The sequence below is a fragment of the Lathyrus oleraceus genome, chromosome 2 (assembly GCF_024323335.1).
Source record: "Lathyrus oleraceus cultivar Zhongwan6 chromosome 2, CAAS_Psat_ZW6_1.0, whole genome shotgun sequence".
Classification (NCBI taxonomy): Eukaryota; Viridiplantae; Streptophyta; class Magnoliopsida; order Fabales; family Fabaceae; genus Lathyrus; species Lathyrus oleraceus.
In genome coordinates, this window is record NC_066580.1 from 56,981,699 (window position 1) to 57,053,787 (window position 72,089).

Sequence of the window (72,089 nt, forward strand, 5' to 3'; positions counted from 1 at the left end):
GATTCGTTACGATAGCAGCAAGCCGAAGGTTTCTCCGTCTTTGGTGATCAAGCCTGCAGGCCCTGTGCCTTACTCTTCAGATAGAGCTGTGCCGTTCAGGTACAATCCCGTTGCTGTGCAAGATGGGGTAAAAGTGACTTTGCCTTCAACGTCTGTAACCAATATCGTTGATGTGAGCGGGTTGACCCGGAGTGGTCGTGTGTTTTCTGCACCTCCCAAGGTTCCTCTTGCTTCTGATTCTGTTGAGCGTCCTGTGGGGACAGCTGTGAATATTCAGAATCCGGCACTTGATGTTGCCAAACCTTCCTCTGTACAAAAGACTCCTGCTTCTTCAGTTGGCCCTAGTGGCATTGTGAATGAAGAATCTGATGAGATGCTGAGGCTCATCAAGAAGAGTGAGTACAATGTTGTAGACCAGCTTCTACAAACGCCATCCAAGATTTCCGTTTTATCTCTGTTGTTGAATTCAGAACCCCATAGGGAGGCTCTGCAGAAAGTCTTGGATCTGGCGTATGTTGATCACGACGTCACGATTGAGCAATTTGACAGTATAGTTGCAAACATCACCGCTTGCAACACTTTGAGTTTTAGTGACGCTGATCTCCCTGAGGAGGGAAGAGACCACAACATGGCTTTACATATATTTGTGAATTGCAAATCTGATGCCATGTCCAACGTGCTGGTGGACACAGGATCATCCCTAAATGTATTGCCAAAATCCACACTCTCTCGATTGTCATATCAGGGGCCTCCCGTGAGGCAGAGTGGTGTTGTTGTGAAAGCATTTGATGGGTCGCGTAAGACTGTGATTGGGGAAGTTGATCTCCCAATCAAGATTGGACCAAGTGATTTCCATGTTACCTTCCAGGTAATGGATATCCACCCATCTTATAGTTGTCTCTTAGGCAGACCATGGATTCACGAGGCTGGCGCGGTGACTTCCACCCTACACCAGAAGCTGAAATTTGTCAAGAACAAGAAACTGGTTGTGGTAGGGGGAGAAAAGGCTCTCCTGGTTAGCCACTTGTCTTCTTTCTCATATATTGACGCTGAGGATGAAGTTGGAACTCCTTTCCAAGCTTTATCTATTGATGAACCAATTGAGAAGAAGTCTCCTTCGTTTGCTTCCTACCGTGATGCAAAACTGGCCATCGAGTGTGGTGCAGTTGCTAGTTTAGGGAAGGTGATCGAGCTTGAAGACAATAGATCCCGGGCTGGCATTGGCTACTGTTCTGGGGCATATAACGAGCAAGGTCTGTTCAAGAGTGGAGGATTCATCCACGATGATCAACCTGAGGAAGAGGCTGCTGCTATCTTGGAAGAGGATGCAGAGGACGTGAACAACTTCGTCATTCCTGGTGGTGTCTGCCACAATTGGGTCGCTGTAGATGTTCCTACAGTCATCCATAGATCAGAGTAATTGTTCACTTTGTTTAAAACCCTTCTCCCATGCCAAAAGGAGAAGTGATGACATTGTTGGCAGCATATATACAATGATGTTTTCATTCAATTAATGCATTGTTAAACATGTGTTTTTCCATTTGTTTTCACTTTTTGCTTTTTGCATGAAATCAGTGATCACAAAAAACCCATAAAAACAAGAATAAAAGCAATCTTTTCATCTGCATAATGATTTGCTTGTTTAAATTCTAAAGTTTTTCATTAACCAAAATCATTATGCAGGTTGATCCTAAAACCCATTGAACATAATGATCCAACGCCATCTCCCAATTTTGAATTCCCTGTATTCGAGGCAGAGGAAGATAATGTTGAAGGGATTCCTGATGAGATTACCCGTCTCCTTGAGCACGAGAAGAAGATCATTCAGCCGCATCTAGAAGATCTGGAAACAGTCAACTTGGGGTCTGAAGATTGTGTTCGTCTGGTGAAGATTGGGGCACTTCTTGAAGAGTTTGTCAAGAAGAGATTGATTGAGTTGCTACGAGAATATTCCGATATCTTTGCTTGGTCATATGAAGACATACCGGGTTTAGATACAGATATTGTGCAATATTTCCTGCCTTTGAAGCCTGAGTGCGTGCCTGTGAAGCAGAAGCTCAGAAGAACTCACCCAGATATGGCAGTGAAGATCAAAGAGGAAGTTCAGAAGCAAATTGATGCGGGATTTCTGGTGACTTCTGTATATCCTCAATGGGTGGCCAATATTGTGCCTGTTCCTCAGAAGGACGGAAAAGTCCGTATGTGCGTTGATTACAGAGATTTGAATAAGGCTAGTCCGAAAGATGATTTCCCTCTACCACACATTGATATGTTGGTAGACAATACAACTAAATTCAAAGTCTTTTCGTTTATGGACGGATTTTCCGGATATAATCAAATCAAGATGGCACCCGAAGATATGGAGAAGACAACATTCATCACACCTTGGGGAACATTCTGTTATCGAGTGATGCCCTTCGGTTTGAAGAACGCCGGAGCCACGTATCAAAGAGCTATGACTACCTTGTTTCATGATATGATGCACAAGGAGATAGAGGTCTATGTTGATGATATGATTGCTAAGTCCCGAACGGAAGTTGAGCATATTGAGCATTTGTTGAAGCTTTTTCAGCGTCTGAGGAAGTTTAGACTTCGCCTGAATCCGAACAAATGTACATTTGGAGTCCGTTCTGGCAAGTTGTTGGGTTTTGCGATAAGCGAAAGAGGTATTGAAGTTGATCCTGCAAAGGTCAAAGCAATACAAGAGATGCCTGCACCCAAAACTGAGAAGCAAGTCCGAGGTTTTCTTGGCCGCTTGAATTACATTTCCAGATTTATATCCCACATGACTGCCACATGTGCGCTGATATTCAAGCTCCTCCGGAAAGATCAGTCTCATGATTGGACCGAGGATTGCCAGAAAGCTTTCGACAGTATCAAAGAGTATCTGTCTGAACCTCCGATCTTGTCTCCGCCTGTGGAAGGAAGACCTCTGATTATGTATTTGACCGTTCTTGAAGACTCGATGGGTTGTGTACTCGGTCAACAAGATGAATCAGGGAAGAAAGAATCTGCTATATACTACCTCAGTAAGAAGTTTACTGATTGTGAGTCTCGGTACTCAATGCTTGAGAAGACGTGCTGTGCTTTGGCTTGGGCTGCTAAGCGTCTGCGCCAGTATATGATAAATCATACAACTTGGTTGATATCCAGAATGGATCCAATCAAGTATATCTTCGAGAAGCCTGCTTTAACCGGGAGGATTGCCCGTTGGCAGATGTTGTTGTCTGAGTATGATATTGAGTATCGAGCTCAGAAAGCTATCAAAGGTAGTATCTTGGCTGACCATTTAGCGCACCAGCCGATTGAAGATCATCAGTCAGTTCAGTATGACTTCCCTGATGAGGAAATTCTGTATTTGAAAATGAAAGACTGTGATGAGCCTACACTTGATGAAGGTCCGGAACCTGGTTCCAGATGGACGATGGTGTTTGTGAAGGAGAATTTGCGACCCAAAGCGCAGCGGAAATAAAAAATTTCTCCTTTAGAGATCCTTACGAATAGTCATGATCAGTGATAGAATATTTACCTCTTGTGACGGTTGAAACCTTTGGTGCAGATCTCTTGTGACGATCAAAACCTTTGATGCAAATCCACGAAGCGATCACGAACGTTGAACGATGACAACGTCTCTACTCAGTCCACACGAACGGATTCCTTCAATCTCAGTGCTAGCTGGTACGAATGAAGGCTTTGAGTGAGAGAGAGAGAGAGAGTGAAAACGAAAAGAATGCAACCGCAAATTTTTGCTTCTGCACAAGGGTTCTATTTATAGAACCACTTGTGTGGGCTTCAAGCTAAAAGCCCACTTAAGTGTATTTTGGCCCATATCTTATAATATGCCCAAAATCACTTAAGCCCATGGTACCTTACTATATTTCGTATTCTACTCAAGTACACCGTACCTTACGATGTTCTATAACTCACTTAAGGGCACCGTACCTTACGGCATTCCTTAGTTACTCTATCTCTCATCAATCCGTCCTTTGTGTGTGACCCTGTAGGTTTTCGCGACGTTGGCAATTATATTAAATCACGCATTTAATATAATAAACAGTGAGCGGTATCTAGCAACACATCACTGCTACCCAAGACACGAAAATGTCAAGTGATCTGACAAAACCATCTGTGATAATAATTATGTGTATAATTACCCTTTTTCCCTTTATGTCTATATTGAACACAAGGCATAGACCGTGTCATCCTTGTCCAGTTCAATATTGGGCCCATAGACATTTATCCTGTTATGCAGGATGGGCAAATTCCATCTAGGTCACTCATGTCCCTCAGCATGCTTTGTGGAGTACCCATCAACTGTCTTTATGGTTATCCAGTTACGGACAACGTTGGATCAGCAATAAAGCACTCGACTCTACATCTAGGGTCCATAGTGGTTTCAGGTCGAAGAGTGGAATACACTATTATCACCATGAGAATAACTTATGACACTTTGCATAACTTTCTATATAGTATTCTCACAGCGGGTCAATCCGGTATAAATATTACTCCTAATATTCATACCTATGTTTAAGACCTGATAACTCTTTATCCATGATCCATGTGATGTGATCATCAGTCTACAAACATAATAGTCTTAATGCTTTAATGTTATCCCACTTCACACTAAAGCTCGACTATGGATACTTTAAGAATAGTGTCCTTATGTTTAATGTGTTCTCATGATTAAGTCACACTTAATACATTAAACGGACTATCTATTCCAGGGACTTTATTAATCAACCATAATAAAGAGAATGCCTTTTATTATTCGATACAAGTACCAAAATGTATTGGCCTCTAGGGCTTACACCAACAATCTCCCACTAGCACTAGAGACAATCAGGTATACCCCTTATGCCCATTGATCTAGTATGGCCATCATGCTTCTGTTGCGCAAGAGGCTTTGTCAGTGGGTCAGCTATATTGTCAAGTGTAGGTACTCTACATATTCTCACACAACGTCTAAGTATGTGTTTGGATCGTCGGTGAGATCTAGGCTCCTTAGCTTGTGCGATAGCACCATTGTTATCATAATAGAGACCAATGGGATCCACAATGCTAGGGACTATTCCAAGTTCACTAATGAACTTTTTGATCCAAACAACTCCCTTTTTTGCATTTGAAGCAGCAATATACTCGGCCTCGGTTGTAGAATCAGCAACTGTATCTTGCTTTGAACTTTTCAAGCTCACAGCGCCACCATTTCAGCAAAACACATAACCATTGGAATCATTCATATTAAAGCGTCTCAGCACCTTGTCTATGTACTCTGACTTAGGCCAAGCATTTTATGATCTATCTCTATAGATTCTGATTCCTAATATATAGGCTGATTCACCTAGGTCCTTCATAGATAAGCATTTCCCCACCCAAGACTTTGCTTGTTGCAGGGTAGCGATATCGTTTCCAATAAGTAATATGTCATCTATATATAATACCAGGAATACGATCATGCTCCCACTAACCTTCTTGTAGACACAAGGCTCATCTTCGTTCTTGATGAATCCATATTGTTTTACCATTTCATCAAAACGAAGATTCCATGAGTAGGTCACAAGCTCATCTTGATCCATGAGTAATACATCACCTTGATCAGATATCCATATATCTCAGGTAGGTGACGTATCTTGCCTGACCTACGCTGGTCTTGTTCTACTTGAGCAAGTTGCTCTTACACAGCTACTTGTGTTTCCTGCTCTAATTCCTCCATAGGTGTATCGATAATTTGTGATTCTTGAATTTCTTCAAGTTCTACTTTCCTCCCACTGATTCCTTTGGAAATAAAATCCCTCTCTAGGAAAACTCAGGTTCGAGCGACAAACATTTTGCCCTCAGAAGGATTGTAGAAATAATATCCTCTTGTTTCTTTAGGATACCCCACAAATAAGCATTTGTCAGATTTGGGCTCAAGCTTAGTTGAAACTTGTCATTTCACATAAACCTCGCAACCCCAAATCTTTATGTAAGACATATGTGGTTTCTTACCACTCCATATCTCATATGGTGTCTTCTCAACCTTTTTGGATGGAACACGATTAAGTGTGTAAGCTGCTGTCAATAGTGCATGTCCCCAAATGGAGTTTGGAAGATCGGCGTGACTCATCATGGATCGGACCATGTCTAACAGGGTTCGATTTCTTCTCTCAGATACACCATTCCATTGTGGTGTTCCAGGAGGAGTAAGTTGGGATAGGATCCCACACTCTTTCAGATGGTCATCAAACTTTAGGCTTAAATACTCACCGCCTCGATCTGATCGAAGAGTTTTAATATTCTTACCTAGTTGGTTTTGTACTTCATTCTTGAATTCCTTGAACTTTTCAAAGGACTTTGATTTGTGTTTACACACAACCGTATCTACTGAAATCATCGATAATTGAAGTACTGAAAACCTCCTCTGGCTGGAATGTTCAGTGGTCCACATACATCAAGATGTATGAGGGCCAAAAGATCATTAGCTCTTTCACCTTTTCCTGTGAATGGAGATTTTGTCATCTTCCAAGTACTTTGGGCAGTTTCTCTTCCAGTGTCCGGTCTTACCGCAATGGAAGCAGGTGCCTGCCTTTGTTATGCCTCCACTAGGCCTCAAAACAGTAACAGTGGGTCTGGGTTTGGCAACTTCCTTGCCCTTCCCTTTATCACCCTGCTTGGTGGGCCTTTTGTTCTGTCTCTTTCCATTTCCGATCATCAGAATGGACTTCCCTTTTGTCTTCAGATTCTGCTCGGCAGTTCTTAACATGGCGAGCAGTTCAGGAAGAGATTTGTCCATATCAATCATATTGAAATTTAGGACAAATTGACTGAAACTATCTGGCAACGATTGCAAGACCAAATCAGTCGCAAGTTCCTTTCCGAGGGAAAACCCAACCTTTCAGGCTTTTCCATATACCCAATCATCTTGAGCACATGGGGACTTATAGGGGCTCCCTCAGCTAACTTGCCTTGAAAAAGGGTTTTTGAAACTTCAAACCTCTCATGCCTTGCTTGCTCTTGATAGAGCATCTTCATGTGTTCGATCATATCGAACGCTGTCATGTTCTCATGTTGCTTTTGCAACTCTGAGTTCATGACATCCAGCATGAGACAAGAAGTTTCATTGGCATCATCGACATGCTTCTTATAAGTATCTCTTTCTGCCTTAGGTGCAGAACTAGGAGGTTCCTCTTCAGGAACAGGTGTCTCCAAGACATACAGCTTTCTATTATGTTTGAGGACAATCCTCAGGTTTCGGTGTCAATCCAGAAAATTTGTCCCAGACAATTTTTCCTTATCAAGGATTGATCTCAAGATGTTGTTAGAGGTGTTTGCTGTCATGGTTATCTACGTAAGGATTAAGAAAATATAAGTATCATTGACATATTTAATTAGGCCTTTAATCAAATATGCTCCCACTATTTTACTCAAAACAAATGACCCTCATCATTTGATTCGGAAAATCCCGTTGGAAGATTTTCTAGTGGGTCGAGATCCATATTTCACTTCGTTCTAAGTCCGCGTAGGCGGATTACACAAAACTAGGTTATTTAGGTAGGAACTCCTTCCAATTGTATCTCATACAACTCTCGAAAATTTCAATTGGGTGAATAACTCCTTATTCCAATCCATCATATGGATTATTCCCAACTCTTGCTTCTAAACATATATAATAAAATTATAATTAAGTTTGACTCATCGTTTTAGCATTTGGATATTACAATTATCCCATCGCACCTTGACTAATACAAAACATGCACCTCGCGTAGGCGAAACCTACATATCCGATACCAGTCTTGATGAGTGCTAAAACTTGGAAAGCAAACACATATAATATTATTATAATTTGTTTAGTTAAGTTTGACCCATTGTTTTAACAGTTGGATATTACAATTATCCCATCGCACCTTACTAATATATAGATCATGCACCTCGCGTAGGCGAAACCTACGTTATCCATTACTAGTCTTGATGAGTGTTAAAACTTGGAAAGTATAAACTTAATATTTAATTTTGAGGGAATTGCAATTGTACTGATCTCACCGGCTTGTTTATCATATAAATCGTCTCTCACATGCATCAACATACATTCACATACATTCACATGCATCAACATACATACACAATGAAACAGTTATGGCCCCTAGCGCAATTGTTCTCCCAAGCCAATGAGAGAACCTAAGCTAACCTAATAACGATCTAAGCGTCTCCAAGCAAGATCTTCAAGGTTGTCCTCCTTTGATCTTCAAGGTTGTCCTCCTTTGATATTGAAATCTTCTCTTTCTTCATAACATTGTCTTCTTCTCTTTCTTCATAACACTACATTCCAGAAGAAACTCGTTTTACATACGAGGGTTTGAGATGAGAAAAGAAGTTACATTAAGAGATCAAGAGGAGAGGCACGACACGCAGGTCGTATTTAAAAACCCAAAACAAAATAAAGGACAACTAAGGCCATAACCGATCACAACAAGGCAATAATAACAAACACATTATTAATATTAATTTTAATTCCTTTAATTTAATTAAAACAAAATTAAATTTCGGCGACCGATCACACTACGTAGAGTTTGCATCCACACAACTCTTGCGCAGGCACAAAATAGAGACCCCAAAATTTTTGACTCTGTGAGTGTGACGACCGTCACAGGCGTGTGACGACCGTCACAGGCCATGTGAGTGTGACGAGCGTCACAGGACACGTTACGACCGTCACAGGTCAAAAACAAAAAACGCGTCCTTGTTACGACCGTCATGGGCGTGTTACGACCGTCACACATCCAGTTTGTTACGCTTGTTACGCTCGTCACACGAGCTTCACGCGGCCAAAATAACAGACTTTGAAACAGTCAACACGCTCGTCACACGAGCTTCACGCATCCAAAATAACAAACTTTTAAACAGTCAACAGACGTGTTCCAAAAGCCCTAAATTCACAACTCTTTGACGGCACAACCCTTGCGCCGTCACCAACCCTAATGCGCCAATTTCAGACCGTCAAACACACCTCGATTGTTGATTCAGTATGATTGATCAACATGTCATTGCTTCACCATACTAATGTCGGATTCCGAAGCAAATGACCATTGATCGCTCAAAGGAAAACAATCATTTAGTGTTCGAATGAATGAAACAGAAACAGTATATCACATATACCGTACTTTGCGTTAGGATTACTTATATCATATATAAGTTGATCGGTCTCAATTGCGTAACCTATGGACGATCGATGTATCGCTGCTTCACCATACTAATGTCGGATTCCGAAGCATAGTCAACATCAATCATCCAACTTGTACACTCATGATGCCAAATTTAATTGCCCGTTTAATTAATTGATTCATTCTGTCTTTTAATCATATTAATACAGAAAATAAACAACTATCCGAGTCATGGTTTCGTAAGTGGCTCTGCTACCACTGAAGGAGAATTTGCGACCCAAAGCGCAGCGGAAATAAAAAATTTCTCCTTTAGAGATCCTTACGAATGGTCATGATCAGTGATAGAATATTTACCTCTTGTGACGGTTGAAACCTTTGGTGCAGATCTCTTGTGACGATCAAAACCTTTGATGCAAATCCACGAAGCGATCACGAACGTTGAACGATGACAACGTCTCTACTCAGTCCACACGAACGGATTCCTTCAATCTCAGTGCTAGCTGGTACGAATGAAGGCTTTGAGTGAGAGAGAGAGAGAGAGAGTGAAAACGAAAAGAATGCAACCGCAAATTTTTGCTTCTGCACAAGGGTTCTATTTATAGAACCACTTGTGTGGGCTTCAAGCTAAAAGCCCACTTAAGTGTATTTTGGCCCATATCTTATAATATGCCCAAAATCACTTAAGCCCATGGTACCTTACTATATTTCGTATTCTACTCAAGTACACCGTACCTTACGATGTTCTATAACTCACTTAAGGGCACCGTACCTTACGGCATTCCTTAGTTACTCTATCTCTCATCAATCCGTCCTTTGTGTGTGACCCTGTAGGTTTTCGCGACGTTGGCAATTATATTAAATCACGCATTTAATATAATAAACAGTGAGCGGTATCTAGCAACACATCACTGCTACCCAAGACACGAAAATGTCAAGTGATCTGACAAAACCATCTGTGATAATAATTATGTGTATAATTACCCTTTTGCCCTTTATGTCTATATTGAACACAAGGCATAAACCGTGTCATCCTTGTCCAGTTCAATATTGGGCCCATAGACATTTATCCTGTTATGGAGGATGGGCAAATTCCATCTAGGTCACTCATGTCCCTCAGCATGCTTTGTGGAGTACCCATCAACTGTCTTTATGGTTATCCAGTTACGGACAACGTTGGATCAGCAATAAAGCACTCGACTCTACATCTAGGGTCCATAGTGGTTTCAGGTCGAAGAGTGGAATACACTATTATCACCATGAGAATAACTTATGACACTTTGCATAACTTTCTATATAGTATTCTCACAGCGGGTCAATCCGGTATAAATATTACTCCTAATATTCATACCTATGTTTAAGACCTGATAACTCTTTATCCATGATCCATGAGATGTGATCATCAGTCTACAAACATAATAGTCTTAATGCTTTAATGTTATCCCACTTCACACTAAAGCTCGACTATGGATACTTTAAGAATAGTGTCCTTATGTTTAATGTGTTCTCATGATTAAGTCACACTTAATACATTAAACGGACTATCTATTCCAGGGACTTTATTAATCAACCATAATAAAGAGAATGCCTTTTATTATTCGATACAAGTACCAAAATGTATTGGCCTCTAGGGCTTACACCAACAGTTTGATGGCGCTGTTAATCAATATGGAAATGGAATTGGGGTAGTGATTGTTACTCCTCATGGTACTCATATTCCGTTTACAGCAAGGCTAACTTTCAAATGCACGAATAATATGGCGGAGTACGAAGCCTGTATTATGGGACTAGAAGAATGTATTGATTTGAGAATCAAGCATCTTGATGTGTATGGTGATTCAGCCCTAGTTGTTAATCAGATCAAGGGTGAATGGGAGACGAATCAGCCTGGTCTCATTCCGTACAGAGATTCTGCAAGAAGGATTTCAACGTTCTTTACAGAGGTTGACTTTCATCATATTCCTCGAGAGGATAATCGGATGGCAGATGCTCTTGCTACGCTTGCTTCAATGATTGTTGTGAAGTATTGGAATGAAGTTCCCAACATTGTCGTGATGCGTTTGGATAGACCAGCTCACATATTTGCAGTTGAAGAAGTGAATGATGACAAGCCTTGGTATTTTGATATCAAGAATTTCCTCCAGAACCAGGTCTACCCGCCTGGGGCATCTGTGAAAGATAGGAAAAATTTGAGAAGGTTGTCAGGCAGTTTCTACCTCAGTGGTGAAGTGCTGTACAAGAGAAATTTTGACATGGTTTTGCTCAGATGCGTGGATAGACACGAAGCAAACCTGTTGATGACTGAGGTCCACGAGGGTTCATTTGGTACTCATTCCAATGGACATGCCATGGCTAGAAAGATGTTGAGAGCAGGCTACTATTGGCTGACAATGGAGTCTGACTGCTGCAAATATGTGAAGAAGTGCCACAAGTGTCAGATTTATGCGGATAAGATTCATATTCCTCCGACACTTCTAAATGTGATTTCATCACCATGGCCTTTTTCTATGTGGGGAATTGACATGATCGGCATGATTGAACCGAAAGCGTCCAACGGACACAGGTTTATTCTCGTAGCAATTGATTACTTCACCAAGTGGGTTGAGGCCGCTTCGTATGCGAATGTGACCAGGCAGGTGGTTGTGAAGTTTATCAAGAACCAGCTGATTTGCCGTTATGGTGTGCCAGATAAGATCATTACTGATAATGGATCTAATCTGAATAATAAGATGATGGAAGATTTGTGCGCTGAATTCAAGATTGCACACCATAATTCCTCTCCTTATAGACCTAAGATGAATGGGGCTATTGAAGCTGCTAATAAGAATATCAAGAAGATTATCCAGAAGATGACTATCACGTGCAAAGATTGGCATGAGATGCTGCCATTTGCTTTGCATGGGTATCGTACATCTGTCCGCACTTCAATAGGGGCAACCCCTTTCTTTCTTGTTTACGGTATGGAGGCTGTGCTCCCAGTAGAGGTGGAGATCCCATCAATGAGAGTCTTGATGGAAGCCAAGTTGACTGATGCTGAATGGATTCAGAGTCGTTACGACCAGTTGAATTTGATTGAAGAGAAGCGATTGACTGCCATGTGCCATGGTCAGTTATATCAGCAGAGAATGAAGAAAGCATTCGATAAGAAGGTCAAGCCTCGTGTGTTCCGAGAAGGTGACCTCGTGCTCAAGAAAGTCTTGTCTTTCGTGCCCGATTCCAGGGGCAAGTGGACTCCAAACTACGAGGGTCCATATGTTGTTAAGAGAGCCTTTTCAGGCGGAGCTTTGATGCTTACAACAATGGATGGGGAGGATTTCACTCGTCCTGTGAATTCAGATGCAGTCAAGAAATACTTTGCCTAAAAAAAAGTAAAGAGAAAAGAATAGCTCGCTAAGTTGAAAACCCGAAAGGGCGGCTTAGGCAAAAATGAGCGTCTCGGTGGAGAACCCGAAAGGGCAATCCAGGCAAAAGTTAGAGACATGAAAAAAAAAAGAATATTTGTATCCCGCTAGATTGAGTACCTCACCCTGGGGTAATCTAGGCAAAAATTAGGGATTTGGCAAGTAACTCAATCCTGATAAGACTTTCTGTTCCACAACTGTCTTTTTGTCAGAGATTTGTGATTCGTCATCGACTGAAGCTTCGAATACATCGAGATTCAAATTGGTAGAGAAAGGATTATTATGTTCAATGTAGCCCTCTTCCAATACATATCACTGATTTCAAATTTGTACAGATCTATGGAGTCTTGCCATTTGCAGGCTACCATTCCATCAAATAAATTTGAGCTTTTATCCAATTATTTGCACTCTTATTTGTTTCAATTAAACAAATGTTTTGCATGTTTTAATTGATAAAATGTCATTGTTTTTAACAAATAAAATTTTTCAAATTGTTGTTTTAAACAAAGTGAACATTCACAATGATGAAAGGAGACTCAAGAATTTCCCAGTGCTCTCTCAAGGGTGGCATGACTTCCAACAGGGTAAGAAATTTGTTCATATTCCTAGCATGGTTGTATCCTCTTTCTCCATTTTTGTTATTGGGGTTGTTCCCTAAGCAGAGCTTTGGTTGGGGTTGTTCCCCAAGCAGAGTGTTTGTTAGGACTTCACAGTCCTCTCTAACAGTATTCTCTCCTCAGCACAGTCGCTAACAGAGTTGTTGGTATGATGGACTGCATTTGTTCTATATCTCCCCATTAGAGCGCTTGTTGAGGTTTTCACCTCTTATCCCTTCAGCAGAGCAGTGATTTTTTTTCCTCTTCAGTGGTTGTTGATTTTTTCTCTTAGGAGGTTCAGCATTTGGTGGTTGATCCCCAGCTCTCCTCCTCATCCCCAATGGAGCCACCAGTAGATTTGTGGTATGATGGATTGTATCTGTGATGTTTCCCTACGGAATCCCCGCCAGAGTTGGTTTCCTCGACAGAGTTGCTGTTGTGGCAGTTTCTGCCTGTTGAAAATCTCTGTTTCCCTAGTGGGGTCGGTTGGTGATCTATCATCCAGAGATTTGGTTGGTTCCCTGATGCTTTTGATCCCTAGTAGAGTGGCTTGTTGCAGAATCTACTTACGTGATCTATTTTCCCTCAGTGGGTTTATCCCCGACGGAGTGGCTGACAGTATCCCCAGTAGAGTTGCTTGTTCAGCTAGATTCTACTTGTATTCTGTTTTCTTCAGCGGTTCTTGCTTGTGCAGTGAACTCTTGTTTCCCGGTTGATACTGAGGATACCCTGCAGAAACCTCGGGATTTCTTCATTTCCCCAACAGATTTGTCTTTGTGGCAGTTGCTGCCTGTTATTGTGAGAGAATTCTTTACTTTGAATTAATTTTTAATGATAGCAAATTGTGTGATCATCATCCAAATGTTGGTTGTGCATTATATTACATGATACATTTGTGTTTTTATTGTATTTTCATCCCACTCTATTGTTGCATAACTGTACATATAGACCTACGTTAACACTTCTCTTAAAATAACAATTAAAATGCACTTTGTGTCAGTATGCATCAATACATAAGCCTCTGCATCGATACATACAACATGTAATAAATCACAAAACCTTTCTTGTTCAGTATGCATCGATGCATACGAGTCATGCATCAATACATGAAAGGCAAAAGGCTTTATGCATCGATCCATACGATCCCTGCATCGATACATGACCAATTGAAACAGCCTGTGTATCAATGCATACGCATTAGGCATCGATACATACTAGTGAAAAAATCACATGCATCAATACATACGAATTATGCATCGATACATGATTAATCCATTTCACCAAAAATTCACTTATCTTACAGTATGCATCGATGCATACCCTCATGTATCAATGCATAAAGCTGTTTTGCTCACTAACAGTTCTGTTGTTGCTGCATATATAAGATGTTATGACAGAAGTGAAAAAGGTACGAATTCTTTGAAAAAAAACAATTGAACACAAGATCAAAAGCAGTGTTGGAGAAATTGTTTGAGAGCACATAGAAACCTGAAAGAGACTTCATCTTCTTCATCTTCTCAATCACTTTTCTTCAAGAACATCAACACAAAATAATTCTTGTTCTTTGGATTAAAGGATTATCGAGATAACTTTCAGTGGAACGATCAAGGATCCAGCTGTGGTTTTCAGCGGAACGATCGAGGATCTAGCTGAGTTGAAGATTGAAGGGGGTTTCTAGGAAAAACCTACTGGTTTATCCTTCAAGAACTGGAGTGTTCTTGAGGGTTTGGGAGTCACGTTTGTAGAACAGATTCAGCCGCAGCATTGCGTTTGGAGATCTGGGGATTTCGCAAGCAGGTCGTGGAACCGGTGAATTGTTTGCAATTTCGTGCAGGAAATTCTTGATCGTGCTCAGATCAAGTGAAGGTTCATACAAGAAGAAGTTCTTGGAATTTAGAATTCTGTCTTTGTATCATAACCTTGTATCAACGGATTTGGCAATTATTGATAATCAAAGTTCTCAATTTCATTTGAAATTGAGAGGGAGACGTACCCACACGCGAGGACGACGTGGGGAACTTCCTTACCAAATCTCTGCGTATCGTATTCTTACCTTACTTCTTTTTACGTTTAAAACAGTTTTCGCAATTTCAGTTAGTGTGTGTTGTGATTGTTCCTGTTGCAAGACAGCAGTGGCAAGAAAACAATTTCAATCAAACACTACTGCTGTTCATCATTGATCACATACACACCAACTGTTTGACAAAATTGTTAGCTAGGTTTTATTCATTGGAAATAGACTTTAATGATTAGTGCATTCAATTAGCTAAAATTCTGGTGTGGATGGTTTCAGTCATTCTTATTCAAATCCAGCATTAAGACTCGTGTGTCCGGTCTTCTAGTAGCGGTTCAGAATAGACGGAGGTCGATTCGGGACTGATTTTTTCCGCCAACTTTAAAAACTCTGATAAAACGTTAAATCCGTTAAATTTTAAAGAGGTGATCTATTCATCCCCCCCCCCCTCTCGATCACTAGCCACACTGTCTAACAGTTATGACTTTCTGTTCCCTAGTTGGGATGATTGTTGATCCATCACTCAGAGATTTTGCGATTTCCTTGATATCCCTGACATCTTTTGCCTCCCCGCAGATCTTTGCTTTCTTAGCTTGAAGATCTCCAGCAGATTGGCTTTCCAGTTGGATTTCTTTGGTTTTTTCATATGGAAGTGTAGTACCGGGCGTTTGATTCCTGGGCCTGTTTGTGGTAGATATATCTGTTTTGTCAGCATTCATCAAACATAACTTACACATATTCATGCATACTCATAAACATTCAGATATTCATGTTGCATTTTTTGCCATATATCTTTTGTTTGTTGTCTCCTGCTATGGGTGATATAGATCTCTCCAATAGATCTCCCCAAGCAGATGTCAGGTGTTTAATCTCTCAATATAGAGTCAACCCCATAATCAGAAATTGTCTGTCTTTCCTTCTGTAGTTCCCCACTGAGATATATCCTTGTGGATGACGGTTTTTTTCCGTTTCCTCCCAACACATGTATTGGGATGAAGCTTCCTAATTGAGTTATATCCTCATTAGGACGAGTCTTGATTCAGTCGGTCTTTTCGGATCAGTCCTGAATCGGCATTTGTCAACTGTTTCTTGTGCTTCCCTGTGGAATAAATGAATGAATTGCCCAGTAACCGGCAAAAAAATTCTTTTATCCCCAGCGGAATCTTTTGGGCCTCTACCCTTATACCGGTAGTTATAAGTCCTATGTTCCTTTTCCTCTTAGCGGGATTTGTGGTTATATACCTTTTATTCCTCGGCAAGAGTCGATGGTTTTCTACCCAGTAGTCGGTAGTCGTAAATCCTAGTTTTTGCTTGCTCCTCAGCAGTTGGTGGTTTGTTATAAACCCTATTTTGTTTCCCGTGCGGAATTGTGATTCTTTCATTCCCACACGGACGTTTTGGTTTTCTACCCCATATTCAGTAGATGTAAACCTTATCTTTTTATCCTCATCAGAGTTGTGGGCTACTACCCAATATTCAGTAGTTGTAAGTCCTGTCTCTTTTCCCCTAGCACAGGTAACCTTTGTGGTTCATTCTGGTTGATGGTGGATTTTGTGGTCTTCTACCCCGTTTTCGGTAGTTGTAAATCCTATGTTGTTGTGGTTTTATCCCCAACGGAGTCTGTGCTTTCTTGTGGATAATTGCCGGATGCTAGCAATTTTATCCTCAGCCAGAGCTTGTGGTCTTCTACCCCGTATTCGGTAGTTGTAAACCCTAATTTCTCCCCTTTGTAGAGTTAACTTTGTTGTTCATCCTAACCGGTGATGGTTACTCGTCGTGTTTATCTTCATCCGATATTCGATGTTGATATTCCCTCCTTGCTTCTGGGTAATTGCCGTTTGCTAGCAATTGTATCCCCAACAAGTCTTGTGGATAATTGCCGGATGCTAGCAATTTTATCCTCAGTGGGTTCTTTCACCGTTTGCCAGTGATTTGTTCCCCGGATCATTGATGTTTATCAATGCATCCCTTGTGAGTCTTCTTTCATTTACCCGTTTGCTTGGTAATGATTGTTGCTCCCTTTGATCGGTCATCTTTATATACCTAGTTTTGGTATCCCGATGCCTTTCTTTTCGGTTGATTTATCCTTTATTAACCCTATGACCGATTGTGGATAATCTTCCATGCGAGTATGTTATCCATATTCTGACGGTAATGGATATTATATCTCATGCACTCTTCAGTCGAAGCCTGTTGTGTTTCCCTAGTCGAGTAAGATTCGTGTTCCATTTTGCGGAGTCGAATATTCTTTGTTTCTTGGATAATTGCCGGATGCTTGCAATTTATCCCCTGTGAGTTATCTTTCGTTTACCCTGTTGTTGCTGGTAACGATTGTTTCTCTTTTCGGTAGGTCACCTATTATATACCCAGTAACCGGTATCCCTGGTGTTTCCATCCATCCGAGTATATTGTCTACGTTCTGACGGTAATAGATAATATATCTCATGCGAGTATACTATCCATGTTCTGACGATGCTTTATAAAAGACTTCTCTAAAATAACAAAACCCTTGACCGGCCTTCTGATGAAAGACATCGAATTTATTTTCGATGAGAAATGCATCAAAGCCTTGAACCAGTTAAAACAAGCATTAATCTCAGCACCCATTCTACAAACCCCGGATTGGACTAAACCCTTCGAAATAATGTGTGATGCTAGCGATTTCGCTATAGGAGTTGTTTTAGGGAAAAGAAAAGATAAGAAACTACACGTAATATATTATGCTAGTAGAACCCTAAATGCCGCTCAATTAAATTATACAACAACAGAGAAGGAACTCCTAGTTGCAGTTTTCGCAATCGATAAATTTAGGTCTTATCTGTAGAATCGAAGATTATAGTCTATATAGACCACGCATCTATCCGTTACCTTCTGAGCAAAAAGGATGCAAAACCTATATTACTCAGGTGGATCCTTTTTCTACAAGAATTCGATTTAGACATTAGAGACAAAAAAGGAAAAAAAACGTAGTTGCTGACCATCTTTCCAGATTAGAGCATTTAAAGTCAGATCATTTACCTATAAATGATGACTTCACTTATGACAGACTAGTAGCTAAGATAGATACTACTCCCCTTGTACCTGATAGGGACAACCTTGTTACGATTTTCAGAGATTAACAAAGTACCATGGTACGCTGATTTTGTGAACTATCTAGCCGCTGATATCTGTAAGACCCCAATTTTGTCCCTAAGATCCCTCATGGCATCATATCATATCATTGCATTGCCTCAAGGATCATTGTGCACCTTGCCTCCTTCCCTATGGGTGGGTTATCTTTTTGAGAGTGATTCTTGATCACCAAACATGTTTTGCATTTGTATATCATTTGCTTTTCTTTTCATCACTAACCAAAAAGTACAAAAATATGTCATCTAACCTTTGTCTTGCAGATGAAGCAATCACAGGTCAAGGCAGTCTAAGGCAGTCATTGAGCAATAGATGGTGGCCATTCTTGAGAATTTGGACCCCACAACCATTATCAAGAGTTCATATGAACCATGATGTTATTTTGAAGCAAAATCCCAAGTGGTAGAGGCTTGAATTTCATCAGAACATTCCCAAGACAACTTAAGACCTAGTAAGTCAACTGTCAAGTCAACTGTGGATTTGGAGGTGGGAAGTGATTAGAAATACTTCATTCATGTTCAAACAAGTATCATTTGACATTTCAAACATCAACATTGAAGAATTTAAAGTCGGGTCAAAACTTTCCAAAAATAGAAAGTGACCTATAATTTGAATTTGCCAAAAATGGAAAGGTTTTAGCCCAACTTCAACTTCAAATTACATCACCAAGAAAAGCTTCAATTTAAATTTTGTTGAACATGACACTTGTAGATTTTTCTCTCCCATTTCCAAAATGTCCAAGATCAAGAATTTCTCATGTATGGTTAAGGAGATATGATCAAATCATGGCAAACTATGCATGGAACTTCAAATGGACATAACTTCTCAACCAAAGCTCCAAAATGGATGGCTCTTTTTGCATTTTTCTCCTTTTGACCTCTAGTTTCCAAATCATGCATTGCATTGCACAAATTACATTCACATGATCATTTGGTAATTCATTGGTTTTTTGGAGGGAAATCTTGAAATTCAAATTTGGTGCATGGCTTGAAGTTTTTCCCACCACCATTGGCTCCAAAATCAGATTTTAAGTGGAAATGAAAAGGATTTCGTGCATTGTTCACACATGCACTCCATGAATAAGGGTGAAAAGCCAATTTGCACTTACACCTTATTTTTGGTTAATTTCATTAACAATTAGCTTAAGCATGATTAGAACATGATTAGCATTGCATATATAAACTAAAACCTAACTGTTTTCAGCATGGACATGAAAATTCAGATCTAGATCCAAAAATTCTTGAAACTTTTCTCTCAATTTTTTTTGCAATTTCTTCATACAAAACCATATTCCATTGCTTGATTCTAGATCCTGAGGTGTTGTTAAGCAAGATTGAACGTGGAATCAAGAGAATTGGAGCCACATTGAAGCATGCTCGAAGCTTTGGATATCCATGGTGATTTCAAATTCTGTTGAAAGCAAGCACAATTGAGCTTCAATCTTTCTTCCAATCATTTGTACAGGTATCATAGAGAAGTTTCTGATCATTTCAAGCCTCGAACCAAGCCAATTCCAGTTGCTGCTCTTCAAGAGGTTACAAATCGATCTCTCTAATTCTCAAAATTATTGTGATATTGTTGTAGATCTAGGTTTGCTGGTAACTCTGAGCTTTGAATCATGAAATTCCATGCACTTTAGAGTTAGTTAGGGTTGATTAAAGTTTCATGTATAAATGTTCTTGTGCTCGATTCTCTCTTAACATGTGGAATAATGTTTAGTTGTTTATTGATTCGTGATCTACATTGAATATGCTACATGATGATGGCTTTGATTTTGATTTCTGGAACATTTGTTCTTGATGCATGAACATGTTGCTACTGTTCATATGCATGCGCGTTGAAAAAGATGAACTTCAATCTTTGGCCACGCTTTTGATCTGTTTGAGAATGTTTTTCTGGTCTGCATGTGTTAGAATAGGGCATGCTCATGTATTGGTTCACGTTTTTGCACACACAGTATTTCCATTGGTCCTCATTACTCTTACCAAGCCATGCAGGCTTTGACCGTGCCAACTGTATTAATGAAACGCCGCGTTTCATATTGGCGCTTCTTCTCATTTGAATTGTAACCTAGTTCGATCCTCCGTGCCAACCATTATTCAAATGCTTCATTCTATTTTTTCATTTCCCTCCATACATTTCATATGCTATGCTTCATGCATTTTTTAATTTTCCTCATCTTTAAAAATTCATATCTAATTGAAAATTAATCCAAAAATTACCAGGTTTTTTGCATTGTGTTTCTCTTTCTCTCTAGTTTTTTTTTATCATAATTTTACAAGTTGTGCTTGGCTGGATAATTTTTTGTGTTAGAATGTTTGAACATGTATGCTTATTTGACCTTGCCATGCTTATACATTTGTGAAATGCTGGTCTTTGATCCAATGATTCTGAAATTTTTCATGATGAAACTAGACTCATTGCTTGACATTTTGGTATTGATTTGGTATTTTTATCATTTATCATTTCTGTTTTATGATCATATTAAGTTGGTGTGACAATTTGTGTCACACTTTTGCTTGTTCAACTTATATGATGTGTTTGCTATGCCAAATGATCTCCAATTGTCCTGATTTTTTGTGTAATGCATGTTATGGATGTTGTGATTGTTCATGAATTTTGTTGGAATCATTTGAATCATTTCTGATTTAATTGAGATTTTTCATTCTGGTTGATCACATTTGAGCTTTAAAATTGCCTTGAACTTCAATTGATCATGAAATGCTTTTGGTTAATGATATTGATGTGAGACCTTTTGGATTGTTTCAAGATGTGTTTGAAGTTGATTCCTGTTAATTTTCAGCTTCTGTTTTGAATTTTTTCTCCATCTTTGACCCTAGGCTTTGACCTAGTGGTTTGTTGCTTATCTTTGAGCTTTGATTTTAGGTTGAACATCCAAGTTCCATGGTTAATGATGCTTCATCACTTGAGCATTGATGTTTACCTTTGATTACTAATCTTTGTGTGTTTTGTAGGTTGATGTTGACTCATTTTAGTTTGACCTTTGGCTTACACATTTTGTACATTGGGATTGTTTGTTGCTTATTGACTGTTGTTTGAATTGTCTGAGTATTGTACTGATTTGTTTGAGGTTTCCACAGATACATAAGTTGCTTTAAGTTCATGTGGAACTTTGATTTGCTTGGTTGCTTAACCACTTAGGTATAACCTTTAATCTTCATGTAGTCTGGAAGACCTGTCCTGTTATGTGGGCAGGCACCTGTCTGAAGTCCTCCTTAAGAGGCAATGCTTGTGATTGTTTATCTTTTGTGCCAAGCAGGAAAAGTCCTCTTATGAGGCAATTGGCAGATAAAATAGATGTGTAATCCATCTCCTACTATTCAGTGTGTCATTCACTTTGCTCACACAATGTGTTGATGCATTGTGGATAAAAACCCAAGATCTTATAGAGTCAATCAATTGTGGAGAAGAGTTCCAACTTTCTGAACTCCCACACATTCTATTGTTTAAAGCTCTCCCAGGCCAGGGATAAGAGCTATGAGGCACACCCCTCATCTCCATTTCATCTGCTTCACCCTAACTCTCAATGTTAGGGTTAAGAGCACAAATTACCCCATTCCAGTTGGCTGTAAAGCCCAACCTTGCTTGAGCCTAATGGATTGTATATAGTGTGTGCTAATTGACTTTGTTGTTGCTTACCTGATTCATCTGTGCATATCTGCTTATGTGTACTTTTGTGCATTTATCATCATTAATTGTACATCATTTCATGATCATTGTTCATATCTTTGTGACATCTTTGTTTGTCCATTGAGGAGTCAATTGTAAGTCCATTTATTGGCATTTGTTTCCTATGATCTGGAAGGAGTTGGGACTAAGACCATTTATTGGCATCCTATTTCCTTGGAGTCGAGTGTAAGACCATTTATTGGCAACTTGTTTCCCCTTGCTTATTGCTTTTGTTTTGCTTGTTATATGTGAGGAGTCAATTGTAAGTCCATTTATTGGCAATTGTTTCCCATGATCATTCTTTGGAGATTGGTATAAGTCCAGTTGATTGGCATCTGATATCCATGTGTTGTTTTGTTTTGGGAGAATGGTATAAGTACATAGATTGGCATCTGGTATCCTTGTTGGTTTTGTTTTAGGAGATTGGTGTAAACCCATTGATTGGTATCCGGTATCCCCTTTTGTTTTGTGAGATTGGTGTAAGTCCATTGATTGGCATCCGGTATCCATTTGCTTTGTTGTTTATCTATTATTGCTTATTGCCTATTCCAAAGGAATCACTTGGATCATCTACATATGATCTCAAGAGGTGAACATCTAAGAAGTTTTATATCCCTCACCCTCCCATCCTTTTGTTTCTTTAAATCTCCATTTGCATGTTAATCCAAACCAAAAAATATTGTGCAAACATTTTCACTTCTTTTCAAATTAGAAACCTAGGCCTTAAGCCTTTGATTTTTCAAATTTCATTTTCATAATACTTCTTTTGAATTGAATTCTAATCATACTTTGACCATCTTTTTGTGAATAAATTCTAACTGGTTAATTCAACTCATTCAATTGTTTTGTGGCTTTGTCCATTCTTGATAAGTTTTCATACATTAGCCATATGTTTGATTTATCCTAGTTGGTTGATGTTAATCTCACCTTTTGTCCTTAGTGATTGAATTGTAAGACTTCCTTGCTTATTATAGGGTTAACCCCTCACTAGCAAGTTGAAGCTTTTCTCGCATGGTGGACTTGTTGTTTGCATAAGGTTGAGTGTTCTCCTGTGGATAACGAAAGACCTTAGGGCTTTTGTTTTAAAATGAATTCACTCATAATTTGGAAATCTTTTAGCCGAACTACGGCGTTTTGATCCTTACTTTCCATGGAAAGGTTTGTAGGCAACGGGTTCATCCGTTCAAACACAAAAATACTAACTTGTATATTCTTTTCTTATCCCTGCCATCATGTTTGCAGAATAAATATTTCATAAACAAATAACATTTCGTACAACAAGTGTGAAAAGGGCTCCCTAGGAGTACCTAGGACGTTTTGGGTGCCTAACACCTTCCCATTGCGTAATTTACCCCTTACCCAGATCTCTGATCTTTCATTAGTTTTCTATGTGTAAAACTTCTTAGGCTTTTGTTCGCTTTTTAGCCATTCCTTTGGATAAATAAAAGTGCGGTGGTGACTCGATTCTTTGTATGCTTTGCTTTTGATTTAGTCAATAAATCATAAAGTGACGAATACACCGCTACAATATCATACCACCTGACCTCAACTATTAACAAAAGAAGAAGTTCTTTAAAGATATAAGACACTTCTATTGGGACGAACCACTCCTTTTCAAAAGAGGAACTGATAACATATTTCGACGTTGCGTCCCGGAAGAAGAAGTCAGAAACATCATAGAGCATTGTCATTCTTCATCCTATGGTGGACATTCAAGCACATCCAAGACATACGCTAAGATCCTTCAAGCTGGTATTTATTGGCCGACATTATGGCGTGATGTCCATGCTTCTATTGTCCGATGTGACCAGTGCCAGTGCACTGGGAACATCTCAAGACGTGACGAAATGCCTTTGAAGAACATCCAAGAAGTAGAACTATTTGACATTTGGGGTATAGATTTCATGGGACCTTTTCCATCTTCATTGGGAAACAAGTACATTTTGGTAGCAGTTGACTATGTGTCCAAGTGGATAGAATCTATAGCCGCACCCACCAACGTTACAAGAGTAGGCATCAAGATGTTCAAGAACAATATCTTTCCCAGATTGGGAGTTCCACGACTGGTCATAAGCGATGGTGGATCGCATTTTATATCCAGAATATTTAATAAAATCTTAAGGAAATATAGAGTGAAACACAAAGTAGCAACACTATATCACCCCCAGACTAATGGTCAAGTGGAAGTATCCAACAGAGAGATTAAGCAGATCTTGGAGAAAACTGTATCAATATCTAGAAAAGATTGGTCTGAAAAGCTAAAAGAAGCACTGTGGGCTTACAAAACTGCTTACAAGACTCCCACTTGAACTACACCGTACAGTTGGTCTGCGGGAAGCAATGCCACTTACCTTTTGAACTCAAGCACAAGGCATATTGGGCTATCAAGACACTAAATTTGGATTACCTAGCATCTGGTAAGAAGCGAATCCTGGATATCCACAAATTGGAGGAACTTCGCCAGAACGCTTACGAGAATGTTGTTATATACAAGGAGAGAACCAAAGCTTGGCACGACATGAGGATTGTGAAAAAGGAATTTAATATAGGAGACTCTGTTCTTCTCTTCAATTCGAGATTACGTATTTTTCTAGGTAAGCTGCGTTCGAGATGGACAGGCCCCTTTGAGGTGTCCAAAATCCTCAAATCTGGAGCAGTTGAAATCAAGAACAACTCCTGTAATCCATTCGTGGTAAATGTACAAAGATTGAAGCAATACCAAGGAGGTGGCATACCCACAGAATGTCATGACCAAACTCTGACCGACCCTCCAGTTCCTACCTCTAACATATAACGTCTGAATCGTGAAGCTAACGACGTTAAACAAGCGCTGCATGGGATGCAACCCATGACTTCTTTTCCTTTACATTTACTATTTTCAATTTATATTTTTTTATATGTATGTATATCTATGTGGAGACTAACAGTTATAATACTTGTGATTTCAGGTGTCCTCTGTTTCTAACCTAACTTTTCAGGAATGGCAAATATCGGCACCATGCCAGTAATCTTCCGTGACCCAGTTCAAGAGCAGCGCTACACCATGCTTTCACAGCACCCGATGCTTCCTACTAGATATCCCGACTCAAGCTCCATGGAGGCATTGGGCATTGAGCCTAGTGTCAGGCACTTATGCAATCCGTTACAGTGGGATGAATATACAGATGCTATGCACGTGAGTTACAGGAACCTGACTTTGGAGTTCCTGAGCTCGCTTGTGTACGAGCCTTATGTTGATCACGCAAGTGATGGAGGATACATTAACTTCAGGTTATTTGGGGTAGAATACACCTTCAACGACAAGCGTTTCGGTTACTTGCTTGGTTTCCAGACTGCCTATGATGCTTCGTCCGAGCTCCCCATGAGCTACTTTCTGAGTTGAGACGTCGAGAAGTTTTGGAGCGATATCACGTGTGGAGGTAGTCCTGACCCTTCAACCCAGGTCTCCAACAAGATTCACAACCCTGGTTTCCGATACTTCCAGATAATCATTGCCCACACCTTCCTGGGGAAGAGTGACCCTGATGCGCATGTGAATGCTGAAGAGATTTTCTTCATGTACTGTACCACTCAGTCACGCCCGGTAGACTGTGGAGCTTTCTTGATTAATAGCCTATACCTTAATGCTCGCTTTGCCGCGAGCCCCATACATGTCGGAAGCACGGTGACTCACATAGCCTCAGCCATAGGACTCGATAGGAGACTATCTCACCTGACGCCTTATTGCAGCTATACCTTGATGGGTGTTGATTTCTGTGTGTACCGTGGTCTGATGAGGAGATCCTCTTTCCATCCGGATCAATACAGGCTGTTAATTGAGGGTGAGACCATTCACTACTTCACTTTACCAGACCTTCAGGTGACTTGTGTTATTGATCAGACCAACTGGGTCTACCCCCCAGAAGGGCAGGGAGAGATAGTAGATGCGCCGAAGATTACACCGATCATAATTAAAGTTCGTACCAATAATCCTAATCTCCAGACTCCGAGCATGAAGTCCAAATTGGTTAAGCTTCGCATGGAGATAGCTGAGCTTCGCCAGGAGCTTGCTGACGTTGCCCTGTAGGTTGAGGTAGCAGTTGCCTCACACGACACCGAGACTGATATGCTGCATGATGAGATTGTCGATCTCCGATGCCAGATCACGGAGCTTCGAGGCTATGAAGTCGAAGAGACTCCACTATATCCCGAGCGTTGATGCCATCGTTGACCGAGAAATACCGTTTGAATTTCCCTATTTTTCCGTACTTATTATTCATGTCTATTTTTATCATTTCCTATGACATTATGCTTGCTTTATTTTTCCTAAGATCTCTGGACTCGTGAATTATTATTGACTCTTCACATACATATATATATATATATATATATATATATATATATATATATATATATATATATATATATATATATGCATTATATTAATTATTAGGTTTTTTATGTCCATTATTTTATTTTGTTTTACTTTACTACTTTATCCTGTTTTATCTTATTTTGTTTTGTTTTAATTTTTTTTACTCTATTTTGTTTTACTTTATTTCATTTTATTTTATCAAGCTTAAAATCAAAAACAAAAAAAACAGCATCCGTGGATACCTATATACACCCCCCATTGCAAAAATGAAGACGAGAGAATTGAGGCCCAAGAAGCAAAGAACACAGCCGGCCCAAACCATATCCGAAGACATGGCGGGCACCATAAGCTCCATTGCGGGCGCCATGACGTAACGGTCAGATTTACCTTTTTCACTATTTATACCTTCTTCAACCTCTCCAATCCTATTCTCTTCTTCTCCAAACTCCACCAAAATTCAATAAAATTTTCAAGCTTCTCATTTTCACTACAAGCCATTACAATTCTCCATCTTCACTTCTCCAACTCTCCACCAAAGATCCATTAAATTCCATTTTCTCCTTTCATTTCTTTAAATTACTCATTTTTATCTACAACCTCCATTAATGGCCAGAATGGAGTTTAACAACATCACTCTTTGTGGAGGAAAGTCCGGTGAGCGACAAAATAAGATTTTGCATAGAGTGAAAACTCGGGAGATCCTCGCTACCAGGCATGTCGACGAAAACTGTTTCTACACTCTAGGCACATATCATAGTGTATTCCACATGCTAGACAATTTAGGATTAAACGACATTTTTCTAGTAAACGTGCCCACCTACGGTCGCACTGTCCATCCTGGCACTGCTAGCACGATAGGTACCATTTATTTTAGAATGTTTATTGTAGAATATGAGTACACTACTGATGCTTTAGCGGGTTTGCTCGGAATTCCTTATGGTGATGTTGCTATTTGTGAGACGCCCTTAGATACTGAATGGGCACTCGAGGCATTTACTTTTTGGAACAGATTATCTAATGTGAATGTCACTTCCTTTGAACAAATTTTGGCTTCTAATATCCATAACCCGTCCATACGTATTTTAGATACCTTTTGGCATGTACTATGTTTAGCAGGGAAAATTCTAACAAAGTAAATGCCCGAGAATTGCTATTTTTACAGGGGTGCCTCACTAATCGTAGGATCAATCATGTTCCTTTCATGTTGGCCCATATGTCTTCCATCCTCAAGAAAGGAGGAACCATCTCGTTCGGTGGTTTAATTACCTCCATTGCTAGAGCGTTGAATCTACACGCTGAGTTAGCCACCTTGGAATCACTCCCTCACCGCACCATTAACTTGAAGTTTTTGAAAGATATGAAATTATGCAAGGTGCGGCGAGAAGGTGGTTTCTACCTCATGATACATGGTGCAGTTGTACCCAGTGTTGTCTTACCTTGCTCTCAGCGTACGGATGTGTGACATGCGAGGAACTGGACATATGATCTCGATGCTCCACCCTTTAGCGGTCATTTGCCACCTAACGTTCCTATGGACGAAGGGCAACGAACCGATGATGAGTATGACCGGCGCGACCAGTCACCAGCTCATGATATACCTGCTGCATCACCTGCACACACTGCACCTTCTTCCTCTAACCATTTTGCAGGTACCACTCCCGGTTTCTACATCACGGAGGAGATGTGGCACGAGCACCTGGCTCGTAAGGAAAGGCGTGACACCCTCCTGAACACCATAAACCAACAACTATCAAATAATATGAGTTTTATGGTAGCTTCCCAGTAGCGTAGTGAGCAAGCATATCAGATTGTCACTGAGTCTTTGCTTGTGATCACTAATGAGCTGAAATGCATGAGACATTCTAATGAGCGCCACTTCGCTCTCATCGAGGCCACCCAAGGATCTCTCCTAGGTCGCTCTCAGCAGCTGCAGGAAGGACTTAGTACTCGATCCAGACGTCATCGACCCAGGCATCCTGACCAGGGCGGTGACGGTGACGGTACCGGTGCTCACCCTTAGCTCTCTCTCTCTCTCTCTCTCTCTCTCTCTCTCTCTCTCTCCTAGGTTACTCCTACCCTATTTCATATCGAAACATTGAGGACAATGTTCGGTTTAAGTGTGGGAGGAGATTTTATCGCTTTTCATCTTTCCTTTATTTTTGTTGCTTTTTATCGCTTTCCTTTAATTTTAGTATGTTTTGTTTATTTTAGTTGCTTGTTTTTCCCTTTCAATAAAATAACATGTGTCTGACGAGTCATCTGTGTAAGTGTATCCTTATTTCCCCCATTTCTTTAACCTTACCAAAAAAAATTTAGCCAAGAAAACAGTACATCTTGAACATTCAGGCTATAAGACAGGTTTATAATAGAATGTAAAAGACTTGGGAAATTTTTTTCAAAAATCGGTATTGTCTTAACACCTTAGGCTTCATGATTATAAGAGTCAATCCCGATACCTCATATGATGTAGCCCCTGTTTTTGTTCCAAATAAGTCCTTAAGTAGTTTATCCTAGCAGTCAGCTCCGACTTAAGCATGCTCTACGTAGGGGACCGATGAAAATAGGTGAATGATCACAAAAATCCCTGCTTTGTTACCAAACCGCATGAAAATCCAGGCTAGGTGACTCTCACACGGTCATTTAACCCAGCAAAATAAAAGCATATGGGGAACATGAAGGAGAAAAATAAAAATTAGCCTATTTGTTTGTTGGTTCAGAGGTATCCGGTGCTGAACTTGGTTGGGTGGATTACTATCCAATCCCCCACAACTGCAAATTGGGTTGAATAAAGGGGTTACACCAACCTATGTACTGGAGCCCCATGCTTAGAAAAATAAAATAATAAGCCTATTTGCTTGTTGGTTTAGAGGTATCTGGTGCTGAACTTGGTAGGGTGGATTATGATCCAATCCCCCATGACTGCAAATTGGGTTGAATAAAAGGGCTACACCAACTTATGTACCAGAGCCCCATGCTTAAGATCATAATCACTTACCGGTCACTTTATTATGAGTATGTACAGATAACGGGCTTAATGTGATTGCATTTGAATGAAAAGGACTTTAGGAAAACAAAAAGAAGGCTTAGGTATGGTGGGGTAATATGGATTGATTTGTATAGGAACGAAGCCTACGACCGCAATTGCGGGAAGATTCACTACAATACCCTTAGTTCGATTCGTTAGTACCTAGCGATACATTCCTTTAATGAACTGGCAAGTCTTTTTTCCTCGAATTAACTCTAGTTGATTCTATTTTTCTTGTATAAACTATAAAGAGTTTTGCTTGAAGACAAGCAAAGGTTTAAATGTGGGAGAATTTGATCACACCGAATTACACCATGTTTTTGACTCGGGTTTCACATGTTTATTAGGACTTTATTATCATTTTATTTGTATTATTCTCTCTTATCTCTTGTTTTCAAATATTTAGCACTTTCGGACTCTTTTGGAAGAAACGAAGCAAAAAGACCTAAAATTAGGGTTTTTCGGAGAAATTACACACATGGCGTTGCACATGACGGCTGCTATAGGGGAAGCCATGAGTCATCATCCCTCAACTAGGAGGTAACCGCTACGTTCCCATGATCCACCCCATTTACACACATGGCGGGCGCCATGAAGGGATGGCGGGCGCCACCTTTGGAAATCACGTTCCCATTAAGTCCCACTAAGGAGAAGTTGGAGGGCACCATGGTCTTTACAAACTGTTGAGAATCTCTATAAATAGCTCATTTCAATTTGTTTTCTATGATCCAACTTAGCTTTACAACACTAAGCATATAGTTATCATTTGTAATAATGATAATCCGTCACATCGAGGGGTTATCACACCTTTGTAAGATAGAGTTGGGTCACGTCGAGTTGCTGTCGTCTTTAGCTTCAGGAGTCGGAGGTTTATTTTTGTACCAGAATCGACGCTTCCGTTTGGAGCAGGTTCTTATTTATCGCTTTATGTATTTATTTCCCGCATCGCTTTTATTTTATTTATTTCCCGCATCGCTTTTATTTTATTTATTTCCCGCATGGGTTTTACTTTATTTATTTTCTGCATTGGTTTTCTTTTATTTATTTTCCGCACTCGCTTTACTTTATTTATTTTCCGCACTCGCTTTACTTTATTTATTTTCCTCACTCACTTTACTTTATTTATTTTCTGCACTCGCTTTACTTTATTTACTTTACGCATTTTACTCGCTCTCTACGCCTCACATTCTAAAACAAACTTTTCATCATGATTAACCTCGTTATGTTCATTTGTGTTAGCATATCTGGCTAAATGTTTTAAAGGTTAGAATGTAAGGATCGCGGTTAAAGTAATGTTTCACATATTGAAATCTGTAGAAATACTTAAAATGTTGTTTTGATTTTTAACTTGAGTTTTCTAAAATAGACTTGGTTAATTTTAACTATTCAAGGAGTGCGAAAGCACCCTGGCTTAGTAACTAGGAATCTTTATCACTTTAAGGAAAAACTATTTTTGAAACTGTTTTCGGACGCGTTGATAGGTTTAAAATCAGGAAACTCCTTGGGTAAACTTTCCAAATCAAAATCACTTTTCCACTAATTTTACGAGTCTCATTTCTTAAAAATAGGTTTACTACTTTAGCATTCTACGCACCTTTTATAAGTGACAATAAAAGGCCTTAATTTAAGGGTAAACTCGGTTCTGAATACGCGAAAGCAACAATTCCTATTAAATGGATTCTTTTCAAGAGTAGAAAATATTGCCTCATAAGTAGTTCTATTTAGACAATCGAAACATCACTTAACTAACGTGAATTACATTCAACCTGTGTTTACCTGCATTTATTATTTACCATTATTTTGCAAACCCAATATCTCTTTTATACCACCTTAGATAAACACTGTAACGATACTAATCGATAGATTGACGATTGGTCTCTATGGGATCGATATTCTTTCATATTACTTTGACGTTATTCGTGCACTTGCGAATCACAGCGATCACGTACCAACATATAAATGAGGGATCAAAACCTCGTAGTTCATGCTATAAATTTCCAAATGAGTTGGTTGATTTTAACAAAATTTAAGTTTGAAAGGCACAAAGGCCTAAAATGGTAAAGTTTATGTCATGTATAGTAAAGTTTATTTACAAGTTTAAGTCAAGTATAGTAAAGTTTAAAAAAATAAGTTTGAAAATGCAATGGGAAGAAGATGAAGAGACTGCCCTAGATACAAGAAATTTAAAAGTTTAAAGTTGAAAAGATCTAACCAAATGGGAGCAATCCAATAGACAAGTATGTCAATAGAAACCCAGAATTCCCTTGGACTTTTTTAGAATCAAGCAACATACAAATGCACAATTATATTAATCTTGAAGAGCAAAGGCATCAAATAAAGATGGCCTCATCTAAGCTTATCCATTTGTATGATCTTCTTCAAAATAGCCTATGTAGCAGTTGAATTCCACAAGTCACAAGTTCAACATAACAGCTTAACAAGGATCAATGTTGTAGATGAATCTTGAGAGATCTAGAATGATGTATCATATAAATTCAAACTTGCAAGTACTTGATCTTTCAACAAATTGGCATTGACCAAGTCCATTAGCAAAGGAATGTTGCCTAAGTTCTAAGTCCAATTGGGGAGATCAAAACAACAGTCCACTCGAATTGTCTTTTAGGGTTTTTATTATTATTATTATGTGCATTAGTTGTCAAAGACCAATCAAACAAACAAAGCAACAAAGTATACCACACAATATGGCCCAAGTGGACAAAGTGAAAATTGCATAAACAAAAACAATTAGAATGATATGTACAATGAAAAATGATAATAAAAATAAATTGCATTAAAAGTAAAAGCTTGAAAGTAAAGGTTAATGATTAGTAAGTTAATAGTTAGTTTTGTTTTGCTTTTGATTGTTAAGACATTCTTTGGAGAACACTCAACCCACTTGCCACAAGCATGGATCCTTGAACCAAAACATCTTCCAAAGGAAGGAAAGAAGGCCAAGTTTCCACACAATACCATGGAAGAGGGGAGACTTACAAACTCACTAACTAGAATGCTTATGCCTTTGTGTCACAAATTTAGGATTATGTTAAGCAATCGTAATTGGACTTATGTAGAAGTCGCAACTATTTGAGGTCGGGCAATAAACTTTTGGTGTTAATGCATGTTGGAGACAAAGTATTAAGAACTATGCTCATTCAACATACCACACACAAAAAATATGCAAAGGTGTGGCGTAATCTCATCCATACTCATGTTAATCTTTCAATCAACTAGCATTAGGATTTTTGAGATGTCATTGGCGAATTGAAAATGAATGGATGACGAAGGGGAATTAGATGAAGTGGGAAAGGGATGAATGAGATCACAAATTGGTCAAAGGAGGACTTTTACCAAATTAATATTATTCATTCATTTTGGGAGATGGAATGTACATTCCATCAATCCCCTAAATCCAATAATATTAACTTGACAAAGTCAAATCAACCTGGACCAAGGCACAACAACAAATGAGAAACTCAAATAAGTCAATCCAAATGGTCAACATAATTAAAATAGCATTTATTCAATTAAAAGTATTAAAATAATGCATTAAATTCAACTATGTTTTGTCCAAATCCTAAAATCACATCAAAACACCAAATAAAGGACCATGTGACTTATCCTAGGTCAAACAAGGTCAAAGGACCTTGGATAAAAAAATTCATAATTTTTGGACACTTAAAAATATTTTTAAACAATTAAAAACAAATGAAAAATCAATTAATTCATGAAAAATATTAACAATGATCCAAAAAATAATTTTAATTCAGAATATGAAAGAGAAAAATATTTGAATTTTTTTGGTGAAAGCCCCATATTTTTTTGATCAATATTGAATTTAATATGAATTATTGAAAATAAAGGAATTAAATGAAAAATCAGAAATTACAAAAATACGTGGACCATCAGATCTCCCCCATTAATTGAGGTGGCAGATCTGATGATCCACAGCGCACGTTCCACCAACACCTTAGTCAACTCCGTGGCAAATGTGTTAATCAAAAGGAACGACTGAGATATTAACGTGGAGCACGGATCACACGGTCCGAACCTTAGACACATCATCACCGGAGCCAAAGCTCCGGTTGTCTTCTCCGATGAGCCTCGTCGGACTGGTCATGATCAACCATCACCAAAATTTCAAACAGGGACATGATTTTAAAGAGAAAACATCACTGAGCACGAATATCACCTTCACTTCTTCCAATTCCAACTATATTGAGAGATATGTGGAATTGAAAAATTAGGTTGATGATCTGAGTTGCTTCGATTCAGCATCAAAACAACTCAAACACCTTGCCTACATTGGTAGGACTTCAGCCAACACAATAATCAAGAGAATTGAGCAAGAAACAAGGAGAATCGAAGATATCAAAATTTCTACAAAATACCTTAAATGGAGGTCTGAGCTTGCTAGATCTTGATCTGAATCTCGCTTTGCTTCACTCCAATTGCTTGCAGAAGTGGAATAGACTGGCTTAGAATCAATGGACTCCTGGAGAATTGAATTCCAAAACAGTGGATATTCAAGCTCAAATTCAACAAAAATTTTCAGGTTTATCCTCTCAATGTGAAGGGTTTTCTGTGGGGAACCAAAGCTGGCGTAGTGTGTGTGTTGATTATGAGCAATTGAGCTTCAATTTATAGAGATTTCAAGTGTTAATTGCACACTCCATTCAAGTTTCCAAAATTGGCAAAGTGAGGTAAGCAGCTGCATGGGCGCGCATAGGCCCATCAAATGAGTGCTATAAGTCCAAATTTGAAGTTTAGATAGGTTGAAGCAAGCTTGGAATGCAAGGCAATTTAGCATTGTTGATTGAAGTAGGATCCATGACACATGATACCATCCTGTTTAAGCCATGCGCAACCTATGCATTTCTTGTCCAAAATGAATGAATTTGAGCTCTTTGGAAAGGTGAGGTCAAGAGGAACAAGTTTGAAGTTGAACATTTTTTAATTTGGATCTTGGAACTTGGAGATATTTGAGGTGGAAGTTTGGAAAAATTTGACATATCAAAAATTTTCTATGTCAAGCCATATGTCTCGATATTCCACCTTGCTTAACTTTTTATGGGAGCTTCAAATGAGAAACGTGTCTTCATCTAAGTTGTAGCTCTCTCAAAGAACTTCAAAATGGTAACCAATTTCATGTCATTTGGATTTGAAATGATAGAGTTATGCATTTTTGAAGTTTGGAAAAATCAATTGATCAATGGTATAGGTCAAAAGTGACCTATAATGTAGCCTCATATCACATGTGCAAAGAAGTTGAACTAGCTCTCACTCGAAACATCAAAGTTGAAGTAGACACATTGAGTTTGAATTTTAAACTTGGAAATATTCCATATCATAAAAATTGAGCAAGTTATGACCTTGGGAAGTTGACTTTCAAATTAGGGTTTAGACAAAATGACCTATAATGTTTCAACATAGAAAATATTTTTGCAAGCAAAAATAGCTCTAGGTCTCAACATGAAAGTTGTTTATAATTTCATTTAGAGTAATGTTTCTCTTGGAATCATTTTCATTTGGTGAAAATTGTAGGATATAGGGTATAGGGAGACCCAGTTTTGACCAGATGAAATCATCTGGCCAACCACCATCAACCAACTTGCTAATTTCCAATTCTCTTGACTTTCTAGCTCATGGTAGATCACATATGCATAGGATGGTGAAATTTGATGTGTACCTTTAGAAATTTGATCAATTGGTGAGATAGCTTGTTGGAGAAGTTCCTCAAGATACCTAGTCAAACTACGGTTTGCAAGGAAAATCACCCTCAAACTCTTTAAGAAAACTTGATCAATATGACATGTAGAAACAAATGGGACTCATACATTCTACTTATAACCATTCTTGAATCAATTCTTGATGGTGTTCTTTATTCATGCGGGTCTCAAACCCTAGATGTGATCAATGAATCAAGGATATCATGTCCCTACCTACAAAAAGAGTTAGATAGATACAAAGACATATTTTTTGTTATTTTAGTTAGTAAAAATGATAAAATACAAGTATGATATAATCACAAAGTGCTTGGTGATCTCTCCCAAAATAAATCCAATGAACAAAGGGGTAAGGAGGATGCCAAGGTATGAGCCCAATGCTAATGCTTATGATGAAATGCATGAGGGATCTTAGGGTCGAAATTAGGGTCTTACAGCTGCCCCTATTTAAGGACATTCTATCTGAGGAGATGAAGGTTAAAATCTTCGGATTGACTCAGTAGAATGGGCTTAACTAACAACATATAGAAATTAGAGATATCAAAAGTCAACAGGAGCATAATGTATTCCATAAGGAAAACTCATTGGGGAGACAGAGACTCTGGAGGGGTAAAAAGGAGTTACGTGTAGGCCAGGCTACGACTTAGAACTACTGGGGGACTCGAGGGGATCCATATAAAATGGAAAGACTCAGCTGGGGAAACAAACATCTGCAGGGGATACGAATAAGTCAGGATAACACTAAAATACTCGACTTGTGCAAGGAAAAGCGATTTCACTAAGGAAATGCGCACTCGACTCAACTAGGGAGAAAAATAAAATTTCAACATAGGAGGAGCAGAAATCTATTATCTACTATCTATTACTGGGTAAGAAGATAATGGAGATCTAACAGAGAGAACATCTATCACCGGTTAAGATGAACATATTAAGGATGACTCGATGAGGAAAGGCCAGGAGGGAGTACTCATTACCGGTTACTGGGTAAGAATAGCCTTGCTGGGGAAAACTGCAGAAAAAAGGATTTACAACTACCAGTTACTGGGCAGAAGACCAAAGGTGAGAGTATCCGTCATCGGTTAGGATGAACATATCAAGGATAAACTCGACTAGGAATGTTAAGATGGATACCCGTCATCGGTTAGGATGAAAATATCAAGGATATACCAACTGAATGAAAAGGGAATTACATCTATCCAAATTTGGATAGAAAACCGTCGGAGAGAGAATCCGTCACCGGTTAGGATGAACATATCAAGGATTAAACTCTGCGAGGGGACAAAGTAGGATTTACCACTATCGGTTACTGGGTAGAAGACGAATCAAAGAGAAAACCCGTCATCGGTTAAAGTGAACATATCAAGGATAGACTCTGAAAAGGGAGAAAATAGGGATTACATCTATCAGTTATTGGATAGAATACCAAAGAAGATAAAATCTGTCACTGGTCAAAGTGAAGATATCAAGGATAGACTCCACTAAAGGGGAACAATAGGATTTACAACTACCGGTTACTGGGTAGAATACCAAAGGGAGAAGAAACCTGTAATTGATTAAGATGAACATATCAAGGATTAACTCTCTGGGGAAACAAAACAGGGATTACAACCACCTTTTTACTGGGTAGAATACCAAAGAAGAGAATATTCGTCACTAGTGAAAGTGAACATATCAAGGATAGACTCAGGCGGGGAATGAAAGATATCCGTCACTTGGTTCAGATGAACATATCAAGGATATACTTCCGAGGACTCCACTGGGGAGAAAAGAGGTACTTTTGCCGGGTATTGGGCAAAAAGTAACAAAATGCCGACTAAGAAGAATATTACCAGTTACTGGGTAATAGATCCTTAGGGGACCAAAATATCTCACTAGGTAAGAACTAGAAAGACCAATCAGTCAAGACTCAACCCAATGAGGACATAACTCAAGGGGATTAATTCCATCCAGAAAATTTGCCGGAGAGGAAACTGAAATAATAATCATCCACGAGAAAACCAACTCAGTGGGGAGACGAAGAAAGGTTAAAGTCTTTCTGCCTAAAGGGCTGATACTCTACAATTGAAAGAGGACAGACACCATATTTGGTATGGGGATAAAGTACCGCCATAACAGAGAATGAAAATCTCCAACCAAACAAATATGCAGAATATGCAAATCATGAATTTATATGAATGTATATGCATATGTGGTGATTATGCTGACAAAACGATCACGGAGGATACAGAGGTGTCCCGAAGAAATTGAACCACCGGTACAATCCTCGGTCAATCCACAAAAAATCATGGAGACAAACTGCTGGAGAACAGAGAGATCAACATCCAAAAGCTCAAACCCTATCCGGGGGAGGAGGAGATCTGCTGAGGAGAAAACACATCCAACTGTAGGGAATTTTTAGGTCAACACCATAAAAAATGGGAGACAATCCTACTGGGGAAGAAACAAACAGCAGCTCAGAAACCAGGAGTGAAACTTTGACTGGGAGCAAAGATACAACGATTGGTGGGGACACCAAAGCAATCTACCGGGGAGAGATCAAACATCTTCTAATGGCGATCTACCTGCTGAGGAAAAACGAACTCCGCTGGGAAGGCCGAAGCTCTGATGGGGACAAGGACACGCCGCTAGGGATTTGAAACAATCAACTCAGCTGGGGAACAGAAAGAAACTTCACTGAGGAACAAACATTCCACCGGGGAACTTAATCCGCTAGCTGAGGACAACAACATTTTACTGAGGACATGAATCAACACTAATACCTAGAGATACCCAAAGAGTTACTGCTTGGGGACCCTCAGATGCTTCGCACTTAAGGACTTGTGTTTCACTGAAATGTTTTTGATATTACGGTTACTTGCTTTGGAAAAGTTTTTGCTTTTAAGAAAATTTAATTTTGATTTAAAAAATTTATTTCAAAGTGATCATAATAAAAATTTAAAAATATTGGCTGAAGTAAATAAGAGTAGAAACAATTGGATAAAAGCTCAACTTTATTTATAGAATGGTAGTCTGTAAATGACACGACTCCATAGATTTTACAAAGTTGAAAATGGTAATTTACATGGAAAAGGGTTACATTGAATACAAATGATCCTTAATCCTTCTACCAAATCTTGATATCCACTGTGTTTTTGACCGCTGCTGAAGATGAACTGACGTCAACCCTTGTGCTCAAACAAGTTTTCAAAATCACTAAAGATCAGCGGAATGCAGTTACTCTCCATAATCCCTAATTTTTGCATAAGTTACCCCAAGGTAGGGTACTCAACTTATCGGGAAATCATATATATTTTTTTTATGTCTCTAAATTTTGCCTGGATTGCCTTTTCAAGTTTTCAATCCACCGAGATGCTCATTTTTGCCTAAGCTGCCCTTTCGGGTTTTCAACATAGCGAGTTGTTCTTTTCTTTTTTAGGCGAAGTATTTCTTGACTGCATCTGCGTTCACAAGACGAGTGAACTCTTCACCATCGATAGTTGTAAGAATCAAAGTACCGCCTGAAAAGGCTCTCTTGACAATATATGGGCCTTCATAATTAGGAGTCCATTTTCCTCTGGAATATGGCTTAAACGACAAAATCTTCTTGAGCACAAGGTCACCTTCTCTGAATACTCGAGGTTTGACCTTGTTATCAAAAGCTTTCTTCATTCTCTGCTGATATAACTGACCATGACACATGGCAGTTAATCTCTTCTCTTCAATCAAATTCAACTGGTCCAACCTAGTCTGACACTATTCGGCTTCAGTCAACTTGGCTTCCATGAGCACACGCAATGAAGGAATCTCAACCTCTACGGGGTGCACAGATTCCATTCCATAAACAAGAGAGAAAGGGGTTGCCCCTGTTGAAGTGCGGACGGATGTACGATACCCATGCAAAGCAAAAGGGAGCATCTCATGCCAATCCTTATACGTGACAACCATCTTCTGGATAATCTTCTTGATGTTCTTGTTCGCAGCTTCAACAACCCCATTCATCTTGGGTCTGTAGGGAGAAGAATTATGCTGTGCAATCTTGAAGTCTTTGCAAAGAGCTTCCACCATATTGTTATTCAAGTTCGATCCATTATTAGTAATGATCTTACTTGGCACACCATAACGGCATATGATCTGATTCTTGATAAACCTTACAACAACTTGCTTGGTTACATTTGCATATGATGCCGCTTCAACCCATTTTGTGAAGTAGTCAATTTCCACCAAAATGAAACGATGTCCATTCGAAGCTTTGGGCTCAATTATCCCAATCATTTCAATGACCCACATGGAGAAGGGCCACGGGGAAGAGATAACATTCAATAGTGTTGGAGGAACATGAATCTTATCAGCATGGATTTGACACTTGTGGCACTTCTTCACAAACTTGCAACAGTCAGATTCCATTGTCAGCCAATAGTAACCTGCTCGCAATATCTTCTTTGCCATTGCATGTCCATTGGAATGAGTACCAAAGGAACCTTCATGCACTTCGGTCATCAACAAGCCTGCTTCGTGTCTATCCACGCATCTGAGCAAAACCATGTCGAAGTTTCTCTTGTACAGTACATCACCATTCAAGTAGAAATTGCCGGCTAATCTTCTCAAAGTCTTCTTATCTTTCAAAGATGCCCCAAGCGGGTAAATCTGACGTTGGAGGAAACACTTGATGTCGTAATACCACGGCTTCTCGTCTTTGATCTCTTCAACAGCAAACACATGAGTTGGACTATCTAGACACATCACATATAAATTGGGAACTTCGTTCCAGTACTTCACTACAATCATTGATGTCAACATTGCAAGAGCATCTGCCATCCGGTTCTCATCTCGAGGGATATGATGAAACTCAACCTTTGTAAAGAAAGTTGAAATCCTCCTCGCATAATCTCTATATGGTACTAAACCGGGTTGATTTGTCTCCCATTCTCCTTTGATTTGATTCAATACCAAAGCTGAATCACCGAAGACATCTAAATATTTGATTCTGAGATTCATGGCCTCTTCAAGCCCCATAATGCAAGCTTCATATTCTTCCATGTTGTTCGTACACTTGAAAGTCAATCTCGTTGTAAATGGTAGATGCGTGCCTTGAGGAGTAATAATCAATGCCCCAATGCCATTTCCATATTGATTAACAGCTCCATCAAATACAATGCCCCAACGGGAACCGGGTTCTGGCCCTTCATCTAGCAATGGTTCATCACAATCTTTCATTTTCAATTACAAAATCTCTTCATCAGGAAAATCATATTGTACTAACTGGTAATCTTCAATTGGTTAGTGACCCAAATGGTCAGCCAAGATACTACCTTTGATTGCTTTCTAAGATCGATATTCGATATCATACTCTGATAACAACATCTGCCAACGGGAAATCCTCCTATTTAAAGCAGGTTTCTCAAATATATACTTGATTGGGTCCATTTTGGATATCAACCAAGTGGTATGATTCAACATCTACTTACGTAGACGCTTAGCAGCCCAAGCCAGTGCGCAACAAGTTTTCTCAAGCATCGAATATCGAGTCTCACAGTCAGTGACTTTCTTACAGAGGTAGTAGATTGCAAATTCTTTTTTCCCAGTCTCATCTTGCTGACCAAGAATACAACCCATACTATCTTCTAGAACAGTCAAATACATGATCAACGGTCTTCCTTCAACAGGTGGAGACAAAATAGGAGGTTCAAGTAAATACTCCTTGATACTATCAAATGCTTTATGAAAATCTTCGGTCCAATCACAAGACTGATCTTTCCGAAGAAGCTTTAATATAGGCATACATGTGGCAGTCATGTGGGAAATGAATCTTGAAATATAATTTAAGCGACCGAGAAAACCTCTTACTTGCTTCTCAGTTTTGGGCGCAGGCATCTCTTGTATTTCTTTGACCTTCGTAGGATTAGCTTCAATACCCTTCTCGATGACAATAAAGCCCAACAACTTACCTGAACGAACACCAAAAGTACACTTATTAGGATTCAAGCGGAGTTTTTACTTCCTTAAACGCTGGAATAGCTTCAAGAAATGCTTAACATGTTCCTCCTCATCAATTGATTTAGCAATCATGTCATCGACATATACTTCTATCTCTTTATGCATCATATTATGAAAAAGAGTAGTCATTGCTCTCTGGTGAGTTGCACCAGCATTCTTTAGACCGAAAGGCATCACTCTATAACGGAATGTTCCCCAGGGTGTAATGAATGTGGTTTTCTCCATATCCTCGGGTGCCATCTTGATTTGATTATATATGGAAAATCCATCCATAAACGAAAAGACTTTGAATTTAGCAGTGTTGTCTACCAACATATCAATGTGTGGCAGAGGGAAATCATCTTTCAGACCGGCTTTATTCAAATCTCTATAATCAACACACAAGCAAACTTTTCCATCTTTCTTCGGCACAGGCATAATATTGGCCACCCATTGCGGATACTCAACAGTTACAAGGAAACTGACATCAATCTTCTTTTGGACTTCCTCTTTGATCTTCACAGCCATATGGTGATGCGTTCTTCTCAACTTCTGCTTGACTGGCGGGCATTCTGGTTTCAACGACAATCTATGCTCGACAATATCAGAATCCAACCCAGGCATATCTTGATAGGACCAAGCAAACACATCTGAGTACTCTCGCAGAAGATCAACCAATCTCTTCTTAGCATTTGGACACAATCTAGACCCAATCTTGACTTCCTTCACATCATCCTCGGAACCCATGTTGACAAGCTCAATCTTCTCTTCAAATGGCTGAATAATCTTCTCATCTTGCTCAAGAAGACGAGACAATTCTTCACTCACTTTTCCATCACTTTCCTCCTCGACTTCAAACATAGGAAATTCAAATTTTGGAGAAGGAGAAGCATCATTGTATTCAATGGGGTTATGAACCAACATGCATAATGATTTGATATTTTGATTTTAGATAAGTGAATTTATGACCAAATATTATTTAGATGGACAATTATATTGTTTATTTATGTTTTTTGTGATTACCATTTTCAGAATAAAGCGAAAAGTAAAATAAACATCAAAGATGTGGATGAATATAATTAATTTTATTGATGATCAATTTAAAATTCCCAACAATGTTCACTTCACCCTTTGGAATAGGAGAAGGATTTTAAAATAAAAAATCAATTACTTAGATCGATGCAAAATAACAGGAATATCAACAGCAGTCCAATTGTTGCATGTTTGTCCATGCGTCACAAAGATGGTGTAGTCTTCCTCTTCATTATCATCTAGCATGGCAGCTAAGTGTTGTTCATTCCCATGAATGAACCCTCCACTACAGAAACTGAGTTGCATCTCTTCTGATCTAATGGTTGATGAGCCCTTCTAGAACCCCAAACCAGTTCTTCCTTTGTTCTCGGCAACCTCTACCACGCGCCCCCACTGATCAACAAGACCTTCTTCAACAATCTTCTGCACATCTTTCAGAGAGGACATAGGTGTCCCAATTCTCTTCTCAGCAACAATAGATAAGGCTTGGAACAGCTTTCCAACCTCATCCTCAGCTTCTACATATGAAAAAGATGATAGATGGCTGACCAACATCACTTTCTCACCCCCCACAATCACTAACTTGCCATTCTTGACAAAATTGAGCTTCTGGTGCAAAGTGGATGTAACAACCCCTGCTTTATGAATCCATGGCCTTCCCAACAAACAGCTGTAGGTCGGGTAAATATCCATTACCTGGAAAGTAATCTGAAAAACACTCTGACCTATTTTGACTAGAAGGTCCACTTCTCCAGTGACAGCCTTACGTGAGCCATCAAAGGCTTTGACAATTACTCCACTATACCTCATGGGAGCTCCTTGGTAAGATAACTTCAACAATGTTTATTTTGGTAGCACGTTGAGTTATGACCCAGTGTTAACTAGCATGTTTGACAAAGCATCTTCCTTGCAATTCATCGAGATTTGCAAAGCCAGATTGTGATTTCTTCCCTCCTTAGGGAGTTCTTCATCACAAAAACTCAAATTGTTGCATGAAGTGATGTTAGCTACAATCTGATCAAATTGAGCCACAGTAACATCTTGCTCCCGATAGGGACCAACTGAAGGCTACGTCCCAGAAGGAGAAGGAAACGATTAAGGAGTATGCCCAAAGGTGGCGTGAATTGGCCGCGCAGATTGTGCCTCCACTTGGAGAGAAGGAAGTGACCAAGATCTTTCTGAAGAGCTTGAGTTCATTTTACTACGAGAGGATGATAACTAGTGCTCCCTCTAACTTCACCGAGATGGTGAACATGGGGATGCGACTAGAGGAAGGAGTCCGTGAAGGACGCCAAGCCAATGATGAAGGCTCTTCTGCAAAACGTTATGGGGTGTTTGCAAAGAAGAAGAAAGGAGAGGCACATGTCGTGTCCTCCCATGTCAAGCGAAGACCCTCTGTGAAGAGGAAGAGTGTGCGCCCTGCCAGTAACCAGCACCAGGTGGCTCATATAGCACCTGCCTTCAGGGAAACTCAACATTATCAGCACCAACATCAACAACAGCAACATCAACAATATCAACAACAACAGCATCATTCGCAACAGCAGGCCTACCAGCCTCGAAACAACAACAGTATCGACACTAGCTATGAAAGGAAAAGGGTCACTTTTGATCCTATTCCGATGACCTACGCTGAATTGTATCCTTCATTGATTGAAAGGAAGCTGATCACTCCATGTCACCCACTTGCGGTACCGACTAACCCTCAGTGGTGGTACAAGCCCGAGCTTCATTGTGTTTATCATTCCGGTGCTCCCGAACATGATGTGGAGAATTGTTATCCCCTGAAGACCAAGGTTCAAGACCTTATTAGAAGTGGGATCTTGTTTTTCAAGGACGTAGGTCCGAATGTTAAGAAGAACCCATTGCCCGAGCATGGGAAATCTGCTGTTAACATGGTTCAGGGTTGCCCTGGCAGGTACAAGGTCCGATATGTCAGCCATATCAGACAATCGTTGGTCGAGATGCACAGACTGTTATGGGGATACAATCATTACAAGCATGACCATGACAGATGTCTTGTGTGCACTGTCAAAGAGAGACATCCAAGAGATGCTGGATCATGGTGTGATCGAGATACTTCTGAATCGTGATGAGGATGAAGTTAATGTTATATCACCTGTATTCAGAATACCTGAACCTGTTATTGTCAGATATGATGGAAGCATGAAAAAGGTTTCTCCCACACTTATTATCAAGCCAGCGGGCCCTGTCCCCTACTCTTCAGATAGAGTTGTTCCCTACCGATATAACACAGTTGCGTTGGAAGAATGGAAGGAGGTGTTGTTGCCATCCACTTCTGTTACAAGTATATCAGATGTTAGTGGTATGAGCCGCAGTGGTCGTGTTTTCTCGGCGCCACCGAAACCCCATGTAGACATCTCGAGAAGAACTGATGTTGTTGATAATTCTGCTAGTCCTGTGGGACTTCTTCTTCTTCTCCAAATATGGCACTTGTTGTTGATAAACCTGCCGTTGTTGCTAGAGATCCTGTCCTTGTTGGCCAGATTGGCATTCTGAAAGAGGAATGCAATGAGATGATGAGGCTCATCAAAAGGAGAAAGTATAATGTTGTTTATCAACTGCTTCAAACTCCATCAAAGATATTTGTATTGTCTTTGCTGATGAATTCCAGCCACACCATGAAGCTTTGCAGAGGTTGTTGGACGTGGCATACGTGGATCACGATGTCACAATAGAACAGTTTGATAGCATTGTTGCAAACATTACTGCTTGTAAAAATATGAGCTTCTATGATGTTGATCTTCCCGAGGAGGGAAAAGACCACAATTTGGCTCTACACATTTCTATGAACTGCAAGGATGATGCCTTGTCTAATGTGCTGGTAGACACAGGATCATCGCTAAATATGTAGCCAAAATCCACTCTGGCGAAACTTTCTTATCGCTAAATGGTAGTCAAGGCTTTTGATGGATCCAAGAAAACTGTGATTGGCGAGGTTGAGCTCCCAATCAAGATCGGACCTAGTGATTTCCAAATCACTTTCCAGGTCATGGATAATCACCCATCATATACTTGCTTGCTTGGCAGACCATGGACTCACGAGGCAGGCGCCGTGACATCCACCCTACACCAAAAGTTGAAATTCGTCAAGAATAAGAAGTTGGTGGTGATAGGTGAGAGAAGGCTCTCTTGGTAAGCCATTTGTCTTCCTTTTCTTATATAGATGTTGAGGATGAGGTTGGGACTCCGCTCCAAGCCTTATCTATTGCTGAGCCTTTAAGGAAAGGAACTTCTTCATTTGCGTCGTACAATGATGCGAAGTTGGCCATTGAGCATGGCGCAACTACTGGTTTAGGACAAATGATTAAGCTGGAAGAGAATAAATCCCGGGCTGGCATAGGGTACTCTTCAGGGACTTTCAATGAGCATGGGTTGTTTCAGAGTGGTGGTTTCATCCACATGGTCGAAGACCAAGAGGCTGCTGCTATAGTGGAAGATGATGCAGAGGAAGATTCTGGCAATTTTTTCATCCTTGGAGGAGTCTGCAATAGTTGGGTCATTGTTGATGTTTCAATAGTTGTCCATAAGTCCACGTAATATGTTCACTTTTGTTTGAAAACGCTTCTCCCATGCCAAAAGGAGAAGTGATGACATTGTTGGCACATTAATACAATGATATTCATTCAATAATTACATGTTAAATGTTTGTTTTTCCAAATCATTTTCACTTTTTTCTTTTTGCATGAAGTTGGTGATCACCATAAAACCTTAAAGATGATAAAATCAATCTTTTCATTTGCATTATGATTTGCCTAGTTTGAAATCTGAAGTCTCTTTTTATATCCAAAATGATTATGTAGGTTGATCAAACCCATTGAACATAATGATCCAACACCATCTCCCAACTTTGAGTTCCCTGTATTTGAGGCAGAGGAAGATGATGTTAAAGAGATTCCTGATGAGATCACCTGTCTGCTTAAGCACGAAGAGAAGATCATTCAGCCGCATCTTGAGAATCTGGAAACAATCAACTTGGGGTCTGAAGATTGTGTTCGTGAAGTGAAGATTGGGGCACTCCTGGAAGAGTCTGTAAAGAAGGGGTTGATTGAGTTGCTACGAGAATACGTCGACGTCTTTGTCTGGCCGTATGAAGACATGCCTGGTCTGGATACTGATATCGTGCAACATTTCCTGCCTTTGAAGCCTGAGTGTGTGCCTATGAAGTAGAAGCTTAGAAGAACTCATCCTGATATGGCAGTCAAGATCAAAGAAGAAGTTCAGAAGCAAATTGATGATGGGTTTCCGGTGACTTCTACATATCATCAATGGGTGGCCAATTTTGTGCCCGTGCCTAAGAAAGCTGGAAAAGTTCGAATGTGTGTGGACTATAGAGACTTGAATAAAGCTAGTTCGAAAAATGATTTTCCTCTACCACATATTGATATGTTGGTAGACAATACAACTAAATTCAATGTCTTCTCATTTATGGACGGATTTTCCGACTATAACCAGATCAAAATGGCACCCGAGGATATGGAGAAGACAACATTCATCACACCTTGGGGAACATTCTGTTATCGAGTGATGCCCTTCGGTTTGAAGAACGCCGGAGCCACGTATCAACGAGTTATGACTACCTTGTTTCACGATATGATGCACAAGGAGATCGAGGTATATGTTGACGATATGATTGGGAAGTCGGGAACGGAAGTTGAACATGTAGAACACTTGTTGAAGCTTTTTCAGCGTTTGAGGAAGTACAAACTCTGTCTGAATCCAAATAAGTGTACATTTGGAGTCCGTTCCGGTAAGTTATTGGGCTTTATTGTCAATGAAATAGGTATCGAAGTTGATCCTGCCAAGGTCAAAGCAATACAAGAGATGCCTGCGCCCAAAAATGAAAAGTAAGTCCGAGGTTTTCTTGGTCGCTTGAATTATATTTTCAGATTTATATCCCACATGAATGCGACATGTGCGCCAATATTCAAGCTCCTCCGGAAAGATCAACGTCATTATTGGACTGAGGATTGCCAGAAGGCCTTTGACAGTATTAAAGAATATCTGTCCGAGCCTCCGATTTTGTCTCCACCTGTCGAAGGGAGACCCTTGATTATGTACTTGACTGTTCTTGAAGACTCCATGGGTTGTGTATTGGGTCAGCAGAATGGAGTACTCCTCCATAGTAGGCGCTAACTGATAATCCTGAAAAGTGAAGCAACGAAGCTCTGGGTCGAAGAACTGTAGAAGAGTCTGCAACGGCACTGGATCTACCACCATCCTCAACAGTGTCAACAAGTCCCCATACTGATCAATAAACCCCTTCTGATTACCACTGGTCACCAGATTGCTCAACTCTATCAAAGATGTCAAAGGCTCACGATGAAAACTGTAGGAGCAAGTCTTCCGCTTCAACTCTGGGACGGATGCCATCTCTCACAGTGAATAGACTCTTGAATGAACCTGAGAAATGATATGCATGCAGGGATTAGCTTTTTTTTCTCTTTTCATTTCTTTTTTTTCCAAATTTTTTTTTTTTTTTTTGAAAATAAACATGCTATGATGCAAATGATGCAGACAAGACTGGCTGGCTGTGCATCTCGGAGTACAGGATCAAAGCTTCGGCTTGAACTCGGAACCACAAATTCATCTGAAACCCAAAGTCATCTGAGACCCAAAGTCATCTGAACCCATAGTCACCAACAGGACCACAAGTCACCAACAAGTCACCAACTATACCTGTAATAATGATCATTCCCTCCCCACTCACGGGTGTCATCTAGGCCAGGGTAAGGTCGAGAGAAACGCAACATAAATAACCCTTTCATAGAATATCATCATATACACACCCGAAGTATGTAACGATAATACCCCATCAGAGTCTGAACTGCTCGTGATGTCAATGTTCCGCTAAGTGGCGCAATACCACCCGCTTCCCATGAATCACTCTATTCCTAGGTGTCCTAGATTTCACTCATAGCCTGGGTATTGGGCTTTTTACCTCATGTAACTCCCACCCCAACAGAGAGATAACACAGCACAGCCAGATGAACAGATGAAAATGATGAATGCAAACATAAATGCAAACATAAATGCAAACAATAAATAAATGAATGCAATAAATGAAACAGCAAAAGCAACCAAACCCTATCCTAGAGAGCGCTAGGAGAGACTCGCTTAGGGAAGATGGACCAGCAAGAGGTCAACTTCTTTAAGTCCCCAGCAGAGTCGCCAGCTGTCGCATCACGCCAAAAACCGGCGGGAAAACGAAACAACAGAGCCGCCACCGTGCGTTATTTATCCCAAAAGAGGGAAAGGAAACGCTCGAAGTAAACCTAGAAAAGACATGGTCTCGCGACCAGAGAGATGGGATCGGGAGACGGTTATGCGAAGGGAAGGTATTAGCACCCCTACGCATCCGTTGTACTCGACGGGATCCACGCACAAAAGGAAGGATAAGGTTGCTAAAACTGCTCAAACATCACACAAGGCTGGAAAGAGACACAGAAACGACAAAAGAAACTAACTCGGCAAGATATCGCATCCTGGGCCTACGTAGTCTGTCAGACACAGACATCAGAGTCGACGTAGTTCGGGACGGGGGAAAACATGCTCGCTAGGATGTCGCATCCTATGCATACGTATCTTCTCTGACTGGAGAAGAATCAGAGCACTCGTAGCTCGGGTCACGCACGCCAAACAAAACCACACAAGAAACCGACTGCTATCGCTGGACTTACGTCAGACTCCGAACCAACAAACACCCACAGGAAACCAACTGCCAATCGCTGGACTTACGTTAGACTCCAACAAGCAAACAAGACATAGGAAACCAACTGCCAATCGCTGGACTTACGTCAGACTCCAACATAACACAAAGGGGTTGAAAAAGAAAAAGGGCGCCCGGAGAGATCAGCTCATCTCCTGCCTACGTACCTCATCTGGTATGAGGATCAGGGCGATGTAGTTCCCTTACGCAGGGAAAAAGGACTAGCCTAACCAGATACAAAGGGAGACACAAACTACTAGGGAGACTACGACTCGAGCCTAAAAGTTATCATGCCTACAATCCCTATGTTAAGGTTTCTATCTAACATGCACAGGAAGCAAGCTATCCTAAACAGCACAGGCAAACACAAGAGCAAGCATACACACAATTAGCACACACTATATGCAATCAGAAGGCTCACACAAGGCTAGGTTGTGAAACACAAGCCAACTAGAATCGGGTGTAGTTAGCTCTTAACCCTAACATTGAGAGTTAGGGTGAAGCGGATGAAATGGGAAGTGAGGGTAGGACCTCACAGCTCTTATCCCTGGCCTGGGAGAGCTATAGACAAATGAAAGTGTGGGAGTTCAGAATGTAGGAACTCTTCTCCACATATGACTGACACAACAAAGATCTTGGGTTAATATCCACAATGCATCAACACATGGTGTCAGCAAAGTGGATGACACACTGAATAGCAGGAGATGGATTGCACATCTCTTTTATCTGCCAATTGTCTCATAAGAGGACTTTTCCTGCTTGGCACAAAGATAAACAAGCACAAGCATTGCCTCTTAAGGAGGGCTTCAGATAGGTGCCTGCCCACATAACAGGACAGGTCTTCCAGACTACATGAAGTCAGAGTGTTATACCTCAATGGTTAAGCAACCAAGCAAAGCAAAAGCAAGTTCAAAAGAACTCAAAGCAACTTATGTACCTGAAAAAAAATCTAACCCAATCAGTATACAACTCAAACAATCAAACGGACAATAGTCATCCATACAATCAGACAGACAAGCAAGCAATGCAACAGTGAGCAAGGCACAAGCTATTAAGCCACTTGGTCTCAAAGCCTACAAAACAACTCAAGGTTAGCCAACATCTAGAGCAAACATCAATGCTCAAGTGAGGAAACATCATCAACTATGGCTTGGATGTGTAAACCTGAAATCAAAGCTCAAATGTGAGTCACAAACTACTAGGTCAAGGCCTAGGGTCAAAGATGGAGAAAAAATTCAAAACAGAACATGAAATTTAACATGAAGCAACTTCAATCAACCAAGAATACAATCCAACAGGTCTCATGTCAATATCATTAACCAAATTCATTTCATGAACCAAACATGGAAAGGTATGCAAATTGTAACCACATTATGACATCAGAAGAAACAAATGCACATTAAATCAAAAATGATTCACATAATCTTGGCAAAATTCATGAGTAAACAGGACATACAACATGATCATCACACAAAAAATTAGAGGCATTGGACATCATTAAGCATGGCAATCACATAGAATAAGTCAAGACAAGCACAACAAGCACATGTGTGACACCAAATTAGCATAGGCATAAAACAGAGATGGATTATGGTAAAAGCCTCAAACCAAATCCAAAATAACACTCAACATGTCTAGAAGTAGTGTGCAAAATTTCACATTCATTAGATAAAGAACAAGCATTTCACAATCAAATGAAGTTCAAGGCAATGTAAAAGCTCGAATGTGACCATCCAGAATGAAAAATCTCAATTAAATCAGAAATCAATCAAATAATTCCACCAAAAATCATGAGCAATCACAACATCCATAATATGCATCATACAAAAACTCAAGGCAATTGGAGATCATTTGGCATGGCAAACAAATCAATCAAGTTGAACATCACAAGGTGTGACACAAATTGTCACACCTATATTAGCATGATCATAAAACAGCAATGGTAAATGATAAAAATACCAAATTAACACCAAAATGTCAAGAAATGAATATAGTTATAGCATGAAAAATTTCATGAGCATTGGACAAGAATCAAGCATTTCACAAATGATATAGCAAGGCAATGTCAAGAATGCATACATGTTCAAGTATCCTAGCACCAAAAAATATTCAGCCACGCACAATTTATGGAAAAATGATCAAAAAATAATAGACAAGATAAGGATCATGATACAAAGAACCTCATAATTTTTGGATCAATCTTCAATTTGTTGTGAATTTTGTAAGGTGATGAAAAAATTGAAATCATAAACATGAAGCATGGCATGAAATAATGAAGAAATGGTGAAAAATACAAGGCAAATGGCAAAATGCGCTCAGCGGGATTCGAGCCATGTACACATTCGAACTACAAACGCGCCAAACCAAAAACTTCATCGTTTTGACCTACAAACCCTAAGTTGGCGCGCATGCACGTATTTGAAAATCCGCAGGAAACAACATGAACTCATGGCAAATTTCGCAGGTAATCTTATGCGTTCCGCAGGTAAATACGCAGGAAAACTGGCAATGTGATGAACACGATGAAGATCATGAAGATCTTCATCTGGAAATTTCCATATCCAATAAACTGTTCCAGAAATCCACAAAACTCATACCAAACAACTTGCCATGCATCATACAACAAGGCTCAATGAATAATTCATGCTAAAACATCAAGATGAACACGGATCGAAGGAATCAAATATTCATATCAAAACTTCAAACGCATGGATCTAACTCAATTCAGCATGAAATCACTCCATTTTTGTTCCAGAATTACCAACAATAAAAGATCTACACATTTAGCATAATGATTTACAAAATTAAAGAGGTCGAAAATGTAACCTCTTGATGAGCAGAGTTGAATCCACGTGCTTCCAAGGCTTGGCAATGCTCAGATCTTTCTCCAATGTGCTTATGGAAGTAAATGATGATGAACTGTAAGCTTAACAATGCATGAAACGAACTGAATCTCCAACTGCCATGAATGCTTCACTCTATGAACATGAACACTACAGTTAGGATTAAGGCTATATAGTCCATGCTAAAGATGTTTAGGAAAGGATTAGGGCAAATACTAATGAGATTAGGGGCTTTGTGGTGTGAATGCAAAAAAATGGATTTTCTACTTCATGCACCTTCATGCACGTGAACAGTGCACATGCAAGGCTTAAAATGACTTAAAAAAACTCCATGCACGTGTTGGAAATGATTTAGTATGCTCATGTTACACCAAAATGAGTTTATGCAATTTTCCACAAAAATCTTCATGATTGAACCAATGCCATGAAAATGAAATTTCATGCCAAATGATGCCATGATTGGAAAATACATGTTACAAGGATCAATGTGCAAAAAGAGCCACTCAAATTGGACTTTTGGTTTGAAAGTTATGCTCATTTGAAGTTCAAACCACACTTTGCCAAGTTTTGTTCATATCTCCTCAACCACACATGAGAAATCCATGATCTTGGACTTTTTCGAAATGGGAGAGAAAGATCTACAACTTTCATGTTCAACAAAATTTCATTTGAAGCTTTCTTGATGATGTAATCTTGAGTTGAAGTTGGGCCAAAACCTTGCCATTTTTGGAAAGTTCAAATTACAGGTCACCTGCTATTTTTGGAAAGTCTTGATCTGACTTCAAATTCTTCAATTTTGATGTTTGAAATGTCAAATGCGACTTGTTTACACATGAATGAGGCATCTCTAACCATCTCCCACCTCCAAATCCACAGTTGAACTGACTGTTGACTTTTTAGGGTTTCCGATGATTTGCACATGGACTGATGAGTCTGAGCTTTCAACACTTGGCCAAATCACTTAAAAATGATCCTTGGGTCACATGAACTCATTGTACCAACCCTAGGGCTTTGATTCCAAAGAAAATGCACTTGTTGCCTTGCACAGTTGAATCTCCTGACCAGTCTTGCCTGATGACTTGATGGACTATGCAATGAACAATGCAATGTCAATGACCTAAAATGAAAATGTATATACAAAATGGGAGGTGCAAATTTGAGGTGCTACAATCATGCCGAAGAAGAAGGCGAAGAAGATTGTGAACTGCCGGAGGAATTAGCAGGTTGTTAAAGCAAGAGGAGAAGGTGATTCAGCCGCACGAGGAGCAAGTTGAGGTTGTGAATCTGGGTACCGACGAGGTCAGAAAAGAAGTGAAAATCGGGGCCGCTTTGGAGGGAAGTGTCAAGAGCAGAATGGTAGCATTGTTGAAAGAGTATGTTGATATCTTCGCCTGGTCTTATCAAGATATGCCAGGGTTGGATACCGATATTATTGTGCACAAGCTACCGTTGAGAGCAGATTGTCCTCCAGTGAAGCAGAAGTTGCACAGAACTCGACCTGAGATGCCCATGAAAATTAAAGAGGAAGTGTAGAAGCAGTGGGATGCTGGTTTCCGAGCTGTCACTAGTTACCCACCTTGGGTTGCTAACATTGTGCCAGTGCCTGTAGAACCTCAAATTTTCACCTTACCTTTTGTACATAAATTTTCATCATTAGTTCATTAACATAACATAGTACATTGCATAACATTGCATTGCCTTTTGCCCAAGTGCAAGTCATTCAGACAGATTAGGTCAGACTGGTCAGGAGATCAAGTCAAACAAGCAAGCATGTGCCATTTCCATTGAGACAAAGCCCTAGGGTTGGTTTATCAAGTTCATATGGTCTAAGGATCATTTTGAAGTGGATTGGTCAAAGATTGGATGATCAAAGCTCAACAGTCAAGCTGAATTTTGTCAGAAACCCTAGAAAGTCAACTGTGGTCAACTGTGCTTGAAATCAAGGGTTTGAAGGTGGGAGACGGTTTGAAAGGCTTCATTCATGTCCATATAAGTCTCATTTGACATTTCAAAGACCAAGGTTGAAGAATTGGAGGTCAGACAAAAAGTTTCCAAAAATAGCAGGTGACCTGTAATTTCAACTGCCCAAAATGGAAAGTTATTCTCCTCAAAATTACTTCATCATACAAGCTTCAAATGGAATTTTGTCCAACATGAAAGTTGAAGATCTTGTTCTCACCTTTCCAAAAAGTCCAAGAACATGAAATTCTCATGTGTGGTTGGCAAGATATGATCAAATCATTTTCAGAAAATGTTGAAATTCAAAGTGCCATAACTTTTGAATGGAAAGGCCAAATTGGGTGATCTTTTTTTGAGAAAACCACATTTGACATGAACTTTCATGATGCATCATCACATTTCATCAAAAATCATCATAGCAAAAGTCCATTTTTCAAGTGGACTAATTTGAAATTTGGTGGGAAAAATAGTGATTTTCAAAAATACTTGGCATTTGCACTTCAAACCTTTTCCAACACATTCTAAATGTCAAATATGACTTGTTTGCATTGCATTTCTACTGTTACATTGGCTGCATCTTGAAAAGGGCATTTTGGCCAAAACTCATGGAAGTGCATTTTGCTAATTCACTTGGATTTGCCTAATTTTGTTTAACAAGTTGATTAACACATGGTATAAGTGCATAATCATAACAGAAATTGATAATCACATTTCATTTCTCAGATCTAACAGAAAATTCACCAAAAACCTCTCAATTTTCTTCAAACTTTTTCACACTTTTTTTCATCATTTCCATTGGAATTCATCATCTTTGTGCTTGTTCTTGTTTGATCCATCTTCTGCATGACTTTGTGAGCATCTGTTGAAGGAAATCGTGGCAAGAACATTGAAGAATCATCACTGTCCAATCCAGCTCATGTTCATGACAGTTTGGCAATTCTTGTAACTGGCGCATACTGGAGCTGCAATACCTATTCCATTCACCTTCTACATCATCAATCATCATCTGTTTTGGCAATTGGCATCGTGAAAAGCACAAATCCAACAGCTGCCATCTCCAAAGGTCAGAATTCGATTTCAACAATTGCTAAAATCATGATATGGCTTGTGTAGAGCTTAGATCATAGAGCACGATGCAGCTTGTAGTTTTGAAATTCATTAAGAATCGAGTGAGAAATCTGGAATTTAAGATTAGATGTGAAAGTTTCTTTTGATCGATTTGTTCAGCATGTTAGGAATTAGGCTAAATCATGGTGATATTCTTGATGTACGTGATTAGACGAGTTCAGTGATATACAATTTGTCCATTTTCGTGCAAATTTGTTCATGTGGATTTTCTGGAATGATGAATGTGGATTTCCGTCTGCCTCGCTTTTGATTTCAAAATGGTGTTTACCGCGTTCACTAGCCACTCGCGTGTTGCCACCTCACTAAATGCCACTGCCTTCATGTATTTCATTTTATTTGTTAAATGTTTATTTCATTTCATCACCTGACTTCAAAAAATCACAATTAATTCATGGTTGATCCATTTTGAGTGAGGGTTTTTGTGTTCATCTCCAAATTCTCTCTAGTTTTTTTAGGTATGATAATAAAAGTTGTGCTTGGCTTATTTTTTAATTTGTCAAAGGCCTTTGATCATGTATGCTATGTGTGTATGTTTTACCATTTCATTCATAAAATAATGATGCCTTATCCAAAATGTGTGAAATTTTACATGCATGCTCTTGACTCTTTCCTGGTGATTTTGGTATATAGTTTTCCAATTTTGAGTTTCTGGTTTGAGAGATATGAGGTGATCAAGTTGAGTGTGACAATGTGTGTCACACTATGTTATGTCAATTTCATGAATTTTGTTTCCATGCTTATTGAATGCCCTTTTCTCTCAATTTTTGCATGTGATTACCTAGGTATGTCTAGTTTAACCATGATTTTTTGTAGGATTTTTTGATCCATTTCCTATTTGATTGGGATTTTTGTTTGCTGTTTAACCATTTGTGAACTTTTCTTGAATGATCAATTTACACGACTTGTGAAATTCTCATACCTTATCCTATGAAGATGAAATTTGGTGGAGTGGTTCTTAACCTGTTTAACTTCATTTTGGCTTTGGTCCCATTCATTAATCATTTTTTTCGACTGTTTTACACTTGCTTGAAGATGATGCACCTTTTGTGACCTAGTTTGGGTTTGTTTTTGCATACCATGACTTCTTGAATTTAATTTGCATACTTCCTCTTGTCCAAATAGCATGAAATTTGATATGATGCTCATTGAATGTGTTCTGTTTAGACTTGAATTTTTGTGGAATTTATTGAGCTGTTTTGGTATTGGTTTGATTGTGATCATTCTGTTTGCTCATATGTGGTCCACAATTGCATAGTTTGACCTAAATTGTGTATGAAATGAATTTGGTGCATAGTTTTGATGTGAGACCAATTGGATTCTATTCTTAATTGACTAATATTGGTTTTGATCATTTTTCACTTGCTGTTTTAACTTTTTCACCTCCCTTTGACCCTAGGCTTGTCCTAGTGGTCTTGCTTCTCATGTTTGAGTTTGCTTTTCAGGTTAAGAAGCAAAAGGCTTTAAGGAGATTAATGCAAGTTGATTGAGTTTGGTTCATTTGATGTTGTGAACTAACTTGTTTCGTTTTGTAGGATGCTTAGCTCTCTTGCTTTGAGCTTTGTGCTTTGCACATATGATTGATTGAGTTGACTGTTGGTTCATTATCTTGTCTGTTTGACTTTGAGTTGTATACTGATTATATTTGATTGATTTCAGGTACCATAGTTGCTAATAGTTCGTTAAGAACTTGCATTGCTTTGCTTGATAGCATTTGCATTGAGGTAGAATCTCTTGACTCCATGTAGTCTGGAAGACCTGGTCTGTTACTTGGCCAGGCACCTGTCTGAAGTCCTCCTTAAGAGGCAATGTTTGTGCTTATTTATTTTTGTCCCCAAGCAGGTAAAGACCTTTGTTAAGGCAATTGGCAGACACAAGAGGTGTGTAATCCACCTCCTGCTATTCCGTTGAGTCGTCCCTTGGCTCACATCACATGTTGATGCCTTGTGGACAGTAACCCAAGATCAGTTGAGTCAGTGTCACAAGTGTAGAAGGGTTCCCACTTTCTGGACCCACACTTCATTGTCTGAAGCTCTCCCTGACCAGGGATGAGAGTTGTGAAGTCTCATCTTCACTCACCTTTCATCTGGCTTCACCTTGATTCTCAATGTCAAGGTTAAGAGCTACCATTACCCAGATACAGATGGCTTGCTCTTGCAGCCTAACCCATTGATTGAGCCCCACTTGTGTGTATATAGTGTGTGCTATTTGTGATTGTTTGCTTTGCTGTTTGAGCTGATTACGGAAGGCTTGCTCCCTGTGCAAGTTAGCTAAAAACCTTGACTTAGGGATGAGTTAGTCTCCCTAGTTGTGTCTCCCTCTGTTATCTGGTTAGGCTAGTCCTGTGTCCCTTCGGAGGGGAACTACGTCGCCCTGATCCTCATACCAGATGAGGTACGTAGGCAGGAGATGAGCAGATCTCTTCGGGCGCCTGTTTTGTTTTGTCTTTGTGTGTGTCAGGAGATGGATGTAAGCCCAGCGATTGGCATTCCGTATCCTCTTGTTGTGTGCTTGGAGTCCGGTATAAGTCCATCAAGTGGCATCTGGTTTCCAGTGTGGGTGTGTTTGGTTCGGAAGCTGATGTAAGTCCAGCGATTGGCATTCGGGTTCCATGTTTGCCCGTGTTGTGTGGTTTTGTGTGCGTGTTAGCCGAGCTACGAATGCTCTGAATCTTCTTCGTCCAAGAAGATACGTATGCATAGGATGCGACATCCTAGCGAGCATGCGTTGTTTCCCCAGTCCGAACTACTTCGACTCTGATGTCTATGCCTGATAGACTAAGTAGGCCCAGGATGCGATATCCTGCCGAGTCAGTCTCGTTTGTTTTCTTGTGTCTCTTTCAGCCAGTGTGTGTGTGTGTTTGAGCAGTGTTTTAGCAACCATTTTCCTTCCTATTGTGCGTGGATCCCGTCGAGTACGACGGATGCGTAGGGGTGCTAATACCTTTCCTTCGCATAACCGACTCCCGATCCCATTCTCTTTGGTCGCGAGACCATGTTCTTTCCAGGTTTACTTCGAGCGTTTCCTTTCCCTTTTTTGGGATAAATAACGCGCGGTGGCGGCTCTGTCTCGTTTTCCCGCCAGTTTTTCGCGTAATGCGACAGCGCCGAAGAAAGATGGGAAGGTGAGAATGTGTGTGGACTACCGGGATTTGAACAGGGCTAGCCCGAAGGATGATTTCCCGCTACCTCACATTGATGTGTTGGTAGATAATACAACTCAATTCTCGGTGTTTTCCTTCATGGATGGCTTTTCTGGCTATAATCAAATCAAAATGTCGCCAGATGATATGGAGAAAACCACGTTCATCACACCATGGGGCACTTTTTGTTATAAGGTGATGCCGTTTGGTCTCTAGAACGCCGGTGCTACTTATCAGAGAGCCATGGTGACTTTGTTTCATGATATGATTCATCATGAAATCGAATGCTATATTGATGACATGATAGCAAAGTCCCAGACAGAAGAGGGGCATTTGGTAGATCTGGCCAAGTTGTTTGACCGGTTGAGACAATTCAGACTGAGGTTGAATCCGAACAAGTGCACTTTCGGAGTGCGGTCCAGTAAATTGCTGGGGTTCATTGTAAGTGAAAGAGGAATCGAGGTTGATCCTGCTAAAGTAAGAGCAATAAGAGAAATGCCTGAACCGAGAACAGAGAAAGAGGTTCGTGGTTTCTTAGGTAGATTGAACTACATTTCACGGTTCATATCTCATCTAACCGCCACATGTGAACCTATATTCAAGTTGTTGAGAAAAGATCAAACGGTCAGGTGGAATAATGATTGCCAAGCGGCATCTGAAAAGATAAAAGAGTATTTGCAGGAGCCTCCGATTCTGATGCCTCCCGTGGAGGGACGACCGTTAATTCTGTACTTGACGGTCCTCGAGGGGTCTATGGGGTGTGTATTGGGGCAGCATGACGAGTCTTGTCGAAAAGAGCATGCCATATACTACCTTAGCAAAAAGTTTACCGACTGTGAAACAAGATATTCACTACTCGAGAAAACTTGTTGTGCTTTGGTTTGGGCTGCTCGCCGACTGAGGCAGTATATGCTGGTTCATACCACTTTATTGATTTCCAAGATGGATCCAATCAAGTACATTTTTGAGAAGCCAGCATTGACCGGACGGGTTGCGAGGTGGCAAATGATTTTGACTGAATATGATATACAGTATACCTCTCAGAAAGCAATCAAGGGGAGTGTATTGTCTGATTACCTCGCCCAACAACCCATTGAGGATTATCAACCGATGAAGTTTGAATTCCCTGATGAGGACATCATGTTTCTCAAATCGAAAGATTGTGAGGAACCAATCCCGGAGGAGGGGCCTGACCCTGAATCCGAATGGATTCTGATGTTTGATGGGGCCGTTAACGTGAATGGTAGCGGAGTTGGTGCTGTTTTGGTTACGCCGAAAGGATCCCATATTCCTTTTGCTGCCCGGCTAATATTTGAGTGTACCAACAACGTGGCTGAATACGAAGCTTGTATCTTGGGGATTGAAGAGGCGATTGATTTGAGAATCAAGAACCTTGTTATATATGGAGATTCAGCTTTGGTTGTGAATCAAGTTAACGGGAAATGGTATACGCATCAATCTCATTTAATTCCATACCGGGATTATACGAGGAGATTGTTGACGTTTTCCACCAAGGTGAAAATGCATCATGTGCCTAGAGAAGAGAATCCGTTGGCGGATGCTTTGGCTACTCTGGCTGCCTTGATCAAGGTGCAGTGGTGGAATCAGTTCCCCAATGTTAAGGTGGGACGTCTGGATAGACCGGCTTATGTGTTTGTTGTTGACACTGCGCCTGATTATGAGAAGCCGTGGTATTATGATATCAAGCGCTATCTGGAGACCCAAGAGTATCCTGAGGGGGCATCCAAGAAGGACCGAAAGACTCTGCGGAGGTTGGCCATGGTGTTCTATCTGAATAAGGATGGGGTTTTATAAAAGAGGAATTTTGATTGGGTCTTGCTCAGATGTGTTGATGATAAAGAAGCAAGCCAGTTGATGAAAGAGGTTCACGAGGGGTCGTTCGGTACCCATGCCAGTGGGAATGCGATGGTGAAGAAGCTGCTGAGGGCAGGTTATTATTGGATGACAATGGAGGCCCAATGTTTCAATTTTGTGCGGAAGTGTCATAAATGCCAGATTTATGCTGACAAGGTGCACGTGCCTCCAAATCCGTTGAGCTTGATGTCGTCTTCGTGGCCGTTTGCTATGTGGGGCATCGATATGATTGGGAAGATTGAGCCTACGGCTTCGAATGGGCACCGGTTCATATTAGTGGCTATTGATTACTTTACCAAGTGGGTGGAAGCAGCCTCTTATGCAAACGTGACGAAGCAGGTCGTTGTCAGATTCTTGAAGAGAGACATCATTTGCAGATATGGGGTTCCCGAAAGAATCATTACTGATAATGGTTCTAATTTGAACAACAAGATGATGGCAGAGCTGTGCCGGGAATTCAAGATCGAACATCACAATTCTTCTCCTTATCATCCGAAGATGAATGGGGCGGTTGAGGCGGCCAATAAGAATATTAAGAAGAGTGTGCAGAAGATGGTTGTGACCTATAAGGACTGGCACGAGATGTTGCCGTTTGCATTGCATGGGTATCGAACTTCGGTGCGTACTTCTACTGGGGCAACGCCTTTCTCTTTGGTATATGGAATGGAAGCCGTGCTACCGGTTGAGGTTCAAATTCCCTCTTTAAGGGTCCTGATGGACGTGAAATTGCAACAGGCAGAATGGGTAAGGACTCGGTACGAAGAGTTGAGCCTGATTGAGGAAAAGAGGCTGGCGGCCATTTGTCATGGGCAATTGTACCAGCAGTGGATGAAGCGTGCTTTTGACCGAAAGGCATGACCTCGTGTATATCACGTAGGCGATATGGTATTGAAAAGGATCCTTCCTCCTCAGAACGATCGTCGGGGGAAGTGGACACCCAATTATGAAGGTCCATTCGTGGTCAAGAAGGTTTTCTCTGGCGGAGCCTTGTTGTTAACGACCATGGATGGCGAGGATTTTCCATCCCCTGTGAATGCAGACGCAGTTAAAAAATACTTCGTATAAGAGACCTGCTGGACGAAAAGAATAAAATAGTCCAGGCAAAAATGGGCATCCCAGTGAACCGAAAAAATGATGAAAAGGGTTCGGGCAAAAATTAGGGATAAAAAGAGAAAAAATGTACACCCGGCAAGTCGAAAACCCCACAAGGGCGGCTTGGACAAAAAAGGGTATCCCGGTGGACTGAAAACCCGAAAGGGCGGTCCAGGCAAAAGCGGGATTGAAACGAACAACTGCGTCTGGCATGATCGTTTGTGCTTGGGTTAAGAGACATGAATAATCCCCGGCAGAGATCAGTCAGAAGCGTCTTGTTCAGAAGGCGGAAAAGCACGGAAAGTCTGAGGACATATGGGGTGTAACCGAGTTGAAACTCGATGGGATCACAATTTCACAATGCCATTAGGATAGATTTTTCCTTTTGTGCGCGATTACCTCTTTTCAGGAATTGCTTCCTTTGTATTGCTCATTCATGAGCCACATTTTTTCAATCAATAAAATGCATATTCAGTCAAATAATTTTGTTTTTGTTTTCATTACCGCTTTGATTGCAAAAACATCCAATTGTTTGTGATAAAGAATCTTTGCATTTTAAGACATACAGGTCCCTTCCAATGCATGCTCATGAGATTGGAAACTTGAAATCTTGTTCGAAAGGTTGAGTGACCCAAGTGTTGAAATCTTGGCATACCTGGGGCATGTTTTTATCTAACGATCTCTGTTGCAGGTGTTGTTAGATATTTTCACTCACTTGCAGGTTGTGATGTGAAGCTTTTGACAAAAGATCCCCGTGGAGTCCAATCAGGGACAAGAGGTTGAAGAATGGTGGAAAGACGGTGAAAGACGTACGGCGATCCTAGACTATTAATCAAGAAGACTCTTCAAAGTCTGAGGACTGGAAAGTTTGTATGAATCCAGGGAGTTCGATCTCCATGGAGTACGGAGAAGTCGGGAGTACAAGCTGATGAATCGGAAAAGTCCAGACGAGTCTGGGAGCTCTCAAAAGTGGAAAGCTGACACTGGATTTGGATGTTGAATACCGAGGTTCGACGAGTCGACGGGTGTTTTGCGCCAGACTTTCCTTGTTTCCCCAAGCAGGGTTGGGATTGTTACCTCCCTAGCAGATTCAAGGTTTGTGACTTCCCTAGCAGGATTAGGATGGTTATCTCCTCAGCAGGTTTGAGATCGGTGTTTCCCCAGCAACCAGGCCTGAAGGTTGCTATTTCCCAGCATAAGTGTCTGTGGGTAGCTATTTCCCCCGGCATGGTGGAGCTTGTAAATTCCCCAGCGAGTCGGAGATTGTTGTTTTCCCCACAGAGTGCGTTGATGGTTTATTCCCCAGCGAAGTCCCCAAGCGGGTCGGGTACAGAGGAGGTTATCCTTGGTGAGGGTGGCCTATTTCCCAGCAGTAGTGCTATTCCCCAGCAGGGTGGAGGTTGGAGCAATGGCGAGTTCCTTAGCAGAGTGCCTCGAGCTCCCCAGAAGAGTCCCTTGAGGGGGATACTTTTTTATGCATTCATCATGTAGATAAGCATAGCATATTGCTTGATTAATTGCGTAGCATTTCCATGATTATGGAGCATTACGCTAAAAATTATCATGCATCAGCATTGCAAGCATAAGCCAGTCTCAAGCCATGGTTATTGTTTGAGAGGTGGTTTCGCCAGAAGATGAAGATGTTACTCCGAGGAGTTTGGCATCATGATTTTAATCAACAACATTTCCCAGTACTGCGATATTGTAGGAAGGATTTCTGTCGAGCAGAGATGGAGATGATAATCCAAGAAGTTTCGGGGTCCAAAAAGTAAAGAAAAGAGAAAGAGATAATCCCCAGCTAAGCGCAAAGTGTTCGTTGGCTAGGGTTGAATAGAGGATAGTATGCTCGTGACTTGTTATCCCCAGCATGGGTCGTTGGCACGCATGCCACCTCATTTATCACTATTCCTTTTTGCCGATGCTGACAGGCATGACGAGTTTGTCGGGTATTCAGACCGTTATGGCGTTCAGGCCAGTTTTTCCGGTGTTCAGACCGAGGTGGGTGCTCAGACCAGATTTTCCGATATTCAGATCGAAGAAGTTTCCGACGATCAGGTCGAAGCACTTGTGGCACTCAGGCCAGATTTTCTAATTTTCAGATCGAAGAAGCTTCCGAAGTTCAGATCGATGCAGCTTGCGGCACTCAGGCCAGCTTTCCGGTATTCAGACCGATACGGCATTCAGGCCAGTTGTTGGGCATTCAGGCCAATCTCTCGGTGATCAGACCGATATCAATACTCCCAGATACTATGTGCTCAGTATTCAGACTGATGAGCGGCATTCAGGCCATGGTTATCCCTGTGTTACCATTTATCTTGGTATACAGGTCAAATTTCTGTTCGGTATTCAGGCCGACTTTTTCCGTACCAGACGGATTCTTCTTTTCAAGATTGCTTCTTTGCCAATTCTGACAGGCATTGTTAATTATTTCCCATCAGAGTGCAAATTGTTCGTCTGTTCTTGGTATTCAATCACTCTTCACCCCGATCATCTGAAAGTCGAGGCTGTTCATATCGATAGGTTCACAGTGGATTGAATAGGGGCAGCTGTAACACCTCAAAATTTGCCCTCCTCTCTTGGGACTAGCTTAGCATATTGCATTTCATTTTGTAGGACATTAGGCATTACATCTTTGCATATCATATGGAAACAATGAGCAAGTCATCCTCGTAGGTCTTTCTCAGAAGATAGAGAGGTTAAGAGATGCAAGCCTAAAGGTTTCATGAATTGATCACCAATCATCTGAGGTTTGTGCTTCAATTAGGGTTTTCTTGGCCCTTAAAGAGGTTGAGCATTATCTTGATTGCAAGGGTACATCATCATCATCATGGTTTATTATTCCTGATCAGATTCCTTGGGATTAGGGTTTTGTCCTCTAGTCAACCCTAATCAGTTGCATTATGCCAATCAGGGATTTTCAAGGAGATGAGGTCTTTATTGAGATGGAGATCATCATATGATTTTGTTGAGTTTGTATAATCTAGGGTTTCATGTTGGAGTTATTTCATCAAGTGGTTGAGGCTCAAAATCATCTGTGCATGGCCAAGTCCTCTGTCAACCATAAAAGTCAACTGTTAGGTCAACTGTTGGATTTGGAGGTGGGGAAGTGATTAGAGACATCTTATTCATGTTCAACCAAGTCTCATTTGACATTTCAAACATCAACATTGAAGAATTTAAAGTCAGGTCAAAACTTTCCAAAAATAGAAAGTGACCTGTAATTTGAACTTGCCAAAAATCGAAAGGTCTTCAACTCAAGATTACATCACCAAGAAATCTTCAAATGAAATTTTGTTGAACATGAAAGTTGTAGATCTTTCTCTCCCATTTCCAAAAAGTCCAAGATCATGGATTTCTCATGTGTGGTTAGGGAGATATGATCAAAACTTGACAAAGTGTGCATTGAACTTCAAATGGGCATAACTTCTCAACCAAAACTCCAAATTGGATGGCTCTTTTTGCATTGTTCTTATTTTGACCTCTAATTTCCAAATCTTGCATTACATGACATGCATTACATTCACATGAGCATTTGGAAATTCCTTTGATTTTTGGAGGGAAAATATGGAATTTAAAATTTGTGCATTATTTGAACATTGTGACATTGCCTTTAGCTCCAAAACAGATTTTTGAGTAAAAATGAATCACAATTCGTGTACTGTTCACATGCATTTTCATGCATAAGGGTGAAAATCCCAATTTGCATTTACACCTCATATTTGTTAATTACACTTTGCATTGGCTTAAACTTGATTAAAGCTTGATTAGTGGAACCTATATAAGCCTAAACCATAACTGTTTTTCAATGAGCTTCTCATAATTTCAGATCTAGATCTCAATTCATCAAATTTTTTCTCTCAATTTTTTCTTTCAAATTCTTCAAACACAATCCACTTCTCTTGATCAATTCATGATTCTGAAGCATCATTGAGCAATATTGGACTTGGAACCAAGAGAATCCGCGCCTATTTGAAGCATATTGAAGCTTGAACTCATCCATGGTGAATCCAAATTCTGGTGGAATCAAGTGCAATTGAACTTCAATCTTCCTTCCAAACACCTCACTAAGCATCATAGAAGAACTGTTGAGCATCACAAGGCCTGAATCACACGAATTCCAGATCTGCACTTCAAGAGGTCACCAAATCGAATCTCTCTTTTCTCAAAATTCTTGTGATATATTTGTAGATCTTGTTGTTGTGGTTACTCTGAGCTTTAAACCATGAAAATCCATGCACTATTGAGTGAACTAGGTTGATTTAAGGTTTTGTGTGTGAATGTTCATGTGCTCGATTCTCTCTTAACATGTGGAATTAGGTTTAGTTGTTTATGGATTTGTGATGTATGTTGAAGGATCTTCACAATGATGTGTTTAATTTGGATTTCTAGAACAAAAGTTCTTGATGTTCTTGAGATGTTGGCACTGTTCATACGCGTGCGTGATGAAGATGATGATATTCATGTATAGGCCACGGTTTTAATCTTTCTGGAACGCTTTTCTGTGCGTGCATGTTGTTAGTTAGGGTTTGGACATGTATTGGTCCACGTAAGCATGTGCATGGCGTTTTGATTGGCTCATACGCTTTTGACCGAGCACGCTCAGCTTTGACCGGCCACGTTGGATTAATGAAACGCTGAGTTTCATCATCAGCGCGCCAATTCATTTGAATTGTGACACAGCTCGTTTCCCCGCTGCCACACTTCTTTCAATTGCTTCATATTTTCCATTTCCCTCCATATTTCCATGTACATGCTTCTCATCTTTTTTTTTTAATTTTTCATCATCTTTCAAAATTCATATATAATTGAAAAATCATCCAAAAATTATGAGGTTTTTTGCATTGCATTCCTTATCTTGTCTATTATTTTTTGATCATTTTTCCAAAAATTGTGCTTGGTTGAATTTCATTTTGTGCTAAGGGATGTGAACATGTATCCATTTTATACCTTGCCTTGCCATATCATTTGTGAAATGCTTGATTCTTGTCCAATGATTCTAAAATTTTGCATGCTATAACTAGACTCGTTGCTTGACATTTTGGTGTTGATTTGGTATTTTTATCAATTACCATTGTTGTTTTATGAATGTGCTAAGTTAGGTGTGACAATTTGTGTCACACCTTGTGATTTTCAACTTGATTGATGAGTTTGCCATGCCAAATGATATCCAATTGCCTTGATTTTTTGTATGATGCATGCCATAGATGTTGTGAATGAGCATGACTTTTGTTGGAATTTTTGGGGATCATTTCTGATTTAATTGAGATTTTTCATTCTGGATGGTCACATTTGAGCTTTTAAATTGCCTTGAACTTCATTTGGTCATAAAATGCTTGTTCTTTATCCAATGAATGTGAAATTTTGCACACTATTTCTAGACATGTTAAGTGTTGTTTTGGCTTTAGTTTGAGGTTTTTACCAATTACCATTTATGTTTTATGCCTATGCTAACTTGGTGTGACAATTTGTGTCACACATGTGCTTGTTGTGATTGTCTTGACTTATGCTATGTGATTGCCATGTCTAATGATGTCCAATGCCTCTAATGTTTTGTGTGATGATCACGTTGTATGTCCTGTTTACTCATGAATTTTACCAAGATTATTTGAATCATTTTTTATTTAATGTGCATTTATTTCTTCTGATGTCACAATGTGGTCAAAATTTGCATACCTTGACATGTTTGGTTCATGAAATGTTTTTAGTTAATGATTTGGATATGGAACCTTTTGGATTGTGTTCTTGATTGAATGAAGTTGATCCATGTTAAATTTCATGTTCTATTTTGAATGTTTGACCCTCTTTTGACCCTAGGCTTTGACCTAGTGGTTTGGACTCACTGTTTGGATTGTGGATTTCAGGTTAAGCACATTACCATGATGGAGTTGCTCACTCATTTGAGTTGATTATTTGGTTGATGTGGGCTAATATTGATTTGTTTTGTAGGTTGATGCCAAGTTATTTATGTTGTGCCCATTGGCTTGTGGCTTGCACATTGCTGCTTAATGCCTTATCTGTCTGATTGTGTGATTGACTGTTGTTCGATTGTCTGAACTTTGTAATGATTTGTATGATGTTTCCACAGGTACATTAGTTGCTTTAAGTTCACTTTGAACTTTGCTTTGCTTGGTTGCTTAACCATTAAGGTATAACTCCTTTGACTTCATGTAGTCTGGAAGACCTGTCCTGTTATGTGGGCAGGTACCTGTCTGAAGCCCTCCTTAAGAGGCAATGCTTGTGTTTGTTTATCTTTGTGCCAAGCAGGAAAAGTACTCTTATGAGGCAATTGGCAGATAAAAGAGATGTGCAATCCATCTCCTGCTATTCAGTTGTGTCATTCATCTTGCTCACACACCTTGTGTTGATGCATTGTGGATATTAACCCAAAATCTTTGTTGTGTCAGTCATATGTGGAGAAGAGTTCCTACTTTCTGAACTCCCACACTTTCATTTGTCTGAAGCTCTCCCAGGCCAGGGATAAGAGCGGTGAGGTCTTACCCTCACTTCCTATTTCATCAGCTTCACCCTAACTCTCAATGTTAGGGTTAAGAGCTAACTACACCCGATTCCAGTTGGCTTGTGTTTCACAGCCTAACCTTGTATGAGCCCAATTGTGTGCATATAGTGTGTGTGCTTGCCTTTTGCGCTTGTATGTGTTTGCTTGTGCTGTTTAGGATAGCTTGCTCCCTAAGCAAGTTAGATACAAACCTTAACCTAGGACCATGGTGGATTTGCAGGATAACTATTAGGCTCGAGTCAGTCTCCCTTTTACTTTGTCATTTCCCAGTCTATTGTTAGGATCCTCATACCAGATGAGGTACGTAGGCAGGAGATCGTACGAGATCTCTCCGGGCACCTTTTTTTTCTTTTGTGTGTGTTTTCTTGACAGTTATTAGGCTCGAGTTCCAGATTCCCTATTAACTTGTTTGTTGGTTAACCTTCTTGTGTGTGTTAGGAGATGGATGTAAGACCAGCGATTGGCAGTCCGTATCCTATTGGTGTTTGTTTGTGTGGGGTCTGACGTAAGTCCAGCGATTGGCAGTTGGTTTCCTGTGTGTGTTTGTTGGTTCAGAGTCTGATGTAAGTCCAGCGATTGGCATTCGGTTTCCATGTTTGCCTGTTTGTGTGGGGTCTGACGTAAGTCCAGCGATTGGCAGTCGGTTTCTTGTGTGTGTGTTTTGTTTCGGCGTGCGTGAGCCGAACTACGGTAGCTCTGATTCTCATTCCAGATGAGATACGTAGGCATAGGATGCGATATCCTAGCGAGCCCGTTCCCCTCTTCTCCCATCTGTGTCTTATTCCAGTGTGTGTGTGCGTTCTTTTGAGCAGTGTTTAGCAACCTTTCTTTATTCTTTTGAGCGTGGATCCCGTCGAGTACGACGGATGCGGAGGGGTGCTAATACCTTCCCTTCGTATAACCGACTCCCGATCCCATCTCTCTTTGGTCGCAAGACCATTTCCTTTCCAAGTTTACTTCGAGCGTTTCCTTTCCCTCTTTGGGATAAATAACGCACGGTGGCGGCTCTGTTTGTTTTGTTTTTCCCGCCGGTTGTTTTTCGCGGATGCGACAGATGGCTTGCTTGGTATTCCACTTTATTTGTGGGATATCATTTGGAGATTTATTCTGATTTGTTTGCTGACTTGCTTTCTTCGATGGTGCTAGCTTGAGTGATCACCAGGTTTCTTGCTTCTTTCGTTGTTATTACTTTGGATTTTTATCCGCGTGGTAGATCTCTTGATCCCTTTATCTTTCCCGCATTTTACCGCTTTCTTAGCTGGAAGACCTCGATAGGAGGCGATGTTTTTTGTGTGTTTACTTTTGTGCCCAAAGACCTCCAAGAAGAGGCACCAGTGCTAAAGACCTCCACGAAGAGGCAATTGACGGATAAAAGGGATTAGTAATCAATCCCTCGCTATTCAGTGTGTCGTTCTTTATGCCCTCACTACGTGTCGATGCTTCAGAACAAAAGCCCAAGGTCTTTTGTCCGGTCAGTCAGTGGAGAGGGTTCCACCTTTATGAATCCCCACTTTTTGTCATGAGCTCACCCTGTCCAGGGTTAAGAGCTATGAGGTCTTATCCTCATTACCCTTTCGACCTGCTCACCCTGACGTTCAGTGTCAGTGGTTAAGAGCCTGTTTGATTACCCTTCCATGGCTTGTTTGTCGAGGTTGATATGACCCCTCTTGACTAAAGCCCTACCCATGTATGTTTGAACCCCCCTTGTTGGCGTGTTTACTTTATGCATGTTTGTTTTGTATGGTGTGATCGTCTCCCCATAGGATTGCTAGGATTCGTATAGTCTCTCGTTTGCATGTCAATTAAGGTAGCACGGTTCCTTCGTCTAGGACTTCCCTTTTTTGCATGAGCATTCCTAAAACACAAACAAACTCATTGATTTTTCTTCTCCTAAGAACACATTAACTCCTTCTACTACAGGTGAGTAAGTCTCCAAAGGTCGAGTATCCGGTAGATTGCGTAGTAACGTCGTTCACCTAAAAAAAACACACAAAACAAACATATAGGTCAGCCGAGCTACGAAGACTCTGATTCTCATATTCAGATGAGATACGTATGCAGTGGATGCGACATTCGTGCTTGTCATTTTATTTTGACCCTCTTTTAGTAAATAGTACATTAGATAAACACACACCCTTTAGACAAGAACAACAAGAGTGGATCCCGTAGAGTACTACGGATGCGTAGGGGGTGCTAATACCTTCCCTTCGCATAATCGACTCCCGAACCCAAGATTTGGTTGCGAGACCTTGTCTTTTCCTTTCCTTTCTCCAGGTTTACTTCGAGCGTTTCCTTTCCCTCCTTTGGGATAAATAACGCACGGTGGCGACTCTTCTGTCATTTCTTTCTCGTCGGTTTTTTCGTTTCGCTTTTAGGTTGCGACAGCTGGCGACTCTGCTGGGGACCGAACCCAGAATCTCTGGTTTCCCTAAGCGAGTCCCTCCTAGCTTTTGTAGTCTTCTTGTTTGTTGGGTGTTTATTCTTTTGTACAGTTATTTATTTACCTGCTTTACCTTATTGCATTCATGTACATATGTCTGTTGTATCTATGGGTTCTGTTGGGTTGTTGTTTGTTGGAGTGGGATGTTCTATGAGATAAGCCCACTACCCAGGCTTGAGCGTACTCACAGGTTTTAGAGCGGATAGTCATGAGACTTGCGTTACATGTTGCTACGTTAAGTCATTCATGAGACCCACATCCAGACGAGGTTTCTTTTGGATATATTCTGTCCTACGGGTGTTCCGTAACGACAGATGTTCCTTTAGAGATTGTCGACTTTGGTGACCATTTCCCGAGAACTCAGTCGAGGCCTCTCCTCTGAGACGCGGTTATGTTAGCTCTGGTGAGCGCATTCTCGCTGCTCAATCCGAGGACCCCGAGACTGGGAACTTGCTTTAGGATATCCTGTTGAGGGGAGTCAGTGGAGGTCTTTTATCCCGTAATAATGCCAAACCTTCAGTGCTAAACGTATTATTCGACTGAAGGACCGAAGCTGACAAACTTTTGTTCTTAGAACCTACCAGTGAGGGGCGGGCTAAATTCAGGAAACCTTAACCTCCAACCAACCCGGTTTTCTGGAGCAGAACTTTGATCTCGTATTTTGTCCCTCAGTGGGTTTCTCTTCAGACAGTGCAACCCGACATATGTTCAAGCAGATACAGCAGTTCTGATTTCCATGTCACTGTATTACATCACATCATTCTGCATTCATATCATTTAACACATGTTTATCCAATTCTAGGGGGTTTACATCTTCTTCTTGATTTCGGTCGGGGTTTTTCTGGTTCTCTTAAGATGGACATTTGCAGAAAGAGACATGTCGCCTATAAGTTTCCTGTGGTTTGCTTGGAGCCTATTCAACAGGTGATGAAGTTAATGGATCACGGTTCTCTAGAAGGATTCCGGAAGGAGTACGGTTTGATTCTACGTTTCGTCACGGTTCTTTCCAAGGATCAACATGATGCTCTCTTCACACTGCTGCAGTTCTATGACCCTCCATTGAGGTGTTTCATATTCCTGGATTATATTTTGGTCCCTACTTTGGAGGAGATTGCAAGTGTTCTCAGAGTTCCTATCAGGTCACAGTTGTTGTTCTACAGTTCCGAGTTTCTGCCCGATCTCAGCATGGTTGCTTCGGCCACTTATTTGGGGAAATCAGTCTTGAAGGCTAATATGTGTCAGAAGGGAGGAGTCAATGGTTTTCATTTGAGTTTCCTAGTGGGAGAAGCCAAGAAGAAACTTGAAGATGGTGGCCAGAGGGGTTTCAATGTTGTGTTGGCTCTTTATGTGTATGGGATTGTCCTGTTCCCTAATGTTGCCAAATTTGTGGACGTAGACGCCTTACGCCTCTTCATGTTGGGAAATCCAGTGCCGACCTTGCTAGGAGATTTCTTTCATTCAGTGCACCACAGGAATGAGAATAGAAATGAAGGATTGTTGAATTATTGTGCGCCTTTGTTTTATAAGTGGTTCAGTTCTCACCTACCCAAATCAGGAGCGTTCATTGATGTCGAGGAATCATTGAGTTGGTCGAAGAGATTGACGGGGTTGAGAGCTGAAGATATTTCTTGGTGGTCTGACCGGAGCTTGCTTCGGGCGGATATTATTCACAGTTGTGGGAACTTCACAAATGTACCGTTAGTAGGAAGAAGAGGAGGAATCAACTATAATCCTTCTCTAGTAGTTAGACAGTTTGGCTATGCTTTAAGAACTCCGCCTTTGGAAAAGGATATGGAAGAATCTCTATTTTTTCATTCTTCGCCTGATTTGACTATATCCCGTAAGGCAGCAGAGGCTTGGCTCAAGGTGATCAAGAGAGGAAGAATCGTGCTTGGAAGAGGAGATTGTAGAACTTACCCTTAGTATGAAGAGTGGCTTCAAGGAAGAGTCGAAGAGTTTGGTCTGCCGTTTCCTATTGAAGAACCTTTGTATCCACCTACTCCTGAGCAGTCAACAATGGTGAGCCGAGAGTAGTATGACAAATTGAAGAATGCCATGGAGGAGTTTCAAACTAAAAACTCAGAGTTAAGTGTGAAGTTGCAAGACTGTATGCATCAATTCCATGAGACAAAATATCAGAAGGGGGAAGCCGTCAGATTGCAAGAGGAAGCAGAGAGGAAATTAGTTGTGGAGGTGGACTTCTTCAGGAAGGCAGACAAAGCCTTGGGATCATCCAGTTCTGAGTTGAGGCGAGTCAAACAACAGTTAATAGATGCTCATGGTAAGTTAGCAGAGTGGCATGAGGAATGGGATGCATTT